General features: G+C 42.4%; 3 protein-coding genes and 1 pseudogene across 4 annotated transcripts; all 4 read right to left on the bottom strand.

Annotated features, from left to right (window-relative positions):
- Positions 1 to 2,030: 2,030 nt before the first annotated feature.
- On the bottom strand, positions 2,031 to 4,807 carry LOC308353299 (spermatogenesis-associated protein 31D1-like; the record flags this gene model as incomplete). The annotated part of the gene is given in 2 exon segments (XM_080820174.1): positions 2,031 to 4,468; positions 4,471 to 4,807. Coding segments are annotated over 2 exon segments (2,775 nt in total).
- A 12,932-nt stretch (positions 4,808 to 17,739) lies between these two features.
- Positions 17,740 to 58,573, bottom strand: LOC308353298 (spermatogenesis-associated protein 31D1-like; the record flags this gene model as incomplete). Its single annotated transcript, XM_080820173.1, is given in 10 exon segments — positions 17,740 to 18,375; positions 18,377 to 18,424; positions 18,426 to 18,926; positions 18,930 to 18,946; positions 19,196 to 19,783; positions 19,786 to 19,858; positions 19,862 to 20,566; positions 20,570 to 21,435; positions 21,438 to 21,849; positions 58,484 to 58,573. Coding segments are annotated over 10 exon segments (3,936 nt in total).
- LOC308352942 (spermatogenesis-associated protein 31D1-like) lies at positions 38,417 to 40,199 on the bottom strand (the record flags this gene model as incomplete). Its single annotated transcript, XM_080819483.1, is given in 4 exon segments — positions 38,417 to 39,381; positions 39,384 to 39,486; positions 39,490 to 39,767; positions 39,770 to 40,199. Coding segments are annotated over 4 exon segments (1,776 nt in total).
- LOC308352941 (spermatogenesis-associated protein 31D1-like) lies at positions 54,381 to 56,694 on the bottom strand (annotated as a pseudogene). The gene is made up of 3 exons: positions 56,331 to 56,694; positions 55,033 to 55,629; positions 54,381 to 54,993 (listed from the first exon to the last, which is right to left on the bottom strand). The product of its transcript is annotated as a spermatogenesis-associated protein 31D1-like (transcript).
- Positions 58,574 to 72,089: the final 13,516 nt, after the last annotated feature.

Genomic DNA, 72,089 nt, shown 5'->3' with positions numbered 1-72,089 from the left:
CATTCTAACAGACTTTGAGGAACTGCATCCTGCCAGCAACTATATGAATGAGTATGGGAGTTGGTCCTTCCCCAGTAAAGCCTCCAGATGAGAATGTAGCCTCAGCTGACATCTTAAATGCAACCTTGAAGCAGAGAATCCCGGTAGGCCTCTCCCAAATTTCTGACCCACAAAAGCTATGAAATAATAAGCATATATTTTTTAACCCACTATATTTTGGAATATCCACTACACAGCAATAGATAATTAAGGCACCCCTCAATTACTATAACCTTGGGGTAAAATTTTGCATGTCTGGGAAGGCAGGCACCATATAGGAGGACAACGTCCCTGACAACATCACTGGAGGTACTGTCTTCATGCTCAAAGACTATCCCGTATATTCATATGTTGAAAAGGTATCATTGGGCCTGAGTAGCCTCCAGGGGGTGGGGCCTAGCTGGCATAGTATCCTACCTGACAAATAGTTTGGGAGCAGATGAAAGACAGTTTTAATCAAGTTCTAAACTTTAAGGGTTTTTCTCACTATTTGTAAAGGCCTGAAGGTTTTCAGAGTAAGCCCATTATACTTTTTATGAAAAAAAAGTAAATGTTTTAAATACAGGATATCAGAATAGGATCAAATAAAGGACCCCAGGATAAAACTGAGAAGGCCACTGTCCAGCTTTGTACAAGGGACTGGTGTACTTGTAGAACCCAAAAGCATTAACTACTCAGAGTTGAAAGCACTGCTTCCTTTCCCTAAGCACAAGCCCCAGCCCCAGTCCCAGTGCAGCACACAGAGAACACCACTCTCTATTAGAAGAAATATTTATTGAGGAGGATTAACATTCTTGGTTGTGCTGAAGGTTGTTCTCATCAGAGGATATATTGTCATGAAAATTGTGAAGCTTTCTCAACAAGGACTGAATGATTTTTTAAGGGAAATTTTTCTCCCTAGAAGTGCTGGAGAAGCATTTTCTGCTTGAGTAGAAGAGTCAAATCTCTAAACACAGTGCTTTCATCAGGGTCACCCCTGGTGGCTCAAAGGACCTGGCATACTTGATGCACACAGGTGGGGCTTGGATGAGGCACAGACTCTCCAGAAGGCAGAGAAGAAGGTCATTGACTCTGGCTTAATAGCTGATCCTTGAAGGCTTCAGCTTTCCGGGGCTGTCTGACCCTGGCTCTCTTCTGTCTGATATGTGTAGGATGGTTCTTGTCAACACAGACAGCTTCTTGGCTGCAGGACTTGATACTTGCCCGTTTTTCTTGTTGTGGGTCAGAAAGAGCCTGATATTTGGAGGGAGGTCTCTTGTCAGGCCCTACCTGGGCCTGTAGTTCCTCCTGTTGCTGGCTTAACTCTGAGGGCTCAGATATGTACATATGTTCCAGCTTCTCTTCTAGAACCTTCCCAATGGTAGTGAGCTTGTGAGCTTCAGGAGGCTGATCACTCCCAAAAGTAGCCACACTTTCAACTGGGTCTTGGTGCTGAAGTAAGGTGAACATGAACTTGGCTTTTTGCTGGGGACTTTCTTGATGCCCTGTGATTTTTTTCTTGGAATTGATCTACTGAGAAAATTGCCTCATCTTTTTTCTAAAGTAACTTTCAAGAGGTAACAGTTCATTCTTTGACAGAGTTGGGGAAGCACTCTCTAATTTTCTGTCCTCAGCATGGAGGCTCTCCTCTCTGCCTACAGATCTCCCTACTCCTGAGTCCTCACTTCTGCATTTTCCTGCTTTGGGATGCTGAGGCCTCACTTTCTTTGCACTTCTTCTTTGTGAGAAATTTGTAGGCTTCCCCTTATAGAAGGCCAGTTTTGAGTCTCAGGATTCCTGCCTCTGCTCCATGCTAATTCTGCTGTCCTTCAGCTGGACGTGCAGCACCTGGGATGTTCCCGTGTCCCCGCTGCAGACACTCTGGGACTGAGTCAGTGAAGCCTTGGAAGTCAAGCTATCTGAAGGAAGGGGCATGTCAGTGGGACATCCTTGAGCCTGGTTATGCTCCCCACTCTCCAGTTTAAACTTCAACTCACCCAGGATCTGTCTTTTCAGGTCTCATAGTTAAGAATCTTGGGGAACCAATATTTTTGATGAGGGCTGTTCCATGGTGAGGGCAGTTTGACATTTATCATTTTGGAGCTTCCCAACTCACTGGTTGTCAAGGTATCCCAAGATTGGGATTGAAGGGTACACAGCTCCTTGGTGTCAAATATATCCCTCGACAGGTTGGACATAGCAAAATGTTGTAAGTTCTCCACCATCACTTTGCCCTGTTGCATTTCTACTCTGTTACTGAAACTCACATTCTCATGCGTTGGTTCATGTCCAGCCCCAGCTTGCCTTGTGGGCACCTCTGGGCCACATGTGTTGTCTTGTCCAGTCTCACTGGTTCTCACTTCAACTCTGATGCTGTGTGTAAGGGGCTGAAAATTCTGGCTGCCCCATTCAGCTATCTGGATACACTCTGCAGTCTTATGGTCAGTGTCAGAATGTGATGCCTTCAGGGCCCCATGTCCTTCATTGCCCACAGATGACATAGCGGGGAGTGGATGATCCACAGTGGGGACTAACTTTGTTGTTCTCACCCTGTTTCCCAAAAAAGGTTTAGAGCTTCCCTCAAGGGGTTTAAAAAACTCAGTTTTGGAATCCACCCCAGAAATATGCATGGCTGAGGAGGGAAAGTCAAATTGGGGGAGAGGCCATGTTTTGACTTCTCCCGACATATAGAATTTTATGGATTCAAGAACCCTGAGGGGTAAACCCCACCTCTCACTCATGCGAAATCTAATAATAAGGGCCTCTAACACCTGTCGTGTACTGGGATCAAGAAAAGAATGCTCTAGAGTGGTGCTCTGGCAGTAAACCCTACCCACCATTGTCTTTTTAGAATCTGTGTTTTCTGTAGCAGTCTGGGAACTCCCAGAGAAAGGCAATGTATTGTCATCAGCCAGCCACGAATAACACACACCTATAGGAATCCTACCCGCAGTGATCTGCCAAAACTTCTTGCTCATATGTAAACTAAGAATACTTTTCATTTGATTCTCGTCTGTGTCCTTCCTTGAGACATTCAATAGTTCATTCCCTGAGTGATTCCTTGAATGACACACACAGTTACTTGTCTCCAAGGCTGCCCTCAGACCCTTCACTCGGTGGCATTCTGAGACCCTTTGTGGCCTGTCTTCTGGACTCTTCTCTAGAATATACCCAAGATTCCTCCTCATATCCTTCCTTAGCTGAAACTTTGTTTGGACCCTCTCAATGAAACTTCCAGGGAGACTCAATTCAGTCTTTGCTAGATCCCTGTTACTGTGGCTCTGAAACTCAGAGAATTGTGAGTGAACGTGTCTGCATTTTTGCTGAGAGAGTTCTGATAATGTATGCTGAGGCTCCATCACTGCTAGGGAGTCTAGATTTCTACAGTCATGGAGGCACCAGTGTGGGATTACCGTCCTTGGGCTATGTAACTCCAGTGTCCCCTGGGGTTCACAGATGATAGGAAAATGGCCAGGAAGGATGGAGACTGGTACATAGGCATGGGATGACCGACTAACCAATGGAAGGTTGGGAGCTTGAGGACAAATGGTTTCTTTAGGTTTCTGGAACAAAGGGACTAAAGCCCACAAACTTTCCTGTTGATTCTGCAACACATGCCATCCCAGGTGTTGATTTTCAGTCAAGATAGGAGAGTCTGATTTATTCTTGGATCTATGGAAAGACACTCCACAATCCCTAATCTGGGATGAAGAAGGTAGTATGATCGGGACGCAGGATTGAAAATGGGCATGGGTGTTCACATTAGTGAACGGTAGGGGCTGAGATGGGGACAGGGTTTGAGGCAAGGACTGGGGGTGTACAATGGGGAGAGGAAATGGTTGGGAATGAGGAAGTGGTGGAGGTGCTTGCATTTTGGTGGCAGAAGTATTATGAATTCCATTGAATAAGACAAAGTGAGACTCTAGTGGGGAAGTACTACCAGAAAACAGGAGAGTGGCTACTAAGGACTCACTGTGCAAAGAAGGAAGACCCCAGAAGAGCTGGCTATATTTCTGATGCAAGTTTTCTGCCAAAGCCTTGACATAGAGGAGCTGTTGATAAATAGAGAGCTGCTCTGGTTTGCCTTCAATATTCCAGCCAATTTTGGAGGCTGTGGTGACCTGTACATCAAGCGGATGCAACAAATTCCCTAAAGATGTCCATTGGTATTCTGACCACATTTGATTGGAAAATTGCCCCTCCTCTTTTACTTTCTTCTCTAAAATCTGGAAAGCCATTCTCTTCTCCATTTGTCTCTCCAAGAGGGCCTGGATGTTAAGGCCAGGGAAAGAAATTCCACTGGCCTCCTTGTGCTTGGTAGCAGAGTCTCCCCAGAGACAGTTTTCTGGTTGATGGAGGTAGACTTGCTCTTGCTGAAAATCAGAGTGTGATAATGTGGGGAGGAACATGTTCTTGGCATGGGTCTGCCAATAGAATTCTCCTATTCTGAACTCGATGGGATTGAACAGTCACTACCTCTGATTGTTGAGACATAAGTAGACAACCCACCAGGGCTATCTGGAGATGACTTCTCAGGAACAGGTTTCAATGAGATGGAAATTGATTTAGATTGAGTCACTGTTAAAGGGCAGTCTGGCAGTGGTGAAACAGACAGAGTTGGTGGTACATGAAGACAAGCAAAGGAATCAGTGGAATTCCTTCTCTGAGACAGATGTGGTAAGACGTTGTTATCTTGTGAAATGGTGAGGTCAAGAACAGAGATTGTATTCAGAGGTAAAGTGGTCTCTGGTTGTCTGAGCATCATATGGTAGGAAAGGAGGAAAGGCATGGGGTAGAGGTATGGAATGGTTCTCTGGGAATTAAGAATCCTAGGCTTTTGGCTCTAGTGGGAGGGAGTACCTAGTGGTGAGGGTAAGAGAAAGTCAGCTAAAGGGGTCATTGGGATAGGTGAGAAGATGGAGGGGATTGAGGGGAAGGCTCAGGCAAAGAGCCTGGTATTAGGTCTCCTGGAGCAACTGCAGAGAAGTCAGGAGATGAAGTGAATGATGAGTCAGTCACTGAAGCTGTAGAAACCAAAGGGATCACAGAGGGAGTAGCATCTTCCAGGGCCTCTGGAACAGCAGCCAATTTATCTCAGCAGTTGTGTTGTTACACACCCCACAGAAGGGGTCTGGACATAATAGTTGTTGAAAGTGGATGATATCATGATGCCAGCCTAGGCGGCTGTGGGAGACAGGAGGTACAAAGCTGCAGCCAGGACCAGAGGAAACATATGTGACCCTGGCAGGTCTGGCAAAGGTAGCCCCACTCACCAATATCCCCAAGACTTTCAAATTCTAACTCTGAAAATTTTCCATCACACGTCAATTCCAGGTTTCCCTGAGGCCCTAGAAATACATAGACTCTGCTTAAAAGAGGGGTACAGGAAAGAAGGTAATGTTTACTCACCTTTACAGAAGAGAAAGCACCTTTCTTGCCTCCTCTATGTCTCCCTAGCAAGTTCTCCACCCTGGGAAACCAGGAGAATGTTGAAGATAAAAGTGAGAGATCTTATAAGAGACTGAATAGAATGTCCTTTAAAGATATCCTTGGTAGATTGGACTTGGAGAGCTCCAAGAATTAGGATACAAGGTCACATGATCAATAATAATAATAAGGCTTGCATTATTTGATCATTCACAATGGGCTTTTGTATGTGTTATCTATCCCATGGGTTACTAAAAACTGCCCTATGTGAAACATAGGTCAACGGTTACCTCAAAGAGAAAGTTGAGTATCCATGATGTCACAGGTCTTTCACAAAGTCTCAGAACTTCAGAAGTTCTGACTCTTAACGTCTCACATGGCCACATATTGGATAGCACCCATTGCCCAGATCCATCACTGCTTCATGCTCAGTAATGGTCAGAGCAGGAAATCTGAGAAGGGTTTTGCACTCTGACAGCGTTTTCATGAGCCTCTCCTCTGAGGCCTCTGTTTTCTGAGAAGGAATGTGTCAAACAGCTGTCATCTTCAGAGATCATGGCCTGGGCCCTCATGGAAAGGACAGGAAGGGCCAGCCTTGGAGAGCTCAGGTGGAATAGGCAGAACCTTACCTTTCAGAGTCCCACCTTTCCTCCTCTTGGCTCTGCCCTGACGCTAGAACAAAAAGAAAAGAATGAGGGGTGGGAACTCATCTCTCACTCTTCTCTCAGAAATGGAGACATTCTTTATCCAAGAACACCAGGACTGTATTTTAATTTATAGAACTTTGTGTTCCTTGCTTTTCTCAATTTTAAGGTGATAAAATATTTTCCATATTTACTTTGAAAAACAAAGGAGGATTTTATTTGGGAGGTCCACACTTGATTTTCTCAGTCAGAATTTCTTTTTTCAATGAGGACATAGAAACTGAAGCCTGAGAGTCACATCTGTGCTCCCTTAGGTAGACCCTGTATCCTAGGATATAGCTCAGACCCCAGTCTCTTCTCAGAGGCTCAGCACTGTTCTCCTGATCAGCCCAACATTAAGGCAGGCTTGATTGAGTGATGTTTGACATGGGAATGTGAATCATGATCAAGATCTAGGAAAATTTGTTTTCTTACGCAGACCTCATACTCTCCAAATAACCCGATCTAGAACTGCAGAATCATTATGTTTGGGCTTTTACCCAAGACCCACCACCATACCCAAATAGACTATGAGTTACAAGTAGAAACCTTAGTGCTTCCTTAATCCTTCACCCTGTCAGATCTGTTTTCCTAGAGGAGTTAATGTCTATTCTTTCCTTAGACTTCCCATTTTAGGTGTCTCCCTGACCCTATCAAACTCATTTAGAAATGTGGGAAGGGCAACTTCTGGTTCCAGATCTAACATGTTAAAAGCCTGGGAGTCATCACTTCAGTCTGTGAAAGAAGCAAAATGCTGAACAGACTAAAAATCAATGACATTTCTTGGAACCATAGTGGCAAACCACTACCACAAATCTTCTGAGAGTCAGTGCAGAAAATCATACCTAAGATTCAATTACCTGAAACTGAAGGCACTGGAGGCTCAACATTGCTCTCCAGGTAGGAACACTTAAACAGATACTTTGACAAATTGCTGGAGGATGTGTATGGACTAGCATGAGAGTGAGAAACTCCTGGGGTCACAATCTAATGGGGGACCCCCATTTATTTATGGGTTATATTACCAGGAACCCAACCTAGTTCTCACAGTAGAGCTACCAAAAATAAAAAATTTTTAAAAAGTGCTCAAGTTTCTGGCAGAGAAATGTAGTGTTGAGAGAAAAGAGAAAGGTAACCCATTTTGAAAACATTGTGAAATATTCCCAGAGTGTTTTCCATAACACAAACCTACTCAATGGGAAAAGCCTACCAGAGCATTATGCCCCATGGGAGAAGGTAAATTATGCAACTACAGCAGCCCCCTCTAGGCTTCCTTTCTCATCGATAGAGTGGAACAAAACAAAACAAAAACCTTTAAACACTAGTGTACATCATAATCCAGGGACATAAGCCCATTAAAAGACTAATGATTAATCATATCCCCTCCCCTGACACCTTGCTACAGTATTGATGGCTCTGGTGTAGGAAAAGGTCATAGCTAAACAGAGCTGAAAGGTATAGATTCTATTTAGGGAAATTTAGAGAAACCTAAAGACACTAGGAGAGACAAAAACAAGGACACCGAGGAAACTGCAGCCTCTGATATGCATAGCTACATAAATATTGAACACACCCCAACACCTGACCAGATTAACATAAAATTTCACATTAAAGATCTGTTTATTTCAGTTCTGATTACCTAATACATCATGTTTGGCTTTCAAAGAAATCTTACAAGGCATGCTAAAGGCACAAAAAAGTGAACTGGTAAGACAAACCAAGCATCAGGTGCAAATTCAGATATGACAAATTTCAGAATTCTCATATGTGGAATCTAAAATAACCACAACTATTATGTTAAGGGCTCTAATGGAAAAGGTAGACAATATACAAAAACAGAAAAGGTAGACAACATGCAAAAACAACCAAGAGAGCGAAATTCCCTGAAAGAATCAAAAGGAAACATTAGAAAACAAAAGCAGTATGACAAATGAACAATGCCTTTGATTGACTTATCTGTAGGTTCCATACAGTAAGGAAAGAATATATGAGTTTGCATATATGACAGTAGAAACTTTCCAAACTGAAATACAAAGAGAAAAAGAATTTTATTAATGCTAATCTAGAATATCCAATCTATATAAATCTAGAATATCCAAGAACTGTGTTTCAGACTGTATAATAGATATGTAATTGGAATACCAGAAGAAAACAGAACAGAAAAAATGTTTGAAGTAATAATGGCCAAGGATTTCCCAAGATTAATAACAAGTAAGTGATACATTGTGGAAGTTCAGAGTACACCAAGCAGAGAAATATTAAAAAAGTCTATAGCTGGACAAATCATATTCAAACTGTAGGAAAACAAAAGATACAATTTTGAAAGAATCCAGGGGGAAATAAAAACCCTGCCTCTAGAGGAAAAAAACATACAAATTATGATGTATTATCATAAACCATGAAATGAAGAGATTGGAGTGAAATGTTTAGTTTTGAAAGAAACAACCATCAATCCAAAATTTTATATCTAGTGATATTATCCTGCAAAAGTAAAAAAGAAATAAAAACTTAGACAAATAAGAATAGGGAATTCATCAGCAACAGACCTGCCCTGCATAAATGTTAAAAGAAGTTCTTTGAAGAGAAGGAAAATAACTCAGATCTACATAAAGGAAATGAAGAGAAGGAATAAATGATGATCAAAAAAACCTTTGATTTATATTATTCTCAATTGACCTAATAATAATAATAATGTGTTGGGTGATTTTAGTATATGGATAAGTAAAATGAATGGCATCAATGCTACAAGGGACAGGAGGAATTGGACACTCCTGCACTGTGAAGTGGTATAACATTATATGTAGGTGGACTTAGAGTAGTTGTAAATATATATTATAAACTCTAGGACAACCACTAAAAGATTTTTAAACAGAATAATTGAAAGACTAACAAAAGTGAGAAAATACAATTATATATAATACTTGTTTAAAACCAGAAAAAGCAGAAAAATAGGGGAAGGATAGGTATAATGAATAGCAAACAGTACAGACAACATAGAGATATTAATCCTACTATATGTAAAAAACACTTGGGACATCTGGGTCACTCAGTAGGTTAAGTGACTGCTTTTGGCTCAGGTCATGATCACAGGGTCCTAGAACTGAGCCCTGCGTGGGGCTCCCTGGTCAGTGGAGAGCTTGCTTTTCCCTCTCCATCTGTCTGCAGCTCTGCCTACTTGTACTCACTCTCTCTCTGTCAAATAAATAAATAAAATCTTAAAAAAAAATAAAATCACTAAATAGAAGTGGTCTAAATTCACCAATTAAAAGAGGAGACTGTCAGAGCACATTAAAAAAAAAAAGACCTAATTATATGTTGTCTATAAAATATTCACTTTAAATATAAAAATACAGATAGATTAAAAACTAAGAAACAGAAAAAAATGTACCATGCTAACACTAACGAAAAGAAAATAGGAGTAACTCTATTATTTTGGACAAAGCAAACTTCACAACAGGAAAATTATCAGGGGTAAAGAAAAGCATTATATAACAACAAAGAGGTCAATTATCCAAGAAGACAGAACACTCCTTAACAGGTACACATGTAACAACATAGTGTAAAAATACGTGAGACAAAAACTAGTATAATTGCAAGAAAAAATGGATGAATCCACTGTTATTGTTGGAGATTTCAGCAGCACTCTCTCAGAAATGGGCAGATTCAGCAGGCAGAAAACCAGTAAAGATATAGTTGCCCCAAACAACATCATCAATCAACTTTCTCTAACAGACATTTATAGAATACCTCATCCCACCACAGAATACACATACTTCTCAAGCTCATATGGAACGTTCACTAAGATGGACCATATTTAGGACCATAAGACACACCTTAACAAATATAAAGTAGAAATCACACACATGGCAATTCAAAGACCTGTACCTCTGGAGCTAATAATACATTATATGTTAATATTAAAAATTTTTTTAAATTAAAAAAAAAGAAATCACACACAGTATGTTTTCAGACCATAGGAGACTTAAACTAGAAATCAACTACAGAAAGACAACTGGAAATCCCAGCATGTTTAGATTAGATTAAATGACACACTACTAATACAAAGGCCAAGAAAGGAGACTCAAAAGAAAAAAAAATATATTTTAAACCAAATGAAAATTAAAATACAACTGAAGGGGCACTTAGGTGGCTCAATCAGTTAAGCATCTGGCTCTCGGTCTCAGCTCAGGTCTTGATCTCAGGGTCATGAGTTCAAGCCCTGTCTTAGGCTCTACACTGAGCATAGAGACTCATAAAATAAAATAAAATAGGACAAAAAATAAACTACTTAAAATTTGTAAGATTCAGCAAAAGCATCATTTGGAAGTTGTTTTGAATTCATCTATTTGAAAAGAAAGATTTAGTATCTCTGAGGGACTTTACTTACCTGATTGACATCTCTGTTTCCAAAATACTGATAAACACAGTTTCCTCTTTCAGTAGCATACCACCAGAATAAGGAGCCCCACCTGACCCAGGAAGGCAAGGATGGGAAGACTGAGCAAGTGTAATGGGAGAGACTTCTCAGACAAAGATGATTCACATCATTGCAAATGCACTGCTGCCTCAGGCAGCTGGGCATGGAGAATCCATGTGCTAGATTAGAGTTCCAGGCCCACATCACAGGGCTTTAGTACAGACACCAAAGGTTCCTGAGTGCTAGGGAGGGGACAACACGGGGGAGAGAGAAACTCACATGCAACCCTTCCCCCACTATCCAGCCCAGCGGATGTGTCCATCCTTCCAGGCCTGTTAGATGCCTCCAGCCTACCTTCCTGCTCCACCTAGTCCCATATCATATATTTACCTTAGTGAAATGTTCTCAGTCCCCTGTTACCCTGATATTACCTGAGACCCTTCTCTCTACTTGATGATCTCACTTTGGACCTCAATTCATCTCTGAAGTTTTGCTCTACCCCGGGATTTACACCCTCAAGATCTACTCTGCCTTCAGCTGCAGCTCTCCCTCAAGCATTTTTCCCTGTATGAAGCCAAAAATGGACTGAGCAGCAGCCCCACCCCCATAGCTCCTCAAAAGTATCCAAAAGTACTGAATACCAAAAAGTATTCAAAAGTTCACTAAAAAGCATGAGAAAGCAGAATAGCCTATACCAAGGAACAGAAAGCATGACAAAGAGGGAGACACGGGCATGGCATACCCATGGAACTGAGGCAAACAACTTAAAAACTTTTAGTAATTCTTTTCATTTCCCCAAATCCCTCTTAGGCTATTCACGCCCTACAGGTTCTCTTCCACATGTATAGTGTCTCTCCCTGCTGCTCCCTCTTCCCTCTCTGCCAAGTCACCCTTCTCCCCCCAGCATTTTTAAAGGTTTCTTTATTTTACAGAGCAAGTGTGCCACATCACAGCAGACCAAACTCTCTTGATTTAGGAATTGGGCTAATGTCTAATGAGCACAACTGTAACTATACCTACCAATACCTTTTGGTTTTTTGAATGACACCTATGTTTATTTCTTCCATGAAAATTGTTTTTCCCACATAGCTTCCACCTTTTCACCAAAATACCTTTTTTTAAAAAATTATTTTATTTTTTTAATTTTAATAAACATATAATGTATTTTTATCCCCAGGGGTACAGGTCTGTGAATCACCAGGTTTACACATTTCACAGCACTCATCATAGCACATACCCTCCCCAATGTCCATTTCCCCACCGCCCTCTCCCGTCCCCCCTCCCCCCAGCAACCCTCAGTCTGTTTTTTGAGATTGAGTCTTTTATGACCAAAATACCTTATTTTCATCTCTACCAATGTTAAATAATAATGTCATTTTTGTTGATGGTTATATGTGTTTATTTCTTCTCCCCATGCTACCTAATCATTTAATAGTTGGGGCCCATACGGCTTCATTATTTAGATTATAAACTGTTGAAATTAAGCCCTGTATCATTGCCTTACTTGACTTGACTACATTCCCTCACTGATGAATCAGTCTTGGCCCCAGACACCCAATTCTTTCCTTCCCATATGAGGAGGGTTTGCCAGTAATGACAGCCTTCTTTTCCTCTCTTAACCTGTGTCCACAGCTTCACCATTGTCTCTCCCAAGGAAAGTACACTTCTAGCCCGCCATTTCACATACCCTCCCTTGACTGCAGGATGTATGTCCCTTAAGAAAAATCCCTCTACATATCTTTGAATTTCTGGAATTGTTTTTAAATAGAAAGTGTGGTCTTAACTGTCCCTAAGACCCCTAGGTCTCATAATTATAAAAACATACTTTAAAGTCTGAGCAAGATAAGCTCCACCCAAAAAAATTTCCAGGTGAGAAGGGGTTATAAATATCGCACATCGAATTGATTTTTCAAACCTGGCCTTATTCTGAAAGAGGCTGAGAAACTTATCATATTAAAGGAAACTAAAGATACACAGCAACTGGATGTAGTATGTCATCCTAGACTAACTCCTGTAAGAAGGTTTACACACACACATACAGAACATTACTTGATAAGTTGATAAAAATGGAATTTGAGTGGGAGAATAGTTAAAAGTTTAAGATCAATGTGAAATTTGCCAAAGGAGATTACTATGCTGTCAGAGAATATTCTTTTTAATAAGAAATACACTATAGAATATTCAGGGAGAAAGTATGTGATGCATGAAATGTATTCTCAAATATTCAAGAATGTATGTATAATTTTCATATACATATATGTGTTTTCCTATATGTAGAGAAGGTGAAGGAGAAAAGGAGAGAGAGATTGTAAACAGGTCAAAATCTTAATAGGTACATCTGGATAAAGGGTATATGGCTTTACCATCTATGCAACTTTTCCACAACTTTATTTTTAAATACATTTTAAAAATGAATTTAACCCAACCTTTGGGATTTCTGGCTTTGATTTCAGAAGCGACTGCCTCCAACATACCCCGACCCCAGATGTGTGCAATGCTAACTTTAAAACAGTTGCCTCAGGTTCTGTCCAATGCAGGAAACCTGGGATCCTCTTTGCACATTTGAAACATGCTAGCATTACAACAGGATTTTACAAAACTGGCAAAGACGACCCCCATCAGGAAAAAAAAAAAGATTTTAGAAGTTACATGCTATATAAAACAAACAACAAAGAACAATAGTTCAACACGGTTACTAACATGGAACCACTAATTTCCTTTTTCTCTAGTGCCACCAGGTTGCTTGTCTCCTGGGTTTTGCAGTGTGAATTGATTTGCCAGCACTTTGTTTGCTCTGCTAGTCAGTTACCAGTCCTCCACCAGATTTCCATCTTCCAAAAATGTGTTGGCAACTTTTGTCCTTTATGCTCCCCTTCTTGTCATCCTTAAGCATTAATTTTTAAATCCTTTACTTGTTTTAACAGCTTTATTGAAATACAGTTCACATACCATACAATTTACCCATTTAACATGTATAATTCCTTGATTTTCAGTATAGGCATCGCAACAGTCAATTTTAAAATGTTGTCATGACTTAAGAGAAACAAATCTGCAACCTTTTGCTATCATTCTCCTCTCCCCTCCTTCCTCCAACTCTAAGATGAATCTACTTTCTGCTTCTAGATTTCCCTATTCTGAAGACTTCATGTGAATGGAATCATATGTGGTCATTACTTGATGGCTTCTTTCATTTAACATGTATTCAAGGTCATCCCTGTTTTGACATGGATTGGTCTTTTTTATTCCAAAAAATATTGTATCATAGGGATATGTTATATTTTATTTACCCATTTCTCAGTTGACAGATGTCTGAATTGTTTCCATCTTTTGACCTCATAAATAAGATAGCTATGAACATTTGTTTATAAGTTTTTGTGTAGACCTATGTTTCCATTTCTCATGAATATATACCAAGAAGTGGAACTGCTGGGTCCTATGTTAACCCTATGTCTAACATTTTGAGCAACTGCCACACTGTGTTCTAAAATAGCTGTACCATTTTTCATTCCCACCAACATTGTGTGCGGGTTCTAATTTTTTCACATTCCCACCAACATTTCTATTCATTTTGATTTCAGTCATCCTTGTGGCTTTGAAGTTTTGGTAAATATTGATTTTAATTTGCATTTTTCTGATGATTAATGATATTGATCAGTTTTCATCTTTTACTTTTAATGCCATTTTGGAAAGAGGGGAGTGTTTGATCTACTTCATTTAAGGTGAAACACAGTAATTTATTTGGAAAATAACAGGACAAGTTTTTCTTCTAAATATTTGAAAACACATAGTGTCAAGTCTTTAACAACATATACAGTGTTCTTCTATACATTTTGCATATTACAGTTACTGTGTGATTAAGGAACAGTGAAATTCTGCCCTGAATTTGCTCCGTAAGATTACTTCTTGTGTGGGTTTGAGAAATTCACTCAAATGGCTCCTCAGGGTTGACTATAAGGCAGAGCAGAACTGATTGCCAAAGCGTCTAAAGCCCAGTGACTTTTTGTCACCAATGCTGCGTACACCTGTTGTGAATAAGTGTGTTCCACGGGTGATAAATATCAAAAGAAATGTGAAAGCTTTGACGTGGACACATAGCATATGTCTGAGAGATGGATGGCAAGGATTAAAAGGGCTTTAGCGCTTTAATCAGTGTATGACACCCGCCCAATGATAACAATGCAAGTTGGGTGACAGATATGTGGGAAGTTATATTGTTCTCTGTGTTCTTGGACATGTTTAAACATTTCTGTAGTAAAAATCATTAAAAAAAAAAAAGATGCTGGGTGCCTCATAAGGACAGGGTGAAGGGGTCAGAAGGAGACCTGGCAAGGGTAGATCAGTCCTTCAAGACTAGAAGTTAACTCTCTCTCAATAAAGACATTTCAGAAAGTATATTTCCTTTGAGATTGGGAAGGAAACCTCTTTCCATATAACAGGAAGGAAGAGGAAAATGAAGAATGGGGAGATTTTTTTGGAAGAATTTTGTTCTGTTTTGTGAGAAGCTCCATCACTGCTTTCTTGCTCCTCTGTGAACTGTGGTCCAGTACATCTGCTGGGCAAGTGAAGATGGCCTAAGTTTGAGGAAAGTAAAGGAAATTTGAAATAGATCTGAGGGCCACCTGGGTGTCTCAGTCAGTTAAGAATCTTCCTTCAGTATAGGTGATGACCCTGGTGTCTTGGGATTGAGTCCTGCTCCCTGCTTAGCAGGAAACCTGCTTTTCCCTCTACCTCTGTTACTCCCTCTGGTTGTGCTCCTGCTCTCTGTCAAATAAAATTTAAAATAAAATAAGTTAGATCTGAGAACACTGAGGAGAGAATGTACTAAGGAAATAGTGACCTAACTCCATTTATTTGTCCACATTAGTAGATCTTGGATAAGAATTTGTGGAATGAATGAATGATTTCCAGGTAGTGCTGGGGCTGAATTTCATGTGGCATCAGTAGACTCAGTTGTGAGTAGACTCAGTTTTGACATGGGAGATTTAATCCAATAATAATCAGTTACATACAGAAAGGCATTTCCAAAAAGGCAGAGAGATAAGATTTTGCCAGACAGGAAGGACTGAAGGGGTTAGATAGGGTCGTCCACTTGTACTGCAGCCTGTTTTGTTTTTTTTTAATTGAAGAATGGCTGATGCAATATCACATTAGTGTCAGGTGTGCAACTCTATGCTGTGCTGTGCTCACCACAACTGCAGCTACCATCTGTCACCAGATAACACTGTTACAGTACCATGGACTCTATTTCCTATGCTGGACTGGTGCTTTTTACATGTTGGTTGCCCAACAAGCCATCAGGGAGGAAAGGAAGAACAAGGCCTTGCGGGATAGGCAAGAAGTGGAAAGGGAATAATGTGGAGTAGAAAAATTAACAGGGACATATAAGCTGGAAGGACAGGGGCATGAGACAAAGGGACAGAATGTAAGACTATAGTATTCCCAATGGCAGAAGTATTGCCAGTAATAAGCTCTATGGGTGGCACGAAGTGCACTGGATTGGCCATAATGGACCCTAAAATGAGATTATATAGGAACCGGCAGGCTGGGTTATGGCTGGTCTGTCCACATAGATGTTAGAGCCTCCTGTACTCCCTCCTCCCCTCTTCAGGCTCCCTGCCCGGGGCCCCTTCCCATCTATTGTCCCCCTCAGTGACTCCACAGTATCAAAACTGCATTCTTTCTGTGACCCCAACATTCAGATAGTATAGGGTCAATGATAACCTGGACAAGAAGCTACACGTGTGGTAGTGACAGAGGTCATGGACATCTGGTTTTTTGTTTTAGCACTGAGCAGTCCTGAGACTGTCCAGAAGACAACTCAGGTGTTTTCTATCACACTCACCCCATTTTGAGTCCCAGTCTGAGGTGGAGTTTCCTTCCCTCCAGAGCCCTATTGTAAGAGTGGGAATGTGTGCCGTCTTGGCCAAAAAAAAAAAAAAAAAAAAAAAAGCATTCCATGGAGTTCCATGATAGACCCCCAAACATCTGTATCCTGGTACACAGTCTAGAACTCACCTCTGGTTCATAAGTTGCACGTCTTCTGGGGAAGAGCTACCAAGGCTCCACTAAGGCCATGAATATTGAAGGTGGCATACTGCCAGCCTAGCCATTTTAAAGGCAGTATCTTATATATTGTCATTGAGTGTGGATGGAAGGCAGGCACCAAGATCACCTTCCCCCAAAGGGGATGCCATGCCTGACAGCCTGCAGGTATTGCTTGCATACTCAAGGAACAGAACCATGCCTTTTTGGTATAAGGCATTGGTAGGCTGTGCCAGATTCCAGTCTGCCTTAAAGTGGCGGTGCCTGGATCAGACTGAGGAAGGAGGGGAGCGGGACAGGGTCCTGAGAAGGGGATGATTAGACATAAACTTTTGTTCTATCAGCAAGGTGCCTCTTTCACCTTTTCATTTCTTCAAAGGTGTCTTACCCTGGAAGCTGGTAGCTGCCTTGTCAACATTCCTACCACTAACAGCTAAGTGATGCTTTTGTTCTGCAAAAAACATCCTCAGTCCAGCAGCCTGAAGAAACACCCAGGGAAGGGAAGTACTTCCAGTGGGAAACCTCAATGTCAGGTTTAACATGATCACAGGACTGATTCTTAAGCAGCATCTAGGCTATTTTTCAACCCTAACCCAACCAGCCAAAGACCGACCCAGACAACACCCCCCCCCCAAAAACACTCCTAATCAGAGTTAACCCACCTTTGCAGTCCTCTGATCACTGACTTCTAAATAATGATTAAGCTACTGTAACACAATAACAGTGAAGAAACAACAGGGGCTTAATCATTATTTTCTGAAAACTAAACCTGTCTTTGATCTTCCTCTGATATGGAAGACTTGCTGTAAAAGGTGTAAAACATTCAGTGAGGGGAGAGGTGTGAGCTACTATACATTTTCAGTAAGGCTAAGCCATGGGACAGGAGAGAGAGCCCATCTCCTCAGACTTCATCAGAGAGGGAATGGGCTTTTGGGGGCTTTGGGGGGCACATGATGCACATTTCTCAAGAACTCCACAAGACTGGTCACCTTTTAGAAGGCAAAGGAAGCAATCAGTAACAGCTGAACTGAGTTACCCAAAACCCATGTTCCCAAGACAGTACACAGAACAGACATCACTATTATTAGAGAAATATTTATTCTTCACAGCACATTATTTAGGGGTAGGAAATTCTGCTCCCAGCCCTCCATGCTAGAAATTCTGGAGGAGGGTTTTCTGTCTAAGTAGTAGAGACACATCTCTGCACACAGTGACTTCAGGAGTCTTGAGAGTGGTGGGAGGCCACTGGGCAGCTTGATGACCACAGGTGGCGTTTGGGTGGGGCACAGGCTCCCTGTGGGGCATGGAGAGGGGACACTTCTGATGCGGTAGCTGATCCTTAAATGCCACAACTTTCTGGGGCTGTCTGTCCTTGTTTCTGAGCTGTCTGTTACTTCCAGTAAGGCCTTGGCCAGCAAAGACAGCTTCTTGATGGCAGGACCCGGTATTTGTCTCCTTACAGGTGGGAACCCTGTAGTTGAAAGGAAACCCCGAGATAGGCTGTGCCTGGGCCTGCACTTGTGCTTTCTGCTGAGTTTCCCCAAACTTGGTTGGGGAAGGAATGGGCTGCTGAGGGCAGGTGCTGCCTTTTGCATGCCGATGCCCCATTCTCTCCTCTTGGAACTTCCCAACAGCTGTCATGATTTTCTGAGCTTCAGGTGTCCCAGTAAAGGCAGCTCTACCTTTAAGCAGGCCTCTGCTTTCTACAGATGATAGGGGACTGGGTTTCTCCTGGGAGTTTTCTTGCCTTTTACATTTTATCCCAGGAATAAACCATTGCAAAAAATCCATCTTTTTTTAATGAAAAGGTTTTCAGAAGGAGGCTAACCCTTCTGTGAAAGGCTTTCAGGAGGCAGCTGACCCTTCTGTGATAGGGCCTGGGAAGGCTGGATTCCCAGATTTACCTTCAATACCGAGTCCTGAGTAGGGAACCTCTTCTTCAGTGCCACATCTTCAGTAGAGAACCTGTTCGTTCTCAGTTGGGATGTCTCCAGTCCTGCATCCCCTCCACCACGCTCTTGTGCCATGGAGCCCAGAGGCTTAATGGTCTTTGCAGCAGGTGGGGGATTCTTATTCTGGCACTTCCTTAAGACATGCTTAGGGACCCAGGGCTCCTGCTGTTGTTCCATAGTAATTCCTGTGTCCTCTGGATGGACATGCAGCACCTGGGAAGCTCTCATGTCCCTGCGGGAGACACCCTGGGCAGGAGTAAGTGAGGCCTTATAATTCAAACAATCTGAGGCAGGGGGTAGGCCAGTGCATTGGGCTTGGGTCTGGCTATGCTCCCTGTTCTCCAGTGTAAGCTTTAACTCATGAAAGAGTTGTTCTTTGAGATTCAATTATTTAGGATCTTGCAGTACTGGTATGTTTGGTATGGTGGTTTTGACTTGATTCTCATTCCCCTTTATAATTGGGGAGCTAACTGGCTTGTTGGTTGTCAAGATGCTAGGTTGTGATTGATGTGTATGAAATTCCTTGGTCCTGAATATCTCCCTGGACTCTGTGGTCACAACAGTTTCTGGATTCTTCATCTTTATGCCTTGTTGCCCCCCTCCTCTGCTATCATTGGAATTTGCACTCTTATCATTTGGCTCATGTCTGGCCCCACCTTGCCTTGCAGGCAGCTTTGGGGGCCATCTGTTGGCTATGGTGACATGTTTGACAGGTTTAAGAGTCTGTCTGCCATGCTTAGTTTTTGGAACATCCTCTACAAGCTGATGGTTGATATTAGAGGATGATTGCCTCGGAATTCTCTGCTCTTCCTTGTCCACAGTTGAGGTGGCGGGGCGAGGATCTTCCAGAATGGGGGCTGAATTTGCTGTTCCTGCTTTGACTCCATGGAGAGATTTCAAGCTTCCTCTAAGGGAGTTGAAGCCCCCAAGTTTAGAATTTGCCACAGGAATAAGTTTGGTTGAGCAGAAAGGGCTACAAGGGGATGTGGCCTTTCCTGATTTAAAGATCTCTATGGATTCAAGGACCCTGGAGGGAAGGCCCCATAGCACCCTCCAACGACACCTTTTAATATGGTATTCCAGCATCTGTTGTACACGAGGTTCAAGAAAGGGAAGCTCCTGGCAGGTATTCGGGGAGTAGTCCTCAACCTCTGATGGTGGCAAACTTCTTTGTTTTAATTCAGTCTGGGATTTCTCAGAAGGAAGTGATGTCTTCTTCATTATATGCCATGAATTATGCACAGTCCAGGGAGCTGACCCTCACTGATTTCCTCAGACTTTTTGCACAAATGTATTTTCAGGACATTTTCAAGTTGTCTCTAACCTGTAGTCTGCACAGACTCCGTGGAGTTTTTCTCTGATGGGCTCCTAAGTTCTTTCTCAGAATCATACCCCATATCATTATCTGAATTGCTCTCTAGTTCACTCAACAGGTCATCTTTTGGGTCATTCTCTGGGTTGTGTCCCTGATCCTTCTTCAGGTCACAGTCCTCTAGCTGAAGCATTTCAGAGTCCTTGTCATTGACACTTTTAGTGTCATTCAATTTGCTCAGACTCTTAGAGGTCCACAAGCGTCCACAAAAGCGTTGCGACTCAGGTAACTGTGGAAGAGTACTCGGACCACTCATCAGTGAGAGAAACTCATAGATTCTGTGGGGAATGCCCCACCGGTGTTGGATAAGCCTCTTTCGAAGGTCTCTCTCTAGTTTTCTCCAAAGTTCTTCATTCAGAGGAAACTGTCCAGGAGGGACAGAGATTACAACTTGGGCCTTGGTGGCCTTGTGGCTGAGAGAAGGGTTAGGAGCTGAAGGACAGTCATCGTCCTGCGATCTTTGGGAAACAGTGGGTAAACCCCACACATGTTCCTGTACCTTCTGCAACATGTTCCATTCCAGATGTTCCATTTCTGTTGACATGAGACTCTCGGATTCATTCTGAGGTCTGTGAAAACACACTCCACAGATCTTGATGTTGGGTAGAGGACCAGATGGCAGGATTGGGAGTGGCGACTGAAGGTGGGCCTGGGGCTAGAAATGAGGGATAGGTAGGGGCTGGGTTTGAGGCAGGAGTTGAGGCAGGTTCTCAGGCAAGGATGGAGGAAGTGGATGGGGAACTACTCGGGATTCCTGCTCTGGGGAGGCATTTGAGATGTTATCTGAGGCATGAGCAGCAGGGCAGAAGGACTCACTATGCAGAGTTTGGAGACACCAGAAGAGCTGGATGGGGGTTTGCTGTACATGGCCCTCCTGCAAGGTTGTAGGATATGGGCGCTGCTGACACATAGGCAGCTCCTTTGATTGGCCTTTGCTGCTCCAGAAAAGAAGGGAGGATGCCAAATCATGCTTATCAGCAATTGTTTGCTTTGGAAAAGAACGCTTTATTTCCTTCCACCTGAGGAAGTCACTCCTCTTTTGAACTTGTTTCTCTAGAAGTGCCAGGGCATCAGGGCTGAGAAGTGAGAGGTTCCCAGGCTCTACAAGGTTGGCTGCAGGGTCTCCCCTGGAAGACGCCTCTGAAGAATGCAGGGCTTGAGGGGAATCACATGGAGCCAGGGTTGAAGGGAAGAAGTCTTTGGCATGAGTTTGCCACCGAGGAAGATCTAAAATTGACAAGCTGGAGGGGCCAATGCCTGTGATTGATGGGACATAAATAGACAACCCACCAGAGCTCTCTGGGGGTGAGCTCTCTGGAACAGGCTTCATTGAGATGGAAACCGGTTTAGATTGAGTCACAGTTAAATTGCAGTCTGGTGGTGGTGAAGCAGACTGGGTTGGTGGTGCGTGATGACGAGCAAAGGTCTCAGTGGGATTCACCCTCTGAGACAACTCTGGTAAGGGACTGACATCTTGGGAAAGGGTAGGTTCTGGAGAGAAGATTGTATTTAGAGACACTGTCTCTGGACACTATGGTCCACTGAATGGGCATGATGGGGTGGGACAGGAGGAAAGGCAGGGGGCTGGGGTGGGAAATGGTCCATTGGGAAATTGGAATCCAAGGGAGGAAAGGGTTCTGGTGGCAAAGAATCACCCGGTGGTGAGGGTGGAAAGAAATCAGCCACAGGGATCACTGGGTTAGGTGAGAAGTTGGAGCCAGGTGGTAGGGAAAGCTCAGGCAGCAAAGCTGGTATTAGCTCTCCTGGAGGGACTGCTGAGAAGTCAGGGGAGAGAGTGAACGATGAAGAAGTCACAGGAGCTGTGGAAGCCAAGGGAGTGAAATCTTCCAGAGCCTGCAGGAACAGCAGCCGATTGATCTCAGCAGTTGTGCTATTACACACATCACAGGAGGGGTCTGGACATAAGAGTTGATGAAACTGGATGGTATCATGAGGGGGCTGCAGGAGACAGGAGGTACAAAACTACAGCCAGGACCAGAACAGGGGGAGGAGGCCATGGAGGCCTGACAAGGGAGGGGCCATCTGAAGCCTGATGCCCCTTCACAGTACCCCACCTTTATGACTTCACAGAGTACTCAGTAGCCTTCACCCCAATATCTGTTCCTTTGGCAACCCCCTCACATGGCATGACACACTGCAGTGAATCCTGAAATTGCCTGAAATGTGCTCTAAGATGCATCAGGATAGAAGGGGAAAGACTGGTCACCTTCTTAAAACATTGATCAGCTTCTGGGTCTCCTCCACTTCTCTTCGATGGCATCTGTAGTCTGGGAAACCAGGAGAATGAGTTATGTAGTGAAAGTAGAAACATAGGTAATAATACAGGAGTCCTCTTATGGGACTATCTTGGGCTGTTGGACTCTGAAAGCTCTAATAAACAACAGGTGAGGGCAAATGGCCAATGATGTGAAGCTGATTAGTAATCTTGCTTCATGTATAAAGTACTTTCATGTAAATTATCCCGTGTGATGATCGGACCACCTCTGTGAAGCAGAGAGGTCAGTGGTTACCTCAGGGAAGACTGAGGTATCCATGATGTCACAGAGCTTTCACGAAGTCAGGAGACAGAAGTTCTGACTCTTGACATCTCACACGGCCACCTATTGGGCAGCACTCATTGTCCAGATCCATCACTGCTTCATGTTCAGTAGTGGTCAGAGCAGGGAATCTGAGAAGTGCTTTGCACTCTGGCTGCATTTCCATGAGCCTCTCCTCTGAGGCCTCTGTTTTCTGAGAGGGAATGTACCTAGTGGCTTGCATCCTCAGAGATCCTGGACTGGGCCCTCATGGGGAGGACAGCAAGGATCAGCCTTGGAGAGCTCAGGTGGAATAGGCAGAACCTTACCTCTCAGAGTCCCACCTTTCCTCCTCCTCTTGGCTCTGCCCTGAGGCTAGAAGAAAAATAAGAATGAGGAAGGTTGGAACCTATGTCTTACTTTTCTCTCAGAAATGGAGACATTCTTTATCCAAGAACACTAGGACTTTATTAAATAGAACTTTGTGTTCCTTGCTTTTTTCAGTTTTTTGCTTCTTTGAAAAACTCTGAGGAGTATGTCTGGGAGGTCCAAACTTGGTATTCTCAGTCAGAAGTCCTTTGTTCAATGAGGACATAGAAAATGAAGCCCAACAGTCACATCTGTGCTCCCTTAGGTAGGACCCTGTATCCTCAGCCATAGCTCAGACCCCACTCTCTTCACAGAGGCTCATCACTATTCTCCTTATCAGCCCAGCATGAAGGAAGGCTTGATCGAGTGATGCTTAACCAGGGAAAGTGACTCCTGATCAAGTGCTGAGAAGCTTTGTTCTTTTACACAGATCCCATTTTCTCAAAATAACCCAATCACGACTATGGATTCCCTGTGTTTGGGATTTTACTCAAGACCCACCACCATACCCAGATAGATTGTGAGTTTCAAGTAGAAATCTTAGTCCTTCCTTAACTGTTAACCCTGCCAGGCCTCTTTTCCTAGAGGAATGAATGTCTGTTCTCTTAAGACTTCCTGTTTTAGGTGTTTCTCTGACTCTACCAAACTCATTTTAAAATTTGGGATTGGGGGTACCTGGATAGCTCAGTTGGTTAAATGTCTGCCTTGGGCTGAGGTCAGGATTCCAGGGTCTTGGAATCGAGCCCCACATTGCACTCCCTGCTTAGCTCTCCCTGTGCCCCCCCACCTCTGCTCACTTGCTTTCTCTTAAATAAAATCTTAAAACCGTAATAATCTATGCTGAGACACTCCCCCCCCACCCAATGATTTCCTACCTTTTGGGTAGTTTTGGTTTTCCAAGTTGGAAATGGAATCCCCACCAGGTAGCACGGGAACAGAAGGAGCAATCCCAACCCACACTGGAAGGTGAAGTTGGGATCACTCTCTAAGCATATTGAGCCAAAGCTCAGACATAGTTTAGTATCACTATTCAGAAATGAGAGAACATTCCAGTGTTTGAACTCCATTGTCTGAATCATAAGACAGCCTATACTGTGCACACGCTGAATATATATCCTCCCCAGGCTTACATCACAGGTAACTGTCACAAAGACAGGGGAAAATTGAACAAGGTGTGTCCATAGCCCCTCCCCCACCCACTAGCTCAGAAGACCCCTCCACCCCTCCTAGGTCCTTCAGGTCTCCCATCCTATTTTCCTACTCCTTTTCATCATTTATGAAACTTATGAAATTTTGTGTTTGTTTCATGTATAATTCATATATTACCTGAGTCCCCCTTTAATGTTTGAGGCCTTGACTTGGGTCTTACCAGGTCTGTGCCTTGACCGTCTGCAAGGCTACCTGGAATTTTTGCTTGTACCCTGACATTTACACTCAGGATCACATAGGTCCTCAGATCCATCTTTCATATAGAACGTGTTTTCCTGGGACACCTGGGTGGCTCAGTCAGTTAAGTAACCGCCCTCAGCTAGGTCATGATCTGAGGGTTCTGGGATCAAGCTCCACATCTGGCTCCTTGCTCCATGGGGAGCCTGCTTCCCCCACTCCCTCTGCCTGCAGCTCCCTGATTGTGTGCTCTCTGTCAAATAAGTAAAACCTTTAAAAGAAAATGTGTTTGCCTTACATAAACCCTTAAAGTTCTTTCACACTTACTTAGTTTTGTACATGTTGCACAGCACATTTCAGTTTTTGTTTTATTCGGCCTTTAGTATCTTCCGTCAGAGAGGCTGACTCAATTAAACTCAATAATGCATTATTCAATAATCCCAAAACTAAAATCAATATAAAATGAATGTAAACAATTAAACTTTCAAATGGTCTGGGGGTTAAGTCTGTAGCACTCCTATTCCTAAAGTTAGTGAAGCGAAACTGCGTAAAAGGTTTGGGGACAAGCTAACACACACACACACACACACACACACACACCCTTTGACAAAACAATCCAGTATATTTCATATTGAAGAATAAATTTTTTTCTCCTTTTTTTTCAGTCTTTCATAAAATATTGACCCCAGTTCTTCTTACTCTACCTAAAATACTGTGTTCTGTACATCAATACCCTAATAAGTGTACAAATTCCTTCTCAGTGAGTTGCAGCCCTGTAGCAAATGCCATAGACTGGGTGGTTTAAATGACACACATATTTTTCATAGTTCTGGAGGATGGGAATTCCAAGATCAAGGCACAGCAGACTCAGTGTCTGTTGAGACTTTCCTCCTGGTTCACAGGCAGGTGTATCTTCTCCCTACATCCTGACATGGCAGAAAAAGTGGGTGAGAGGTTTCTGGGGTCTCTTTTCTAAGGATACAAAACTCATTTATGAGGGCCCCACCGTCATGACCTAATCACCTCCCAAAGTCCTCATTTCCTAATACCATCACATTAGGATTAGGGTTTCATCATATGCATTTGGGGAGGAGCACAAACATACAGTTCATAAACTCCCCAAAGGCCAGGATAGGTTACAGGCTGCTAAGTAAGCTACTGATCCCCTCCTCTGGTGGCAGGGTGGGACCCAGGAGTGTCACAGCCTTCCTGGAGAATGTAGTCTTGAAGATCCTCACCTGATTGCCCTTGTGGGCCTTGTATATCCTTTCCTAGGAGCACCCTGCCAGGAAAATGTTTGAGAAGCTCCACCCTATATTATCATCCCCACGTATGTTTGAAAATCAACTACCTGTGACAGTTTTTCCAGGTTCCTTTTTGTCAGGTTTAAATAATCCCAGTATTTCCCTCCACTCTTCCTACATCTTCTTTTCTAAACTCTTTTATCTTCATGACAGCTGTCCTCTGAACTGCCTCCTAACTTCTCATGTCTTTCTTAAACTGGGATGCCCTTTATTTGACACCCCTGGCCTAGCATTATTAGCTTGGTCATCTGTGAAAGGGTAGGACAGCCTTCTCCCTGGCCCAGCAGAGTCTCCTTTCAGTCCTGCAGGAACAGGTCACCTGCCTGGAAGATCAGACCTGCCCAGAGGCACTGCTTCTTCCTCATCCTGACATGCAGTCTCAGCCACATTTTCATTTAATAAATAGTTACTTTTGGAAGCCAAGAGATGCCTGGTACATAGACCTCAGTGAGACTTAATAATTTTGATGAGGAGGAAGGGGAGGAGAAGGGGGATAATGTTAATGATTATGGTAATAATGTCCTAATTTTAATGTGAATAGAGAAAGATAGTCTTGTACTATACTGAATACATTCTGTTTCCCAGTCACCTCCATGCCATGAAAAATGGCAACACTTAAGAAACAGCAGAGAGCAATAAAAGTCATCTTCTCCAATCTGAAGCAGATATCATGGTCTTATTAAAAATTTTTCTACAGTAAAGAGGATGATGCTATAATAATGGGAGATTTTCTCTAAAGTGAATATTGGCATCCTAAACTATGTCAGACCTTTCAGTCCACTCTAGGGTGTCTAGAGCCCTGAAGCTTGGCTTTGACACAGTGTTTGTATTTTCATGTCAATGCTCTACTCCACTGTGCTTTAAGAATAAAGCGCAAGTATAAAAATGGTGGCTGGTAGCCCTACTTTGAAAATTGTTTTCAAGGTGCAGTGATCTAATTTCAAATTAATTGTAGCATAGCAAAACAAGAGGCCCAAGGATGAGGATGTACCTTATTGAAAACTTGCCAGTCACTTCTTGTGTGACCTTGAATACATTCCTTAACTGTTTGGGATCTCAGCATTTCCAAATAAGTTGGAAGTAGTTGTAGAGGCCACTTTCAGGCAATCAACTTGAACAATGAAAACGTGAGTCAGGCCAAAGGGCCCACAGTGACACACTGACTGAGTTCGAACAAGCCCAATGGGTGACCCACATCAAAATATCCCTAAGCCCTAGCTGATCAAAAGGTTACTTACACCAAGACACAGGTACCAAAAAAGGAAAATTCTGTATGTTCCCATACCTCCTCACCTTCCACCTATAACGACAGCCTGCCCCAGTCTCTGTTCTGCTGTCCTGCCTGCTGCTCCCTTGCAGTGTGTTCAAGGTGTATTCTATCTCCTTTGTTCTGCCTTAGGTGAATTCTTTCACCACTCGTGCCCTGCAGGCTTCCACCAGATCGGCTCACCTCACATTTGGGGGCCCCCATCCAATCGGACCCCATAGTAATTAGGCTTGTAAATACTTCTTTTAGTGCTACACTGAAATCAAAACATTGGTTGTGGTTACTACTTTGAGGTAGTTTTGCTGTTGCTGGTCTTCTCACGAAAAGCTGAGAGTCCTGCCTTGTTCTTGAATCAGATCCCAAGACTATAATATTTAAAAAGACCTGTGGCCCCTAGGTAGCTCATTTGGTTAAGGTTAAGCATCAGACTCATAATTTCCACTCAGGTCAGGATCTCATGGGTCTTGAGATGGAGCCCCAGGTGGGGCTCCCCGAATGGCAGGGAGTCCGCTTGAGATTCTCTCCCTCTCTCTGCCTCTCCCCCTACTTCCATGCACATGTGCACACTCTCTCTTCCCAATGGGTGAATAAATCTTGAATGAATGAATAAATGAATAAACCTGTCCAAAATAACTATACCTATACCTGTGGGGAACACAGCATAATGCAAAAACTTGTCAAATCACTAAGTTGTACATCTGAAACTAAGGCAATATTGTGTATCAACTATATGCAAATAAAAAATAAAAATGAAATAAATAATGTAAAAAGTAAAAAGAACTGTTCATTCATGTGAAGAAAGCATCCTGCTTAAAATCAACTTTAGGTAACTGGATATATCAAAAGAAAAGTAGTAAATTGAGGCTTTTCTTGCCTTTCTTCTGAGGAAAAACTTGGGAGATAACCCAAATCTCTGAATGCAGTCCCACAAACTGGTTTGGAGATCAGACATAGAATCAGTGTAATTAGAAAGAAGAAAAATGAAGGAACAAAAAGTAAAAGGGATGTAGGGACAAAAGGTAGAAAAACCTGAAAACAAAACAATCTATTTCATACCACTCAAAGTGTGGTCCTTGGCCTAGGCACATTGGCATCACCCAAGAACTGTTCTGGAGTACAGAATCTCAGACATCCCGCTGATCTGTTGTAGGGATGGTATTGGTGTATGGATCCTTTTCATCTGCCACTGTGCCCATCCTTTAGCTGCCACAAGTGCTTGCTGCTAACAACTCACAGCTGGCCAGAGTTACCCCTGGCCAAACAGGAGCTTCCTCACTTGGAAAGCTACACAGTACCCACCCAACAAATTTCAGTTAACAATTGACTGGTACCAAGGGATGAAAGCCTGGTTCCTCATCTTAGGGTGAGATTACTTAGTGCAGGATATGTTCCAAAACTTCCTCCTGGATTCAGACTAAAGCTCATCTTTGATTGAGACCATATTCATGATTAGCTTTTATGGCCTGCTCTGTCAGGCACTGTTCACTCCTTTTCTCCTGAGAATACTCCTCTAGTGACTTGAATAAGAATCCCCATCTCACGCTCCACTTTTAAGAAATTCAACCTAAGTTGGTTTGTCCTAGAAATAGATCTGAGAAGCAGATGCTAAGGGTAGAATTTTGTAGTTATATCTAACTTGCCAGCTGGATCACGAGTTGTAGGTGATGTACTGATAGTCTTTGGGACTCTGTAACAGGCAACTAGTAAGACTTTCACTTGAGGGGAATTGGATGAGATGCAGGTGGAGGGGATGCACTAACTGGCACAATTTCTCAGGCACTGGAGAGATAATGGGGAAGTAGCAACTCCAAAGACTGAAATTAAGTGGCTGTTGCTAAGTACCATTGACTTAGTGAAGAAAGAAAATCACAGGTTCAGACCTCTTAATAATTCAAAGTAAAGTGTGAGTGTCAGAGGCCTCCTTGGTAGCTTTTGAAAAGATTCCCATCACCCAAAGCCAGAGGGTGGAAATGGCTGTAGACAGAGAACTTAAGTGTGATATTGGCAGAGCTTTGAAGAATTCTTGGCCTCAGCAAATCTCCCATAACATTACAGGACCTAGAGAGGGAAAGAGTGGAACTCTGAGATTTGAGATGAGGATCTGTAGGTAGATGAACTTGTGATCTTGTATCCTTAATTTCTCTGAGCCTACCTAGCCAGAAGAAGTGACCTACTTCTTTTGGAGGAGAGATCTGTCACCTCATTTAAGACTGCAGAGGCCTCCAATGAGATAGGTGCCAGACAAAACAATGAATAACCTCTTTAGAATCTGCCCTCTCATCTCCACCCATACTCCAGGCCCTTTAATATAATCAAATCTCAGCAGAGCCAGCTTGGAGAAGTCCTGGACCTGTCAGGGTTGAGGAGGGATTAGACATCAAAGTTGCTATAGGACATGGGTAGAATGCACTGGCAGGAACCAGGAAAATATGTCTGGGATTGAATCCTGAAGGTGCTAGATCAAGAAGGTGGGGTATAAAGCTAGATAAAGGGATTTACAATATGAGAAAACTTTCTAATAATACAGGATTTAACTACCTGGGAAGAACCCTAAGTGATGCTTCTAACAGGCTTAGGAAAAAAGAAAACAATAGCTGGCATTAAATTAGAGAGGCCATGGAACATTGTGAGAAATAGGGTTATAGAGCTGAGGCTCCTAGAATGGATCAATTATATACAACTGGAAAACCTACCAGCTGGTCATTTTCCTTAAGAGGTCTGGAGAGCACTCCATTTATTAAAGTAATAAGGAATGAACTGGGGAAGAACACATCAACATCACTGCAATGCACAGTAATGCCTGTCCTCTGTGGGTTGAACTAGTAACTATTATAGAGTTGAGTTCCCTAGAAACAATGGGGATGACAGGATCTTGGAATAGCATGGTTAGCAAAGTATGAATGGCAGCCAAGAGGGGTCTGACTTAAAATGGTCTTTAGAAATAACTTGGAGCACATAGTATTCCTAGAGGCAAGATCGATAAGCAGCCAACTGCCCATGGTGCTATCAAATCTATCTATCATCTATCTATCTATCATCTTCCTCCAAAAAATTAGGAGTAGATGGGTAGTTCAAAAAAGTGTTGTAAGTTGGAAAGCAGGACAGATCCCCAAGGAAATCCTTCCAGTATAATAGGAAGGAAAGAAGAAAGAAGAAAGAAGGGATGGGTGTTCACGTTTTGATTTTGTTATTCTTTTGAAGTTTTTTAATGCTGAAAAGTTCTGGTGACTTTTTATTCCCCAGCACACATGCTCAATGAGTGAAGAGAGTGGAGAAATTGTAGAAAAGTGAAAGTGTTTTGAGCACTTAGACAAGAGAATTGACTAAAGAACAATCATATGAGGTCGGCTAAGACAGGGAGCTTTGTTTCCTTCCCTGGTGTGCCCCTAATGCTTCGAAGAATGCCTAGTACACAGTAAACACTGAAGGAACTAATGGATTGTTTTCAGGGAGTGTTGAAGCTGACCATTATTATAGAACATTTATGGTGGCATCAACATAATTACTTGTGTTGATTTTATCCTAGATGAATCACCCCTTTATTAGAATATGGGTCTTAAAAAGACACACTCACTTTTGCCCAGCACGACAGATGAAAGGCAAATGAAAAGCTATCAAAAGTAGAGCACTTTAGGTTTGGAATTAAGTGACAAACAATGAAGTTTTCCTTGGAGAGGGAGGAAATGAGACAAACCATTCTCAGATGGACAGGGAGATGTATAAAGTGTCTTGTAGTTCCTGACTAAGTTGGAGAATTTTCATACTGAGGGCATAAGCTGAAAGGATTAACTCGGGTGGAATGCTGGACTGTCTTTTCAGATGGCAGAAGTGTTCCTGGAGATAAGTTCTAGGATATGGCCATAACTAAACTGGAACAGAAGTAAAGGTCTCAGGGATGAGAAGGGGTAGATGGAGAGAGACCAGATTATTGGATAGTCTATCCACATGGATGTTGGGGACTCTGACTGATTCCTCCTACTTCAAGTTCCTCTCCTGGGCCCCATCCTACCTCTTTCTTATCCCTAAGTCTCCTCAGAATCAGCGTTTCCTGCAACTCCAAGCTTTAGTCATGGCATAACTCTGGACAAGAAAGCAGAAATGGGTCAGAGAGAAAGACGTCTGGAGTAGACATCTGTTTTTGTTTTGATGTCTAGCATTCACTCACCTTCTGGAAACAGTCCCTTTATTCATGTCTAGAGAACTAAACACATTCTCAGTCTCAGTCTGTGGGCAGGTGGAGTTGTCTTTCCCTAACACTCCTATTTTAAGAATGCATCTATAACTCCAGCTTGGCCAAAAGATGATTTTATGCTTTTGACAACAGCGATTGGTCAGGGATGGGCAAAACTGACCCAAAAGTGGAGCCAATAAGGCACAGTGGGATTTTCTGCAGGACTACTGAGAGACCCAACCATTTTTAGCTTCACTTAAAACTTGGAAGATACACTTAAAGCTACAAAATTGTCAGCCGGAGGGGGGAGGAGTCAAGATGGTGGGGGAGTAGCAGACAGAGATGACATCAGGTCGCAGGAGTTCAGCTAGATAGTTATCAAACCATTCCAAACACCTACAAACCCAACAGGAGATAGAAGAGATGAAGAGCAGCAATTTTAGAAAGAAAAATCGACCACTCTCTGACAGGTAGGATGTGGGAAGAAGTGAATCTGAAGCAACAGGAAGATAGACTATGGGGGGAGGGGCCAGCTCCCAGCAAGTGGTGGAGAAATGGAGCACAAAATTTGAACTTTTAAAAGTCTGCTCCACTGAGGGGCATCACTCCAGAAGCTAAGTGGGGGCAGAGCCCTCCCAGGGACAGTGTGGTCTCAGGTCCCACGGGGTCACAGAAGGATTGCAGGTGTCTGATTGTGGCAGAGCTCACAGGTATCAGAGCAGAAAAGCCATCTAGAGAGACAGAGCTGAGGAGTGAGCTCTCAGCTCAGGGTTACCTCAAACTGTGATCTGTGGCACAGACAGACCAGTGCTCTTTAAACAGGGACCCCATAAGTGGCAGATCCAGGGAGGACAATCTTCATCCGCCAGAAGAGCAGAGCAACAGGATCTGTTGGGCTTGAAGACTCTAAATGGGGCTGCATGCCAGAGACAGAAATGCTCAGTCACAGGCCATGTGAGCTTGGAGCACGGCCAGAGACCAGGGAGACGGGAGTGATTGAGCACTTTTCTCCGAGGGCACACTGAGGAGTGCAGCCCTGAACTCTTGGCTCCTCTGGGCAGGAGACTGGGAGGCCGCCATTTTCATCCCCATCCTCCAGGGCTCTACAGAAAGTGTTCAGGGAACAAAAGCTCCCTAGAGCAAACCTGAGCAGATTACTTAGCCCAGCCCCTGAAAAGGGTGGTGCAATTCGCCTCGGGCAAAAATTTGAGAATCACTGCAACAGGCGCCCTTTCCTAAAGATCAGCAAGAACATCAGCCCACACCAAGCTCACTGATGAAGGAGAACAGTGGAATTCCAGAGGAGGAGAAAGCAAAGCATGGAATTCATGGCTTTCTCCCCATGATTCTTTAGTCTTGCAAAGTTAATTAATTTTTTTTAATTTTATTTTTTTCTTACTCCAATTTTTTTGAACTTTTCATCTTTCCTCTTTTAATGTTTTTTAACTAGTTTATCTTAACAATACCTTTCTAAAAAAATCTTTTTAAACCTTCATTATTATACTCATATTTTATCCTTCATTGTATATAATTTTATTTTTTATATACATATCGGGTTTTTTCTTCTAAAAAACGTTGGGATACAATTTATTCTAATAGATAAAAATTTACCCTAAATCTAGCACAGGGCTTTGTTCTAGTCTCCAGCCTGAGAAAATTCTCTCAACTTCTTTTTCTTTCTTTTTCCAACCAACTTCTCTAATCAATTCCTTTTTTAGAATTTTTTTTTAAATTTTCATCTTTACAGTCATATTCCATCCCTTCATCATGTTTACTCTTATTTTTGTGTATATATATATAGTTTTTCTTTCTTTAAAATTCTGGGAGGTAGTTTCTTCTAGGAGACCAAAATACACCAAAAATCAAGTGGGTGGTTCTGTTCTATTTACCAGTCTAATAGATATATATACATATATATGCATATATATTTTTTTAATTAAAAAAAATTTTTTAACTTCTTTTAACCCCCTTTCTTCTCCCCCTGATTTGGGGTCTCTTCTGATTTGGTTAGCACATATTTTTCTGGGGTCTTTGGCAACCTTTGGCACCCTTTTGGTATTTTATTCTCTCCTTCATATATTCTTATCTGGATAAAATGACAAGACAGGAAAACTCACCACAAAAAAAAAGAACAAGAGGCAGTACCAAAGGCTAGGGACCTAATCAATATGGACATTGGTAATATGTCAGATCTAGAGTTCAGAATGACAGTTCTCAAGGTGCTAGATGGACTCAAAAAAGGCTTGGAAGATATTAGAGAAACCCTGTCTGGAGAAATAAAAGCCCTTTCTGGAGAAATAAAAGAACTAAAATCTAACCAAGCTGAAATCAAAAAAGCTATTAATGAGGTGCAATAAAAAATGGAGGCTCTTACTGCTAGAATGAATGAGGCAGAAGAGAGAATTAGTGATATAGAAGGCCAAATGATGGAGAATAAAGAAGCTGAGCAAAAGAGAGACAAACAACTACTGGACCATGAGGGGAAAATTCAATGGCAAAAATGAACTATTGGGACTTCATCAAGATCAAAAGCTTTTGCACAGCAAAGGAAACAGTTAACAAAACCAAAAGACAACTGACAGAATGGGAGAAGATATTTGCAAACGACATATCAGATAAGGGGCTAGTATCCAAAATCTATAAAGAACTTATCCAACTCAACACCAAAGAACAAAGAAGCCAATCAAGAAATGGGCAGAGGACATGAGCAGACATTTCTGCAAAGAAGACATCCAGGTGGCCAACAGACACATGAAAAGTGCTTCACTTCACTCGGCATCAGGGAAATACAAATCAAAACCACAATGAGATACCTCACAAAACAAACTGAGGGTTGCTGGGGGAAGGTGGGTAGGGAAAGGGTGGTTGGTTATGGACACTGGGGAGGGTATGTGCTATGGTGAGTGCTGAAAAGTGTGTAAGCCTGATGATTCACAGACCTGTACCCCTGGGGCTAATAATACATTCTATGTTAATAAAAATAAAAAAATAAATAAAGCAAAAAGAAAGAAAGAAAGAAAGAAAGAAAGAAAGAAAGAAAGAAAGAAAGAAAGAAAGAAAAGAGGAAAAAAATTTTTTTAAAAACATTGTCTGACAGAAAGTCAGTCCAGAATGCCAAGAAATGGATAGAAAGTGAATCTTGAAGGCATCATTTGAGCCCCAGCATGAACCCTTGTACCTTAGTCCAACCTTATTCCCAGACTTTCAGGTACCTAAGTCAACAGATTCTCCTTTTTAAGTCAGTTAAGTTATATTTCCTGTCACTTACATCCAAATAATTCCTCACAGTATAAGGGGGCTCTCCATCCCTGGCTCCCACTCTCATGCTAGCCCATTAAATATTTATTACATTCTCTGTCCTTCAGGTTGCCCTACTATGAGAAGGAATTAAGAAATAAGCATTGAGATTGCAGTCCAAGATGGCAAAGGAATAAGAGACCTTAGTTTTGTCTGGTTGCAGGAATTCAGCTAGACAGCTATCAAATCATTCCAAACACCTGCAAAATCAAGGGGAGATTGGCAAAAAGAATACCCACAACTCTACAAACAGAAAAGTGACCATGTTCTGCCAGGTAGGAGGTGGAAAGGAGGGAATCCAAGGTGATAATATGGGAAGATAATCCATGGGGTGTAAGGAGCCTCCGTCAGCTGGCTACAGGCAAGTGATAGAGTAGCAGAGCACAAAATCAGAACTTTCAGAAGTCAGCTCCAGTGAGGGACGGCCCTGCCTGAAAGACTCCTAGGTGCCGAAGCAGGCAGAATCCTAGGAGGGGCAATGTGGTCTCAGGATTCCCGGGATCATGGAAAGAACAGGGGTGCCTGAGTGTGACAGAGTTCCCAGGCATCAGAGCCTTCAAGACATAGGTATGTGGAAAATATCCCAAAATGGGAGTATGTGCTCTAAGATCCCTAGTACTGCCTTTTCCAACAGTTGAGTGACCCATTCTCTCTGATGTTCAAGTGATGAGAATTAAATTTCAAATGATGGATGTGCTGTATTAAATATATTAACAAGAACAGAAATCAAACCTTGCAACCTGTAGAGCTCCCTTCCTCTCTAATGTGGGCTAAGTCTACAGAAGCTGAGGGTTACTTCTACACACCTATGGTCTGGGAGCTAGGGCAAAAGAGAGAGAGACTGTAGTAGAGCTGGATGAACTTATTACACCAGCTTCCCTCCCCACTCCCCAGTTTGAATACTGATAAGTCAGGTGGTTCTCAGGGTTTATTTTACTTAACCATTCAGGATAAACTCAAACTACCTTGACTTCTCTATGTCACATTTCCTTCCTTTTTGGATGCTCCAATCTCTTTGATGGTTACTTACCAGGTGCCACTTCCTTTACCCATTAAGCAATTTTGACGTTGATGACTTTGACATGAATCAGGACAAAGATCCACTTAGCATGTTTGGAGACTTTTGCACCAGCAAGCTGAGGGAGGTGTCCAAGAAGAAACCCTTGCATTAGGAAGACTTCTGAGAAGATTCCAATCATCCCCACTTCTGGTGTTCACACCCTTGTGTAATTACACCTGCCCTTAAGCATAGGCTGGACTTAGTGATTTGCCTCTGAGTGATAGGATAAAGGAAAGGTTATAGGATGTCATTTCCATTACTAGTTTCCAAAAGATTGTAACTTCTATCTTGTTTGCAAACTCTCTGCTTGCTTTGATGAAGTAAGCTGCCATGCTGGAGAAGCCCACTTGATAAGGAACAAGCCAGCCCCAGCCAAGAGCCAGCAAGGTACTGAGGATCTCATTCCAACAGACTTTGAGGAACTGCATCCTGCCAGCAACTATATGAATGAGTATGAGAGCTGGTTCTTCCCCAGTCAAGCCTCCAGTTGAGAATGTAGTAGCCTCAGCTGACACCTTAAATGGAGCCTTGAAGCAGAGAATCCCGGTAGGCCTCTCCCAAATTTCTGACCCACAGAAGCCATGAGGTAATAAGTATGTATTTTTTAACCCACTAAATTTTGGAATATCCATTACACAGCAATAGATAATTAAGGCACCCCTCAATTACTATAACCTTGGGGTAAAATGTTGCATGTCTGGGAAGGCAGGAACCATATAGGAGGACAATGTCCCTGGCAACATCCCTGAGGGCACCGTCTTCAAGCTCAAAAACTATCCTGTATATTCATATGTTGAAATGGTATCATTGGGCCTGAGTAGCCTCCAGGAAGTGAGGCCTAGCTGACATAGTATCCTACCCAACAAATAGTTTGGGAGCAGATGAAAGAGAGTTTATTTCAAGTTCTAGACTTAAAGTGTTTTTTTCACTATTTGTAAAAGCCTGAGGATTTTCAGAGTAAACATGTTATGCTGTTTATGAAAAAAATGTAAATGTTTTATTTAAAGATTTTTATTTATTTATTTGACAGAGATCACAAGTAGGCAGAGAGGCAGGCAGACAGAGAGAGGAGGAAGCAGGCTCCCTGCTGAGCAGTGAGCCTATGCAGGGCTCAATCCCAGGACCCTGAGATCATGACCTGAGCTGAAGGCAGAGGAGAGGCTTAACCCACTGAGCCACCGGCACACCCCAAAAATGTAAATGTTTTAAATACAGGACGTCAGAGCAGAACAAAATAAAGGACCCCAGGATAAAACTGAGAAGGCCACTGTCAGGCTTTGTACAAGGGACTGGTGCACTGGTAGAAGCCAAAAGCTTTAACTACTCAGAGTTGAACACACTGCTTCCCTTCTGTGAGCACAAGCCCTAGCCCCAGTCCCAGTGCAGCACACAGAGATCACCACTCTCTATTAGAAGAAATATTTATTGAGGAGGATTAACATTCTTGGTTGTACTGAAGGTTGTTCTCATCAGAGGATATATTGTCATGAAAATTGTGAAGCTTCCTCAATAAGGACTGAATGATTTCTTTAGAGAAATTTTTCTCCTTGGAAGTGCTGGAGAAGCATTTTCTGCCTGAGTAGAAGAGTCAAATCTCTAAACACAGTACTTTCATCAGGGTCCCCCCTGGTGGCCCAAAGGACCTGGCATACTTGATGCACACAGGTGGGGCTTGGATGAGGCACAGACTCCCCAGAGGGCAGAGAAGAAGGGGGTTGACCCCAGCTTAATAGCTGATCCTTGAAGGCTTCAGCTTTCTGGGGATGTCTGACCCTGTCCCTGTTCTGTCTGACAATTATAAGCTGGTTCTGGTTAGCACAGACAGCTTCTTGGCTGCAGGACTTGATACTTGCTGGTTTGTTTTATTGTGGTTCAGAGAGAGCCCAGTAGTTGGAGGGCGGTCTCTTGTCAGACCTGTAGTTCCTCCTGCTGCTGGCTTAACTCTGAGGCCTCATATCCGTATATAATCCATATATATGTGCCAGCTTCTTTTCTAGGACGTTCCCAAAGGTAGTGAGCTTGTGAGCTTCAGGATGCTGATCACTCCCAAAAGTAGCTACACTTTCAACTGGGTCTTGGTGCTGAAGTAAGGTGGACATGAACTTGGCTTTTTGCTGGGGACTTTCTTGATGCCCTGTGATTTTTTTCTTGGAATTGATCCACTGAGAAAATTGCCTCATCTTTTTTCTGAAGTAACTTTCAAGAGGAAACTGTTCATTCTCTGACAGAGTTGGGGAAGCACTCTCTAATTTTCTGTCCTCAGCATGGAGGCTCTCCTCTCCGCCTTCAGATGTCCCTACTCCTGAGTCCTCACTTCTGCATTTTCCTGCTTTGGAATCCTGAAGTCTCACTTTTTTTGCACTTTTACTTTGTGAGAAATTCGTAGGCTGGCCCTTACAGAAGGCCAGCTTCGAGCCCAAGGATTCTTGCATCTGCTCCGTGATAATTCTGCTGTCCTTCAATTGGACGTGCAGCACCTGGGATGCTTCCATGTCCTGCTGCACACATTCTGGGACTGAGTCAGTGAAGCCTTGGAAGTCAAGCTATCTGAAGGAAGGGGCATGTCAGTGGGACATCCTTGAGCCTGGTTATGCTCCTCACTCTCCAGTTTAAACTTTAACTCACTCAGGATCTGTCTTTTCAGGTCTCATAGTTAAGAATCATGGGGAACCAGTATTTTTGGTGAGGGGTGTTCCATGGTCAGGGCAGTTTCTACTTTGCTCATGTTGACATTTATCATTGTGGAGCTTCCCAACTCACTGGTTGTCAAGGTGTCCCAAGATTGGGGTTGAAGGAGACAGAGCTCCTTGTTGTCGAATATATCCCTGGACAGCCTGGACATGGCAAAATGTTCTAAATTATTCTCCACCATCACTTTCCATTTCTGTTCCATTTCTACTCTGTTACTGGAACTCACATTCTCATGCACTGGCTCATGTCCAGCCCCAGCTTGCCTTGAGGGTGCCTCTGGGCCACATGTGTTGTCTTGTCCAGTCTCACTGGGTCGCACTTAAACTCTGATGCTGTGTGTAAGGGGCTGAAAATTCTGGCTGCCCCATTCAGCTATCTGGATACACTCTGCAGTCTTATGGTCAGTGTCAGAGTCTGATGCCTTCAGGCCCCCTTTCCTTCACTGCTCACAGATGACATAGCGGGAAGAGGAGGATCCACAGTGGGGACTGACTTTGTTGTTCTCACCCTGTTTCCCAAAAAAGGTTTAGAGCTTCCCTCAAGGGGTTTAAAAAACTCAGCTTTGGAATCCACCTCAGAAATATGCATGGCTGAGGAGGGAAAGTCAAATTGGGGGAGAGGCCATGTTTTGACTTCTCCCGACATATAGAATTTTATGGATTCAAGAACCCTGAGGGGTATACCCCACCTCTCACTCATGTGAAATCTTATAATATGGGCCTCTAGCACCTGTCGTGTACTGGGATCAAGAAATGAATTCTCTAGAGTGGTGCTCTGGCAGTAAACCCTACCCACCATTGTCTTTTTAGAATCTGTGTTTTCTGTAGCAGTCTGGGAACTCCCAGAGAAAGGCAATGTATTGTCATCAGCCAGCCATGAATAACACACACCTATAGGAATCCTACCCACAGTGATCTGCCAAAACTTCCTGCTCACATGTAAACTAAGAATACTTTTCATTTGATTTTGGTCTATGTCCTTCCTTGAGACATTCAATAATTCATTCGCTGAGTGATTCCTTGAATGACACATACAGTTACTTGTCTCCAAGGCAGCCCTCAGTCCCTTCACTAGGTAGCATTCTGAGACCCTATGTGGACTGTCTTCTGGACACTTCTCTAGGATATACACAAGTTTCCACCTCATATCCTTCCTTAGCTGAAACTTTGTTTGGACCCTCTCATGGAAACTTCCGGGGAGACTCAATTCAGTCTTTGCTAGATCCCTGTTACTATGGCCCTGGAACTCAGAGAATTGTAAATGAACGTGTCTGCCTTTTTGCTGAGAGAGTTCTGATGATTTACGCTGAGGCTCCATCACTGCTAGGGAGTCTAGATTTCTACAGTCATGGAGAAACCAGTGTGGGATTACCATCCTTAGGCTATGTACTGCATTGTCTCCTGGGGTTCACAGATGATAGGAAAATGGCCAGGAAGGATGGAGACTGGTATATAGGCATGGGATGGCTGGCAAACCAATGGAAGGTTGGGAGCTCAAGGACAAATGATTTCTTTAGGTTTCTGGAACAAAGGGACTAAAGCCCACAAACTTTCCTGTTGATTCTGCAACACGTGACTTCCCACATGTTGATTTTCAGTCAGGATAGTAGAGTCTGATTCATTCTTGGATCTATGGAATGATACTCTACCGTCCCTAATCAGGGATGAAGAAGGTGGTATGATTAGGAGGCAGAATTCAAAATGGGCATGGGTGTTCACATTAGTGAAATGTAGGGGCTGGGATGGGGACAGGGTTTGAGGCAAGGATTGGGGGTGTACAATGGGGAGAGGAAATGGAGAGTAAATTGTTGGGAATGAGGAAGTGGTGGAGATTCTTGCATTTTGATGGCAGAAGTATTATGAATTCCATTGAATAAGACAAAGTGAGACTCTAGTGGGGAAGTACTACCAGAAAACAGGAGAGTGGCTACTAAGGACTCACTGTGCAAAGAAGGAAGACCCCAGAAGAGCTGGCTATATTTCTGATGCAAGTTTTCTGCCAAAGCCTTGACATAGAGGAGCTGTTGATAAATAGAGAGCTGCTCTGGTTTGCCTTCAATGTTCCAGCCAGTTTTGGGGGCTGTGGTGACCTGTACATCAAACAGATGCAACAAATTCCCTAAAGATGTCCACTGGTACTCTGACCACATTTGATTGGAAAATGGCCCCTCCTCTTTTACTTCCTTCTCTAAAATCTTGATATCCATTTTCTTCTTCATTTATCTCTCCAAGAGGGCCTGGATGTTAAGGGCAGGGAAAGAAATCCCACTGGCCTCCTTGTGCTTAGTAGCAGAGTCTCTCCAGAGATAGGTTTCTCGTTGATGGAGGTAAACTTGCTCTTGCTGAAAATCAGAGTGTGATAATGTGGGGAGGAAAGGAACATGTTCTTGGCATGGGCCTGTCAATAAGAGAATTCTGAACTTGATGGGTTTGAACAGTCACTACCTCTGATTGTTGGGACATAAGTAGACAACCCACCGGGCTATCTGGAGATGACTTCTCAGGAACAGTTTTCAATGAGATGGAAATCGATTTAGATTGATTCACAGTTAAAAGGAAGTCTGGCAGTGGTGAAACAGTGTTGGTGGAGCATGATGACAAGCAAAGGAATCAGTGGGATTCCTTGTCTGTGACAGATTTGTGAAATGGTGGGGTCAAGAACAGAGATGGTATTCAGAGGTAAAGTGGCCTCTGGTTGTCTGAGCATCATATGGTAGGAAAGATGTCAAAGGAAGGGACAGAGGTATGCCATGGTTCCCTGGGAATAAAGAATCCTAGGCTTTTGCTCTAATGACAGGGAGTGCCCAGGGGTGAGAGTAAGAAAAAGTCAGCTAAAGGGGTCATTGGGTTAGGTGAGAAGATGGAGAAAGGCTCAGACAAAGAGGCTGGTATTAGGTCTCCTGGAGCAACTGTAGAGAAGTCAGGAGATGAAGCGAATGATGAGTGACTCACAGGAGCTGTAAAACCAAGGCGTTCAGAGAAGGAGTATCATCTTCCAGGGCCTCTGGGAAAAGGAGCCAATTCATCTCAGCAATTGTGTTGTTACACAACCCACAGAAGGGGTCTAACATAATAGTTGATGAAAGTGGATGGTATCATGATGCCAGTCTAGGGGGTGGTGGGAGACAAGAGGTACAAAGCTGCAGCCAGGACCAGAACAAACATATGTGACCCTGGCTGCTCTGGCAAAGGTAGCCCCCCACCCACCAACATCCCCAAGACTTTCACATTCTAACTCTGAGAATTTTCCATCCCATGTCAATTCCAGGCTTCCCTGAGGCCCTAGAAATACATAGACTCTGCTTAAAAGAGCAGTACAGGAAAGAATTAATGTTTACTCACCTTTACAGAAGAGAAAGCACCTTTCTTGCCTCCCCTACTTCTGACAAGTTCTCCACCCTGGGAAACCAAGAGAATGATGAAGATAGAAGCAAGAGATCTTAAAGAGGCTGAATAGAGTGACCTTTAAAGATATCCTTGGTAGATTGGACTTGGAGAGCTCCAAGAATTAGGATGCAAGGTCACATGATCAATAATAATAATAAGGCTTGCATTATTTGATCATTCACAATGGGCTTTTGTATGTGTTATCTATCCCATGGGTTACTAAAAACTGCCCTATGTGAAACATAGGTCAACGGTTACCTCAAAGAGAAAGTTGAGTATCCGTGATGTCACAGGTCTTTCACAAAGTCTCAGAACTTCAGAAGTTCTGACTCTTAATGTCTCACATGGCCACGTATTGCATAGCACACATTGTCCAGATCCATCACTGCTTCATGCTCAGTCATGTCAAAGCAGGGAATCTGAGAAGGGTTTTGCACTCTGACTGTGTTTCCATGAGCCTCTCCTCTGAGACCTCTGTTTTCTGAGAGGGAATGTATCTAGCAGCTGGCATCCTCAGAGATTATGGACCTGAGCCATCATGGAAAGGACAGGAAGGGTCAGCCCTAGAGAGCTCAGTTGGAACAGGCAGAAGCTTACCTTTCAGAGTCCCACCTTTCCTCCTCTTGGCTCTGCCATGATGCTAGAACAACAAGAAAAGAATGAGGGGTGGGGACTCATCTCTCACTCTTCTCTCAGAAATGGAGACATTCTTTATCCTAGAATACCAGGACTTTAACTTTTAGAACTTTGTGTTCCTTGCTTTTCTCAATTTTAAGGTGATAAAATATTTTCCATATTTACTTTGAAAAACAAAGGAGGATTTTATTTGGGAGGTCCACACTTGATATTCTCAGTCTGAAGTTCTTTGTTCAATGAGGACATAGAAACTGAAGCCTGAGAGTCACATCTGTGCTCCCTTAGGTAGATCTGGTATCCTAGGATATAGCTCAGACCCCAGGCTTTCTCAGAGGCTCAACACTGTTCTCCTGATCATCCCAATGTGAAGGCAGGCTTGACTGAGTGATGCTTGACATGGGAATGTGAATCATGATCAAGACCTGGGAAAACTTGTTTTCTTACACAGTCCTCATACTCTCCAAATAACCCAATCCAGAACTGCAGAATTCCTGTGTTTGGGATTTTACCCAGGAACCACCACCATATGCGAATAGACTATGAGTTACAAGTAGAAACCTTAGTGCTTCCTTAATCCTTCACCCTGTCAGATCTGTTTTCCTAGAGGAGTTAATGTCTATTCTTTCCTTAGACTTCCCATTTTAGGTGTTTCTCTGACCCTACCAAACTCACTTAGAAATATGGGAAGAGGAACAGGAAAATAAACGGTCATTTTCTGAATGGCAACTTCTGGTTCCAGTAACATTTTAAAAGCCTGGGAGTCATCACTTCAGTCTGTGAAAGAAGCAAAATGCTGAACAGACTAAAAATCAATGACATTTCTTGGAACCATAGTGGCAAACCACTACCTCAAATCTTCCAAGAGTGTCAGTGCAGAAAATCATACCTAAGATTTGCTTACCTGAAACAGAAAGCACTGGACACTCAACACTGCTCCCCTGGTAGGAACACTTAAACAGACACTTTGACAAATTGCTGGAGGATGTGTATGGGCTAGCATGAGAGTGAGAAACTCCTGGGGTCACAATCTAATGGGGGCCTCCCATTTATTCATGGGTTATATTACCAGGAACTCCACCTGGTTCTCATAGTAAAGAGCTACCCCCCCCCCAAAATGCTCTTCTTTCTGGCAGGGGACTGTAGTGTCTGAGAGAAAGGAGAAAGGTAACCCATTTTGAAAACATTGTGAAATATTCCCAGAGTGTTTTCCATAACACAAACCTACTCAATGGGAAAAGCCTACCAGAGCTTTATGCCCAATGGGAGAAGGCAAATTACCCAACTTCAGCAGCCCTCTCTAGCTTTCTTCTCTCATCTATAGAGTGGAAGAAAATAAAACAAAAATCTCTGAAATACTAGTGAACATCACAATCCAGGAACATAAGGCCATTAAAAGATGAATGATTAATCATATTCCCTCCCTTGACACCTTACTACACTATTGACAGCTCTGGTGTAGGAACAGGATTATAGCTTAAAAGAGCTGCAAGGTATAGGTTTTATTTAGGGAGATTTAGGGAAACCTAAAGACACTAGGGGAGACAAAAACAAGGACACTAGAGGAAACTGCAGCCTCTGATATATATAGCTACAGTAAATATTAAAGACATGCCAACACCTAACCAGATTAACATAAGACTTCACATTAAAGGTCTCTTTATTTCAGTTCCCATTACCCAATACATCATGTTTGGCTTTCAAAGAAAAATTACAAGGCATGCTAAAAGGCAGGGAAAAGCAAACTGATAAGACAAACCAAGCATCAGATGTACATTCAGATATGGCATATTTCAGAATTCTCATCCGTAGAAGCTAAAATAACCATGATTATTCTGTTAAGGGCTCTACTTGAAAAGATAGACAGTATACGAAAGCAGATGATGCATGTAAGCCAGTAGAGGAAATTCTATGAAAGAATCAAAAGGAAATGTTAGAAAACAAAAGCAGTATGACAGATGAAGAATGCCTTTGATTAACTCCTCTGTAGGTTGCATAAAGTCAAGGAAAGAATATGTGAGTCTGCATAAATGTCTGTAGAAACTTTCCAAACTGGAATACAAAGAGGAAAAGAATTTTCCTAATGCTAAAATCTAGAATATCCAAGAACTGTGTTTCAAACTGTATAATAGATATGTAATTCGAATACCACAAGAAGAAAGAACAGAAAAAAATGTTTGAAGTAATAATGGCTAAGGATTTTCCAAGATTAATAACAGGTTAGCGATACATTGTGGAAGTTCAGAGTACACCAAGCAGAGAAATATTTCAAAAGTCTATACCTGGACATATCATATTCAAACTGTATGAAAACAAAAGATAAAATTTTGAAATAATCCAGAGGTAAATAAAAACCCTACCTCTAGAGTTAGAAAACATAAGAATTATGACCTATTATCATAAACCATGAAAGTAAGAGATTGGAGTGAAATGTTTAGTGTTGAAAGAAAAAAACACCAATCCAAAATTTTATATCAAGTGATATTATCCTGCAGAAGTAAAAGAGAAATAAAAACTTAGACAAATAAAAACAGGGAGTTCATCAACAACAGACCTGCCATGCATAAATGTTAAAAGAAGTTCTTTTGCGAGAAAGAAAATTACTCAGATCTACGTAAAGGAAAGGAAGAGAAGGAATGAATGAGGATCAAATAAAACTTTCATTCATATTATTCTCAATTGACCTAATAATAATAATGGTAATGTGTTGGGTGATTATAGTATATGGATAAGTAAAATGAATGGCATCAATGTTAAAATGGACAGGAGGAATTGGACACTCCCACACTATCTATGAAGTGATATAACAGTATATGAAAGTGGACTTAGAATAGTTGTAAATATATATTACAAACTCCAGGACAATCACTAAAATATTTTTAAACAGAGAATAATTGATCGACTAACAAAAGAGAGAAAATAGAATTATATATCATGCTTTTTCAAAACCAGAAAAGGCAGTTAAAGAGGTGGAGGATAAGTATAATGAATAGCAAACAGTACAGACAAGGTAGAGATATTAATCCTACTATATTTAAAAATCACTTGGGGCACCTGAGTGTTTCAGTAGGTTAAGCAGCTGCCTTCTGCACATGTCATGATTCAAAGGTCCTGGGATTGAGCCCAGCATGGGGCTCCCTGCTCAGCGGAGAGCTTCCTTCTTCCTCTCCATCTATCTGCTGCTCTGCCTACTTGTGCTCCCTCTCTCGGTCAAATAAATAAATAAAATCTTTAAAAAATAATAAAATAAAATCACTAAATGGAAATAGTCTAAATTCACCAATTAAAAGAGGAGACTGTCAGAGCACATTAAAAAAAAAACAAGACCAGGGGCGTGTGGGTGGCTCAGTGGGTTAAGCCTCTGCCTTCCGCCCAGGTCATGATCTCGGGGTACTGGAATTGAGCCCCATATCGGGCTCTCTGCATGGCAAGGAGCCTGCTTCCCCCTCTCCCTCTGCCTGCCTCTCTGCCTACTTGTGATTTCTCTCTCTGTCAAGTAAATAAATAAAATCTTCTAAAAAAAAGAAAAAAAAACCAAGACCTAATTATATGTTGTCTATAAAATACTCACTTTAAATATAATGATACAGATAGATTAAAAACAAAGAGACAGGGGTGCCTGGGTGGCTCAGTGGGTTAAAGCCTCTGCTTTTGGCTCAGATCATGATCCCAGCGTCCTGGGATCAAGACCCACATTGGGCTCTCTGCTCAGCAGGGAGCCTACTTCCCTTCCTCTCTCTCTGTCTGCCTCTCTGCCTACTTGTGATCTCTCTCTGTCAAATACATAAATAAAATCTTAAAAAAAAAAGAGACAGAGAAAAATATACCATGCTAACACTAATGAAAAGAAAATAGGAATAATTCTATTATTTTGGACGAAGCAAACTTCACAACATGGAAAATTATCAGGGGTAAAGAAGATCATTACATAACACCAAAGAGGTCAATTCTCCAAGAAGACAGAACACTCCTTAACAGGTACACATGTAACAACACAGTGTAAAAATATGTGAGGCAAAAACTGGTATAATTGCAAAAAAAAAATGGATGAATCACTGTTATTGTTGGAGATTTCAACAGCCCTTATCAGAAATGGGCAGATTCAGCAGGCAGAAAACCAGTAAAGATATAGTTGCCCCAAACAACATTTTCAACCAACTTGCTCTAATTGACATTTATAGAATACCTCATCCAACCACAGAATACACATACTTCTCAAGATCACATGGAACGTTCCCTTAGATGGACTATATTCAGGGCCATAAAACACATCTTAACGAATATAAAATAGAAATCACACAAAGTATGTTTTCAGACCATAGTAGATTTAAACTAGAAATCAACTACAGAAAGATAACTGGAAATCCCAACATGTTTAGACTAGATTAAATGACACACTACTAATACATAGGCCAAGAAAGGAGACTCAAAAGAAAAAAAAATATTTTAAGCCACATGAAAATTAAAATACAACTGAAGGAGCACTTAGGTGGCTCAATCAGTTAAGCATCTAGCTCTCGGTCTCAGCTCAGGTCTTGATCTCAGGGTCATGAGTTCAAGCCCTGTCTTGGGCTCTACACTGAGCAAAGAGTCTCATAAAATAAAATAAAGTAAAATAAAATAAAATAAAATAGAACAAAAAAATAAACTACTTAAAATTTGTAAGATTCAGCAAAAGCATCATTTGGAAGTTGTTTTGAATTCATCTATTTGAAAAGAAAGATTTAGTATCTCTGAGGGACTTTACTTACCTGATTGACATCTCTGTTTCCAAAATACTGATAAACACAGTTTCCTCTTTTGTTAGCACAGCGCCAGAAGAAGGAGCCCCACCCGACCCAGGAAGGCAAGGATGGGAAGACTGAGCAAGTGTAATTGGAGTTCAGCCATGGTGCAGTAATTCTTCTCAGACAAAGATGATTCACATCATTGCAAATGCACTGCTGCCTCAGGCAGCTGGGCATGGAGAATCCATGTGCTAGACGAGAGTTCCAGACCCACATCACAGGGCTTTAGGATAGACACCAAAGGTTCCTGAGTGCTGGGGAGGGAACAACACAGGAGAGAGAAACTCACATGCAACCCTTCCCCCACTATCCAGCCCAGCGGATGTATCCATCCTTCCAGGCCTGTTAGATGCCTCCAGCCTACCTTCCTGCTCCACCTAGTCCCATATCATATATTTACCTTAGTGAAATGTTCTCGGTCCCCTGTCACCCTGATATTACCTGAGACCCTTCTCTCTACTTGATGATCTCACTTTGGACCTCAATTCATCTCTGAAGTTTTGCTCTACCCCGGGATTTACACCCTCAAGATCTACTCTGCCTTCAGCTGCAGCTCTCCCTCAAGCATTTTTCCCTGTATGAAGCCAGAAATGGACTGAGCAACAGCCCCATCCCCATAGCTCCTCAAAAGTATCCAAAAGTACTGAATACCAAAAAGTATTCAAAAGTTCACTAAAAAGCATGAGAAAGCAGAATAGCCTACACCAAGGAACAGAAAGCATGACAAAGAGGGAGACGCGGGCATGGCATACCCATGGAACTGAGGCAAACTTAAAAACTTTTAGTAATTCTTTCATTTCCTCAAATCCCTCTTAGGCTATTCATGCCCTACAGGTTCTCTTCCACATGTATAGTGTCTCTCCCTGCTGCTCCCTCTTCCCTCTCTGCCAAGTCACCCTTCTCCCCCCAGCATTTTTAAAGGTTTCTTTATTTTACAGAGCAAGTGTGCTGCATCACAGCAGATCAAACTCACCTTGATTTAGGAAGTGGGCTCCTCTAGCATAATGTCTAATGAGCACAACTGTAACTATACCTAGCAATATCTTTTGGATTTTTGAATGACAACTATGTTTATTTCTTCCATGAAAATGGTTTTTCCCACATAGCTTCTACCTTCTCACCAAAATACCTTATTTTCATCTCTACCAATATTAAATAATAATATCATTTTTGTTGATGGTTATATGTATTTATTTCTTCTCTCCATGCTACCTAATCATTTAATAGTTAGAACCCTTATGGCTTCATTATTTAGATTATAAATTGTTGAAATTAAGCTCTGTATCATTTCCTTTCTTGACTTGCCTAAATTCCCTCACTGATGAATCAGTCCTGGCCCTAGACACCCAATCCTTTCCCTCCCATATGAGGAGGGTTTGCCAGTAATGACAGCCTTCTTTTCCTCTCTTAACCTGTGTCCACAGCTTCACCATTGTCTCTCCCAAGGAAAGTACACTTCTAGCCTGCCCACTTCACATACACTCCCTTGACTGCAGGACTTATATCTGTTAAGAGATATCCCTCCACATATCTTTGAATTTCTGGAATTGTTTTTTAATAGGCCCCTAGGACTCACAACTATAAAAACATCCTTTAAAGTGTGAGCAAGATAAGTTCCACCCCAAAAAATTTCCTGGTTGAAGGGGTTATAAATATGGCACATCGAATTGATTATTCAAACCTGGCCTTGTTCTAAAAGAGGGTGGGAAACTGATCCCAATTAAAGGAAACTAAAGATACATAGCAACTGGATGTAGTATGTGATTCTAGACTAAATACTGTAAGGAGGTTTACACACACACACACAAACACACACACACACAGGACATTACTTGATAAATTGATAAAAATGGAATTTGAGTGGGAGAATAGTTAAAAGTTTTATGTCATGAAATTTACCATAAGAGATAACTGTGCTGTCAGAGAATATTCTTTTTAATAAGAAATACACTATGAAATATTCAGGGAGAAAGTGTGTGATGCATGAAATGCATTCTCAAATATTCAAGAATGTATACATAATTTTCATATGCATATATGTGTCTTCCTATATGTAGAGAAGGGGAAGGAGAAAAGGAGAGAGAGATTGTAAACAGGTCAAAATCTTAATAGGTTAATCTGGATAAAGGTTATATGGCTGTACCATCTATGCAACTTTTCTACAACTTTATTTTCAAATACATTTTAAAAATGAATTTAAACCAACTTTTGAGATTTCTGACTTTGATTCAAGAAGCTACTGCCTCCACCATACCCCAACCCCAGATGTGTGCAATGCCAACTTTAAAACAGTTGTCTCAAGTTCTGTCCAATGCAAGAAATTTGGGATCTTCTATGCACATTTGAAACATGCTAACATTTCAACAAGGTTATACAAAACTGGCAAAGAGCACCCCTATTCAAAAAAAATTTTAGAAATTATATGCAATATAAAACAAACAACAAAGAACAAAAATTCAACATCAACATTGCTTACTTAACATGGAACACCTAATTTCCTTTTTCTCTAGTGCCACCAGGTTGCTTGTCTCCTGGGTTTTGCAGTGTGAATTGATTTGCCAGCACTATGTTTGCTCTGCTAGTCAGTTACCAGTCCTCCACCAGATTTCCATCTTCCAAAAATGTGTTGACAACCTTTGGCCTTACGCTCCCCTTCTTGTCATCTTTAAGCATTTATTTTTAAATCCTTTAACAGCTTTATTGAAAAACAGCACACATACCATAAAATTCACTCATTTAGCATGTATAATTCCTTGATTTTCAGTATATGCTTCACCACAGTTAATTTTAAAGATTTTTATTTATGTATTTGAGAGAGAATGAATGAGAGAGAGCATGAGAGAGGAGAAGGTCAGAGGGAGAAGCAGACTCCCCAGGGAGCTGGGAGCCCGATGTGGGACTCGATCCTGGAAGTCCGGGATCATGACCTGAGCCGAAGGCAGTCGCTCAACCAGCTGAGCCACCCAGGCGCCCCACCACAGTTAATTTTAAAACGTTGTCATGACTTAAGAGAAACAGATCTGCAACCTTTTGCTATAATTCTCCTCTCCCTTCCTCCCTCCAGCTCTAAGATGTACTACTTTCTGCTTCTAGATTTTTCTATTCTGGACATTTCATGTGAATGGAGTCATAAGTGGCCATTAGTGACTGGCTTCTTTCATTTAACGTGTTTTCAAAGTTCACCCCTGTTGTGGCATGGATTGGTCTTTTTTATTCCAAAAAATATTGTATCAGAGGAATATGTATTTTAATATGTAATTAATATAAATTGTATTTATGTAATTATATGAATATGTAATTAATTATATGAATATGTAATTATGAATATGTAATTAATATAAATTAAATAAATATTTAATTTACCCATTTCTCAGTTGATGGATGTTTGAATTGTTTCCATCTTTTGACCTTATAAATAAGATAGCTATAAACATTTGTTTACAAGTTTTTGTGTAGACCTATGTTTTCATTTCTGGGGAGTATATACCAAGAAGTGGAACTGCTGGGTCCTGTGTTAACTCTATGTTTAACTTTTTGATCAACTGCCACACTGTTTCCAAATTAGCTGTTACATTTTTCTTTCCCACCAACGTTGCATGGGGGTTCTAATTTCTCCACATTCCCACCAACATTTGTATTCTTTATTATTTTAGCCATCCTTGTGGGTGTGGAATTTTGGCAAATATTGATTTCAATTTGCATTTTTCTGATGGTTAATGATATTGAGCAGTTTTCATCTAATCTTTTACCTTAAATGCCATTTTAGAATGAGGGGAGTGTTTGATCTACATCATTTAAGTTGAAACACAGTAGTTTATTTGAAAAGTAACAGGACAAAATTTTCTCCTGAATATTTGAAAACACATAGTGTCAAGTCTTTAACAACATATACAGTGTTCTTCTATACTTTTTGCATATTGCATTTACTGAGTGATTAAGGGACAGTGAAATTCTGCTCTGAATTTGCTCCGTAAGATTACTTTTTGTGTGGGTTTGAGGAATTCACTCAAATGGCTCCTTGCGGTTGACTATAAAACAAAGCAAAACTGATTGCCAAAGCACCTAAAGCCCAGTGTCTTTTTGTCACCAATGCTGCGTACACCTGTTGTGAATAAGTGTGTTCCACAGGTAAAAAATATCAAAGAAATGTGAGAGCTTTGACGTGGATACATAGCATATGTCTCAGAGATGGATGGCAAGATGTTTTAAAGGGGCTTTTGCACTTTCATCACAGTGTATCACACCCGCCCAATGATAATAGTGCAACTTGGGTGGCGGATATGTGGGAAGTTATATTGTTCTGTGTGCCCTTGGACAAGCTTAAACATTTCTGTAGTAAAAACCATTAAAAATAAGGTGTTGGGTGCCTCATAAGGACAGGGAGGAGGGGTCAGAAGGAGACCTGGCAAGGGTAGATCAGTCCATCAAGACTAGAAGTTAGCTCTCTCTCAGTAAAGACATTCAGAAAGTATATTTTCTTTGAGATTGGGAAGGAAACCTCTTTCCATATAACAGGAAGGAAGAGGAAAATGAAGAATGGGGAGATTTTTTGGGAAGGATTTTGTTTTGTTTTGTGAGAAGCTCCATCACTGCTTTCTTGCTCCTCTGTGAACTGTGGTCCAGTACATCTGCTGGGCAAGTGAAGATGGCCTAAGTTTGAGGAAAGTAAAGGAAATTTGAAATAGATCTGAGGGCCACCTGGGTGTCTCAGTCAGTTAAGAATCTTCCTTCAGTATAGGTGATGACCCTGGTGTCTTGGGATTGAGTCCTGCTCCCTGCTTAGCAGGAAACCTGCTTTTCCCTCTACCTCTGTCACTCCCTCTGGTTGTGCTCCTGCTCTCTGTCAAATAAAATTTAAAATAAAATAAGTTAGATCTGAGAACACTGAGGAGAGAATGTACTAAGGAAATAGTGACCTAACTCCATTTATTTGTCCACATTAGTAGATCTTGGATAAGAATTTGTGGAATGAATGAATGATTTCCAGATAGTGCCAGGGCTGAATTTCATGTGGCATCAGTAGACTCAGTTGTGAGTAGACTCAGTTTTGACATGGGAGATTTAATCCAACAATAATTAGTTACATACAGAAAGGCATTTCTAAAAAGGGCAGAGAGACAAGATTTTGCCAGACAGAAAGGACTGAAGGGGATTAGATAGAGTCATTCACTTGTATTGAAGCCTGTTTTGTTTTGTTTTTTTAATTGAAGAATGGCTGATGCAATATCACATTAGTGTCAGGTGTGCAACTCTATGCTGTGCTGTGCTCACCACAACTGCAGCTACCATCTGTCACCAGATAACACTGTTACAGTACCATGGACTCTATTTCCTATGCTGGACTGGTGCTTTTTACATGTTGGTTGCCCAACAAACCATCAGGGAGGAAAGGAAGAGCGAGGCCTTGTGGGATAGGCAAGAAGTGGAAAGGGAATGATGTGGAGTAGAAAAATTAACAGGGACATATAAGCTGGAAGGACAGGGGCATGAGGCAGAGGGACAGAATGTCAGACTATACTATTTCTGATGGCAGAAGTATTCCTGGTAATAAGCTCTACAGGGTGGCATGAAGTACACTGGATTGGCCATAATGGACCCTAAAATGAGATTATGTAGGAACCGGCAGGCTGGGTTACTGGCTGGTCTGTCCGCATAGATGTTAGAGCCTCCTGTACCCCCGCCTCACCTCTTCAGTTTCCCTGCCCGGGGCTCCTTCCCACCTATTGTCCCCCTCAGGGCCTCCACAGCATCAAATCTGCATTCTTTCTGTGACCCCAACATTCAGATAGTGTACAGTCAATGATAACCTGGACAAGAAGCTATAAGTATGGTAGTGAGAGAGGTCATGGATATCTAGTTTTTTGTTTTAGCACTGAGCAGTCCTGAGACTGTCCAGAAGACTACTCAGGTGTTCTCTAGCACACTCACCCCATTTTGAGTCCCAGTCTGAGGTGGAGTTGCCTTCCCTCCAGAGCCCTATTGTAAGAGTGGGAATGTGTGCTGTCTTGGCCCCAAAAACAAAACAAAAAGAAAAGCATTCCATGGAGTTCCATGGTAAGCCCCCAAACATCTGTATCCTGGTACACAGTCTAGAACTCACCTCTGGTTCATAAGTTGCACGTCTTCTGGGGAAGAGCTACCATGGCTCCACTAAGGCCGTGAATATTGAAGGAGGCATACCGCCATAGTAAAGGCAGTATCTTATATATTCTCATCGAGTGTGGATGGAAGGCAGCCACCAAGATCACCTTCCCCCAAAAGGGGATGCCATGGCTGACAGCCTGCAGGTATTGCTTGCATACTCAAGGAACAGAACCATGCCTTTTTGGTATAAGGCATCAGTAGGCTGTGCCAGATTCCAGTCTGCCTTAAAGTGGTGGTGTCTGGAACAGACTGAGGAAGGAGGGGATAGGGACAGGGTCCTGAGAAGGGGATGATTAGACATAAACTTCTGTTCTACCAGCAAGGTGCCTCTTTCACCTTTTCATTTCTTCAAAGGTGTCTTACCCTGGAAGCTGGTAGCTGCCTTGTCAACATTCCTACCACTAACAGCTAAGTGATGCTTTTGTTCTGCAAAAAACATCCTCAGTCCAGCAGCCTGAAGAACCACCCAGGGAAGGGAAGCACTTCCAGTGGAAACCTCAATGTCAAGTTTAACGTGTCTCACAGGAAAGATTCTTCAGCATCATCTAGGGTATTCTTTGACGCTACCCCAACCAGCCCAAGATCAACCTGAACAATACCCCGCCCCCCGAAAACACTCCCATTCAGAGTTCATCCACCTGTGGCATCCTCTGATCACTGACTTCTAAATAATGATTAAGCTACTGTAGCATAATAACAGTGAAGAAACAACAGTGGCTTCATCATTATTTTCTTTTTTTTAAAAAAAGATTTTATTCATTTATTCGACAGAGAGATCACAAGTAGGCAGAGAGGCAGGCAGAGAGAGAGGGGGGAAGCAGGCTCCCCGCTGAGCAGAGAGCCAGATATGGGGCTCAATCCCAGCACCCCAGGATCACGACCCGAGCCAAAGTCAGAGGCTCTAACCCACTGTGCCATCCAGGTGCCCCTTCATCATTATTTTCTGAAAACTAAACCTGTCTTTGATCTTCCTCTGATATAGAAGACTTGCTGTAAAAGGTGTAAAACATTCAGTGAGGGGAGAAGTGTGAGCTACTATACATTTTCAGTAAGGCTAAGCCATGGGACAGGAGAAAGAGCCCATTTCCTCAAACTTCATGAGAGAGGGAATGGGCTTTGGGGGGCTTTTGGGGGCACACAATACATATTTCCTAAGAGGTCCAGGAGATTGTTCACCTTTTAGAAGCCAAAGGAAGCAATCAGTAACAGCTGAACTGAGTTACCCAAAACCCATGTTCCCAAGACAGTACACACAACAGACATCACTTTATTAGAGAAATATTTATTCCTCACAAGGGATTATTTTGGGGGAGGAAATGCCCCCACAAACCCTCTCCCTGGAAATTCTGGAGAAGTTTTCTGTCTAAATAGTACAGACACATCTGTGCAAACAGTGCCTTTAGGAGTCATGAGAGTGGTGGGAGGCCACTGGGCAGCTTAATGCCCACAGGCAGCATTTGGGTGGGGTGCATGCTCCCTGTGGGGCATGGAGAGGGGACACTTCTGATACGGTAGCTGATCCTTAAATGCCACAACTTTCTGGGAATGTCTGTCCTTGTTTCTGGGCTGTCTGTTACTTCCAGTAAGGCCTTGGCCAGCAAAGACAGCTTCTTGATGGCAGGACCTGGTATTTGTCTCCTGACGGGCGGTGACCCTGTAGTTGAAAGGAAACCCCGAGATAGGTTGTGCCTGGGCCTGCACTTGTGCTTTCTGCTGAGCTTTCCCAAACTTGGTTGGGGAGGGAATGGGCTGCTGAGGGCAGGTGCTGCCTATTGCATGCCGATGCCCCATTCTCTCCTCTTGGAACTTCCCAACAGCTGTCATGATTTTCTGAGCTTCAGGCATCCCAGTAAAGGCAGCACTGCCTTTAAGTAGGCCTCTGCTTTCCACAGATGATAGGGGACTGGGCTTGTCCTGGGAGTTTTCTTGCCCTTTAGATTTTATCCCAGGAGTAAGCCATTGCAAAAAATCCTTCATTTTTTTTACTAAAAAGGCTTTCAGAAGGAGGCTGACCCTTCTGTGAAAGGCTTTCAGGAGGCAGCAGACTCTTCTGTCATAGGGTCTGGGAAAGCTGACTTCTCAGGTTTACCTTCAATATCACGTCCTGAGTAGGGAACCTCTCCTTCAATGCCACATCTTAGTAGGGAAACTGTCTGTTCTTGGTTAGGATGTTCCCAGTCCTGCATCAACTCGACCACGCTCTTGTGCCTTGGAGGCCAGAGGCCTCATGGTCTTTGCAGCCGATGGGCAATTCTTGTTCTGGCACTTCCTTAAGACATGCTTAGGGACCCAGGGCTCCTGCTGTTGTTCCATAGTAATTCCCGTGTCCTCTGGATGGGTATGCAGCACCTGGGAAACTCTCGTGTCCCCGCGGGAGACACCCTGTGCATGAGTCATTGAGGCCTTATAAGTCAAATGATCTGAGGCAGGGGGAGGCCAGTGCATTGGGCTTGGGCCTGGCTACGCTCCCTGTTCTCCAGTGTAAGCTTTAACTCATTCAAGGGCTGTTCCTTGAGATTCAATGACTTAAGATCTTGCGGAATTTGTATGTTTGGTGGGATGGTGGTTTTGACTTGATGCTTATTCCACTTTATAATTTGGGAGCTAACTGGCTTGTTGGTTGTCAAGATGCTAGGTTCAGATTGATGTGTATGAAATTCCTTGGTCCTGAATATCTCCCTGGAATCTGTGGGCACAACAACAGGTTCTATTGTGCCCTCCTCTCCTACCTCTCCTCTCCTACCACTGATCTTTGCACTCTTACTCTTTGGCTCACGTCTGAACCTACTTTGCCTTGTAGGCAGCCTTGGGGGCTGTCTGTTTCCTGTGGTGTCATGTCTGACAGACGTAAGAGTCTGGCTGCCATCCTTAGTTTTCAGAACATCCTCTGCAAACTGATGGTTGATATTAGAGGGCGATTGCCTCAGAATTCTCTGTTCTTCCTTCCCAAAGTTAAGGTGGCAGGGAGAGGATGATCCGGGATGGGGGATGAATTTGCTGTTCCTGCTTTGTCTCCATCTAGAGATTTCAAGCTTCCATCAAGGGAGTTGAAGCTCCCAGCTTTACAATTTGCCCCAGAAATCATGTTGTTTGAGGAGGAAAGGCTAGAATGGAATGTGGACTCTTTCAGTTAAAAGAGCTCTATGATTTCAAGGACCCTAGGGGGAAGGCCCCAAGTCCCCCTCTTATGAAATCTTTAAACATGGTCTTCCAGCTTCTGTTATGTACTAGGTTCAACAAAGGGAAGCTCCTGGAAGGTATTCAGGGAGTAGTCCTCAACCTCTGATGGTGGCAAATTTCTGTTTATTTCAGTCTGGGATTTCTCAGAAAGAAGTGATGTCTGCTTCATAATATGCCATGAATTATGCACAGTCCCAGGCAACTGACCCTCATTGATTTCCTCAGACTTTCTGCTTAAATGTATCTTCAGGGCATTTTCAAGTTGTCTCTGACCCATAGTCTCCACAGACACCGTGGAGTTGTTCACGGATGGGCTCCTAAGTTCCTTCTCAGAATCATACCCCATTTCATTATCTGAAGAGCTAACTGGGTCACTCAACAGATCATCTTTTGGGCTATTCTCTGGGATATGTCCCTGATCCTTCTTCAGGTCCTCATTGTCCTTCTCCAGATTTTTGTTGTCCTTCTCCAAGTCATTGTTATCCTTCTCTAGGTCATCTTTATACTTTGCCAGGTCACTGTCCTCTAGCTGAAGCATTTCTGGGTCCTCCACATACACTCTTTTAGCCATACTCAATTTGATCTCACTCTTATTAGAGATCCCTGAGCATCCAGGATGGTGCTGAGACTCAGGTAGCTGTGGAAGAGTACTTGGACTGCTCATCAGTGTGAGAGACTCATAGGTCTTGCTGGGCAGACCCCCCTAGTGTTGGATGAGCCTCTTTTGAAGGTGACTCTCTAGTTTTTTCCAAATCTTGTCACTGAGAGGAAACTGTGCAGGAGGGATAGAGATAGCAGCATGGGCCTGGGAGGCCCAGGGTTTGTGAGAAGGGTTAGGAGCTGAAGGACAATAATCCTCCTGGGATCTTTGGACAATAGTGGGTAAAACCCACACACGTTCCTGCACCTTGTGCAACACATTCCATTCCAGATGTTGCATTTCAGTTAACATGAGATTCTCGGATTCGTTCTGAGGTTTGTGAAAACACACTCCACAGATCTTGATGTCAGGTAGAGGACCATATGGCAGGATTGGGAGTGGCGATTGAAGGTGGGCCTGGGGCTAGACATGAGGGATAGGTAGGGGCTGGGTTTGAGGCAGGAGTTGAGGCAGGTTCTCAGGCAAGGACAGAGGAAGTGGATGGGGAACTACTGGGGATTCCTGCTCTAGGGAGGCATTTGACATGTTATCTGAGGCATCAGCAGCAGGGAAGAAGGACTCACTATGCGGAGTTTGGAGGCCCTAGAAGAGCTGGATGGGGGTTTGCTGTACATGGCCCTCCTGCAAGGTTGTAGGATATGGGCGCTGCTGACGCATAGGAAGCTCCTTTGATTGGCCTTTGCTGCTCCAGAAAAGAAGGGAGGATGCCAAATCACGCTTATCAGCAATTGTTTGCTTTGGAAAAGAACGCTTTGTTTTCTTCCACCTGAGGAAGTCACTCCTCTTTTGAACTTATTTCTCTAGAAGTGCCAGGGCATCAGGGCTGAGAAGTGAGAGGTTACCAGGCTCTACAAGGTTGGCTACAGGGTCTCCCCTGGAAGAGGCTTCTGAAGAATGGAGGGCCAGAAACTCTTGATGGAAATCATGTGGAGCCAGGGTTGAAGGGAAGAAGTCTTTGGCATGAGTTTGCCACCGAGGGAGGTCTAAAATCGACAAGCTGGAGGGGTCAATGCCTATGATTGTTGGGGCATAAGTAGAAAACCCACCAGAGCTCTCTGGGGGTGAGCTCTCTGGAACAGGCTTCATTGAGATGGAAACCGGTTTAGATTGAGTCACAGTTAAATTGCAGTCTGGCGGTGGTGAAGCAGACTGGGTTGGTGATGCGTGATGATGAGCAAAGGTCTCAGTGGGATTCACCCTCTGAGACAACTCTGGTAAGGGACTGACATCTTGGGAAAGGGTAGGTTCTGGAGAGAAGGTATTTAGAGACACTGTCTCTGTTTGGACACTATGGTCCACTGAATGGGCATGATGGAGTGGGACAGGAGGTGGAAAGGCAGGGGGCTGGGCTGGGAAACGGTCCAGTGGGAATTTGGAATCCAAGGGAGGACAGGGCTCTGGTGGCAGAGAATCACCCGGTGGTGAGGGTGGAAAGAAATCAGCCACAGGGATCACTGGGTTAGGTGAGACGATGGAGGCAGGTGGTGGGGAAGGCTCAGGCAGCGAAGCTGGGATTAGCTCTCCTGGAGGGACTGCTGAGAAGTCAGGGGAGAGAGTGAACGATGAAGAAGTCACAGGAGCTGTGGAAGCCAAGGGAGTAGACTCTTCCAGAGCCTGCAGGAACAGCAGCCGGTTGATCTCAGCAGTTGTGCTATTACACACCTCACAGGAGGGGTTTTGGACATAACAGTTGACGAAAGTGGATGGTATCATGATGCTGTCTGAGGGGGCTGCAGGAGACAGGAGGTTCAAAACTGCAGCCAGGACCAGAACAAGGGGAGGAGGCCATGGAGGCCTGACAAGGGAGGGGCCATCTGAAGCCTGATGCCCCTTCACAATGCCCCACATTTATGACATGACAGTGTACTCAGTAGCATTCACCCCAATATCTGCTTCTATGGCAACCCTCTCCCATGGCTATGACAGACTGCAGTGAATCCTGCAATTGCATAAAACATGCTCTAAGAGGCAACAGGATCAAGGGGAAAAACTGGTCACCTTCATAAAATAGAGATCAGCTTCCGGGTCTCCTCCACTTCCCGTTGGTACCATCAGTTGTCTGAGGAAACAGGAGAATGAGTTATATAGTGAAAGTAGAAACATAGATATTGATACAGGAGTCCCCATATGGGACAGCCTTGGGATGTTGGGACTCTGAAAGCCCCAATAATCAATAGATGAGGGCAAATGGACAATGATGTGAAGCTGGTTAGTAATCTTGCTTCCTGTATAAAATACTTTCATGTAAATTATCCATGTGATGAATAGACAACCTCTGTGAAGTAGAGAGGTCAGGGAAGACTCCTAAGTATCCATGATGTCACAGAGCTTTCACAAAGTCAGGAGACAGAAGTTCTGACTCTTGACATCTCACACACCTATTGGGCAGCACCCATTGTCCAGATCCATCACTGCTTCATGCTCAGTCATGGTCAGAGCAGGGAATCTGAGAACGGTTTTCCACTCTGGCTGCATTTCCATGAGCCTCTCCTCTGAGGCCTCTGTTTTCTGAGAGGAAATGTACCTAGTGGCTCGCACCCTCAGAGATCCTGGACTGGGCCCTCATGGGGAGGACAGCAAGGATCAGCCTTGGAGAGCTCAGGTGGAATAGGCAGAACCTTACCTTCCAGAGTCCCACCTTTCCTCCTCCTCTTGGCTCTGCCCTGACGCTAGAAGAAAAATGAAAAGAATGGGGGGGGGGGCAGATGGGACCCATGTCTTACTCTTCTCTTGGAAATGGAAACATTCTTTATCCAAGAATTCTAGGACTTTAATAGAATATTGTGTTCCTTGCTTTTTTCAGTTTTTAAGGTGATAAAATATTGTCAATATTTGCTTCTTGAAAAATTCACAGGATGACTTTGTCTGGGAGGTCCACACTTGGTATTCCCAGTCAGAAGACCTTTGTTCAATGAGGACATAGAAAATGAAACCCAACAGTCACATCTGTGCTGCCTCAGGTAGGACCCTATATCCTAGTTCATAGCTTAGACCTCACTGTCTTCTCAGAGGCTTAGCAGTGTTCTCTTGAAGGAGAACATGAAGGAAGTCTTGATCGAGTGATGCTGGACATGGGAATGTGACTCAATATGATCGAGTGCTGGGAAACTTTGTTCACTTACACAGACCCCATCCTCTCAAAATACCCCAATCCAGGACTACAGATTCCCTGTGTTTGGGATTTTATTCAAGAACCACCACCATACCTACATAGGCTGTAGTTTCAAGTAGAAACCTTAGTCCTTCCTTAACTCTTACCCCTGCCAGGCCTCTTTTCCTAAAGGAGTGAATGTCTGTTCTCTTAAGACTTCCCATTTTAGGTGTTTCTCCCACTCTACCAAACTCCTTTTAAAACCTGGGATTAGGGTGCCTGGATGGCTCAGTTGGTTACGTGTCTGCCTTGGGGTCAGGTCAGGATTCCAGGGTCTTGGGATCTAGCCCCACATTGCACTCCCTGCTTAGCTCTCCCTGTGCCACACCCCCACCTCTGCTCACTTGCTTTCTCTTTAAATCTTGAAAATAGATTAATTTGGGATTAGAAATGGAAACTGTAATAATCTATGCTGAGTTCCCCCCATCTCCGCCCCAGGATTTCTTACCTTTTGGGTAGTTTTAATTTTCCAAGTTGGAAATGGAATCCCCACCAGGTAGCACGGGAACAGAAGGAGCAATCCCAACCCACACTGGAAGGTGAAGTTGGGATCACTCTCTAAGCATATTGAGCCAAAGCTCAGACATAGTTTAGTATCACTATTCAGAAATGAGAGAACATTCCAGTGTTTGAACTCCATTGTCTGAATCATAAGACAGCCTATACTGTGCACACGCTGAATATATATCCTCCCCAGGCTTACATCACAGGTAACTGTCACAAAGACAGGGGAAAATTGAACAAGGTGTGTCCATAGCCCCTCCCCCACCCACTAGCTCAGAAGACCCCTCCACCCCTCCTAGGTCCTTCAGGTCTCCCATCCTATTTTCCTACTCCTTTTCATCATTTATGAAACTTATGAAATTTTGTGTTTGTTTCATGTATAATTCATATATTACCTGAGTCCCCCTTTAATGTTTGAGGCCTTGACTTGGGTCTTACCAGGTCTGTGCCTTGACCGTCTGCAAGGCTACCTGGAATTTTTGCTTGTACCCTGACATTTACACTCAGGATCACATAGGTCCTCAGATCCATCTTTCATATAGAACGTGTTTTCCTGGGACACCTGGGTGGCTCAGTCAGTTAAGTAACCGCCCTCAGCTAGGTCATGATCTGAGGGTTCTGGGATCAAGCTCCACATCTGGCTCCTTGCTCCATGGGGAGCCTGCTTCCCCCACTCCCTCTGCCTGCAGCTCCCTGATTGTGTGCTCTCTGTCAAATAAGTAAAACCTTTAAAAGAAAATGTGTTTGCCTTACATAAACCCTTAAAGTTCTTTCACACTTACTTAGTTTTGTACATGTTGCACAGCACATTTCAGTTTTTGTTTTATTCGGCCTTTAGTATCTTCCGTCAGAGAGGCTGACTCAATTAAACTCAATAATGCATTATTCAATAATCCCAAAACTAAAATCAATATAAAATGAATGTAAACAATTAAACTTTCAAATGGTCTGGGGGTTAAGTCTGTAGCACTCCTATTCCTAAAGTTAGTGAAGCGAAACTGCGTAAAAGGTTTGGGGACAAGCTAACACACACACACACACACACACACACACACACCCTTTGACAAAACAATCCAGTATATTTCATATTGAAGAATAAATTTTTTTCTCCTTTTTTTTCAGTCTTTCATAAAATATTGACCCCAGTTCTTCTTACTCTACCTAAAATACTGTGTTCTGTACATCAATACCCTAATAAGTGTACAAATTCCTTCTCAGTGAGTTGCAGCCCTGTAGCAAATGCCATAGACTGGGTGGTTTAAATGACACACATATTTTTCATAGTTCTGGAGGATGGGAATTCCAAGATCAAGGCACAGCAGACTCAGTGTCTGTTGAGACTTTCCTCCTGGTTCACAGGCAGGTGTATCTTCTCCCTACATCCTGACATGGCAGAAAAAGTGGGTGAGAGGTTTCTGGGGTCTCTTTTCTAAGGATACAAAACTCATTTATGAGGGCCCCACCGTCATGACCTAATCACCTCCCAAAGTCCTCATCTCCTAATACCATCACATTGGGATTAGGGTTTCATCATATGAATTTGGGGAGGAGCACAAACATAGTTCATAAACTCCCCAAAGGCCAGGATAGGTTACAGGCTGCTAAGTAAGCTACTGATCCCCTCCTCTGGTGGCAGGGTGGGACCCAGGAGTGTCACAACCTTCCTGGAGAATGTAGTCTTGAAGAGCCTCACCTGATTGCCTTGTGGGCCTTGTATATTCTTTCCTAGGAGCGCCTTGCCAGGAAAAGTGTTTGAGAAGCTCCACCCTATATTATCATCCCATGTATGTTTGAAAATCAACTACCTGTGACAGTTTTTCCAGGTTCCTTTTTGTCAGGTTTAAATAATCCCAGTATTTCCCTCCACTCTTCCTACATCTTCTTTTCTAAACGCTTTTATCTTCATGACATCTGTCCGCTGAACTGCCTCCTAACTACTCATGTCTTTCTTAAACTGGGATGCCCTTTATTTGACACCCCTGGCCTAGCATTATTAGCTTGGTCATCTGTGAAAGGGTAGGACAGCCTTCTCCCTGGCTGAGTCTCCTTTCAGTTCTGCAGGAACAGGTCACCTGCCTGGAAGATCAGACCTGCCCAGAGGCACTGCTTCTTCCTCATCCTGACATGCAGTCTCAGCCATATTTTCATTTAATAAATAGTTACTTTTGGAAGCCAAGAGACACAAACACCTGTTAAGTACTGGTCTCTGTCCTTAAGGACCTCATGGTGCTGTTCTAGGGAAAAGCCCTGTGCAGGCTGAGAGTTACACAGGACACAGGACAGGTATCCTGCCAAATTTGTGAATTGCCAGGTGATCTCTGGAACAGAGGAACAAAGTGATAGATACTGTGGGTCACAAATGCTCACACACACCATGTTCCTTAGAAAGGCAACTCTGCATGTCTAATCTCTGCGATTATCTGATACAAATTAATGACTCTTTTTTTTATTCAAATTAATGACTCTTTGAGAAGGTAGTCGAAGAACGGCTTTTCTCCTTTAAAAGGGCATATGTTTGCCAGATATCCTTACGTACATTTATGTGCCTTGAGTTAAAATTTTTCTCAGAACCTGGTAGAAGTTCCTTCAAAATTTAAAGGAACAAGACCTGAAAGATATATATATAATCTCACCAAAAATAACCTCCAAGTTCGGTAGGGGACATTCACAGCACTTCTCCTCCTACACTAACAGCAAGTGTAAATGATTTGCTACTTTCTCAAGAAGTTTACTGGGAGCAACCTCACAATCACCCCATGATGTAAGCAGCTCAGGTATTACTGTGTCTCTATTATGAAAGAACAAAACTGAAGCTTGGAGAGGGCAAATGACTTTGCTAGATCACTCAGCTGTAACTCATAGAGCACTGATGATGAAATCCCCAATGTTCTCAAGACCTCTATTTTAAATAATAAGTGATATCCTAAAAAGCCACCTTAGTCCTAAAATTAAAGCAGCCATGTGGCTGAGAGTATCCACTTTGTCTATTCAATGCTGGCAAATTTGTGATAAAAGAAACATTCTTTTTGTTATTCTATCACCCCTTTAGGTACGTTTTCCTTTTCACTCTTGGCACCAATGTCTTGACAGGTTTTCTCTACTGCCCTCTGAAAACCTGCTTTCAAGAACCATATTACGTAGGACTCTCAGTAAGGTGAAAGTGAGTAACAAAAGCTTAAAATGTTATCCTTCACAGAATACATTTCACACAGTTTACAGACATCTAACCCTTAAGCCTTATACTAAAGCCTTCACAGGAACATCTCGGGCAGCCATCCGGAGGTGGCAGAGATGGCCTTTGGTAGAGCGAGATGTTCTCACAACCCCAGGACATCTTCCCAGCTGACCTGGGTCACCACATAAGTCTGGTCCTAGATTTTATACTACACTTGGTTGTATCATCTCCAAGGAGGAGTATTTCCCAAAAGCTCTAGTAACATAATAGGCTTTTATTTGAAGAAACTCCATAGAGATAAGTGTAGATTCTCATATGTCCTCTATTTTCTAAGGACAGTCCTCCATGCTCTCTCATTCCCATCCTCCTCACTGTCCCTGGGATAAGCCACATGGGGACCGCTGTTTTTTCAGGATAAAAAAAGGCATGAAGAACAGATTCTGGTGCAAAATCCTTTTAAACTGTATTGAAAAGAGTAGCTAGCTGTAAGATGTCTCTCATTCATTCTCACACCGAACTCACTGAACTCTACTATGTAGTATTTCTAGTAGAAATAACAAGGTATTGCCTCAGCCCCGGAGCAGGTCATAGTTTAGGGAGACCTGCAAACAACTATAATGAAGTGAAATGACGTGAACTATAAAGGAAGTAGGAATAAGAACACGATGAAAACACAGATAAAGGAGTCTTCTGCCAGGAAGGAGAAGAGAGAAGGGTTAGGGAAAATTTTATAGTTGGTGCCAACTGAGATGAGCCTTGTGAGGTATTCAGGAGTTCCTCCTCCCCCTCTTCTCCCTCCTCCTCCTCCTCCTCTTCTTCTTTGTGTAGACTTTATGTTTTAGAGCAGTTTAGGTTCACAGCAAAACTGGGCAGGAAGGACAGAGTTCCCATATGTCCCTCTGCCTCCCTACCATACACACAACCTCCCCCACTCTCAATATCCAGAACCAGCAGGGGGCATTTACTACAACCAATGGACCTACAATGATACAGCATTCTCACTCAAAGTCATAGTTTACATTAGAGTTCACTCTTGGCATTGTACCTTCTATGGGTTTGAACAAATGTATAATGACATGTATCCACCATTGTAGTATCACACAGAGTAGTTTCACTACCCTAAAAATCCTCTATGCTCTGCCTGTTTGTCCCATCTTGCCCCCAATCCCTGGCAATCACGGATCTTTTTACTGTCTTCAGAGTTTTTTCCAGAATGTCATCTTGTTGGAATTCTACAGTGTGTAGCCTTTTCAGATTTGCTTCTTTCACTTCATGATATGCACTTAAGGCTCCTCTGTGTCTTTTCATGACTTAATGGCTCATTCCTTTCTGGCACTGGATAATATCCATTGTCTGGATGTACCACAGTTGATTTATCCATTCACTTATTAAAGGACATCTTGGCTGCTCCCCAGTTTTGGCAACTATAAATAACCCTCCTATACATTTTTTAGACCACGTTATTGAGACTTAATTCACATACCATATAATTTAGCCATTAAAAGTGTGCAATTCAGTGGCTTTTATTGAGTTCACAATGTTATGCATTCATCACCACAATCAACTTTAGAACATTTTCATTATTCAATTTTTTTTCTTAATTTGACAGAGAGAGTGAGAGAGCATAATCAGGGGGAACAGTGGGGAGAGAAAGGGAGAAAACAGACTCCCTGCCAAACAGAGAGCCCAATGTGGGGCTCAATCCCAGGACCCCAAGGTCATGATCTGAGCCAAAGGCAGAAACCTAACCATCTGAGCACCCAGGCATCCCCATTTTTATTATTCTAAAAAGAAACTCTTCTCCACAGGCTTCATTCCCCCTTCAGTCTGCTCATTCCTCCTGCCCCCACCCTAGGTTACCACTAATCTACTTTATCTACTGACTTGTCAATCCTGGATATTTCATATGAATGGAATCATATGGCCTTTGTATCTGACTTCTTTCACTTATCATACCGTTTCAAGGTCCATCTATGTTGTACCATGTATCAATATTTCTTCCTTTTTATGGTAAATCACATTCCCTTATATAGATATGCCATGTTGTATTTATACATTGATCAGTTGTATATTTGGGTTCTTTCTACTTTTTGGCTCTTATGAATAAATCTGCTATTTCTGTATGTGTTCTGGTGTGGATGCACGTTTTCATTTCTTGCTTGTTCATTTTTATAGTAACTTAAAGTCATACTTTGTCTAAGCATGTTGCTTTCTGAGATTTGTTTAGTAAAACCATATTAAATTCCCTATGAAATGAGATGTCTGGGGTCTAATTGCAACTTTTATCAAATGTCTGGGTGCATCAAGTTTCCCTCCTGCCAACACTTGCAAAATTAGCCCTTGAATCCGCAGGAATGATGGTGATACCTAATGTTTCAGAGTAATGAACACCTTATGTTCTCAAGGTTCTATTCTTAGAAAGTCAGAAAAGGGTGTGGGAATCCAGCCAGAGGGAACCTGAGCAAACTAGAACATATATAAACATATATAAAAATATATGTCTGCTCATGCTAAAGCATGGTATGTGCCTGAGGATGAGAGCTGCAAAAAATTGGTCTGAAAAAGTAGAAGGGGACTCAATGGTGAATGCCTTTGAATGGCAGTTTCAGAAACTTGAACTTCGTGACACTGAGGGCAGCTTCATAACCAGAAGAATGGCATACTCTGTTTTGGAAAGATGACTGGCAAAAGAAAAGCTGGTTAAAAGTTCATGAAGAGGGGCACCTGGGTGGCTTAGTGGGTTAAAGCCCCTGCCTTCGGCTCAGGTCATGGTCTCAGGGTCCTGGGATCGAGCCCTGCATCGGGCTCTCTGCTCAGCGGGGATCCTGCTTCCTCCTCTCTCTCTCTGCCTGCCTCTCTGACTACTTGTGATCTGTCTGTCAAATAAATAAAAATCTTAAAAAAAAAAAAAAGTTCATGAAGAAATATGCAAGTTAATCACTGTATCACATAAGACTCCCTTGTGGATGATAGAAAGCCAGATGAATTCTGGCTTGCTTAATTTTAATTTATTGGCTTATATTTCTCTGCAATATAGGAGTAGATCTAGGTTCTGACTCACTATCCCTAGGTTCTGCTTTCTCAGTGTTGACTCATTCCCAAGCCACTTCTCTTCCTATTAAGAGAAAAGCATGTCCCAAGATGGATCTGGCCAGGAAAAAACAGAGAACTCTTGTCCCAGTGTTCTCAACTAAAGTCACAACATTCAGGTGAATGGCACCAGCTCAAGTCATAAGAATGCTCCCGAAATAATTACTGGGTTACCATCCACAACAAGTACAGAAATTGAGGATCGTTAGAAACTTCTATTACAATCTGACAGAGTAACTGAGTCTAATAATTAAAATTGAGGCTTATATTTTGTTTGTCTTTGTTTTTTTAATTTTAATTTTGATTTTTTTAAAGATTTTATTTATTTATTTGACAGGCAGAGATCGCAAGTAGGCAGAAAGGCAGGCAGAGAGAGAAGTGGGGGAAGCAGGCTCCCCACCGAGCAGGGAACCCCATGTGGAGCTCGATGCAGGGCTGATTCCAGGACTCCAGAATCATGACCTGAACCAAAGGCAGAGGTCTTAACCCACTGAGCCACCCAGGCACCCCTGTTTGTCTTTGTTTTGTGTGTGGTTTTTTTTCAGTGATTGATTTGCACTGTATTTTATGCAAGTATCAGCCCATGGTGGATGGAGTATGAGAGGAAGCAAACTGGCCCTTCACCACAGAAAGCCTGAGAAACTGTGGGCTAATGTACCTGCTCCACGGTGGAGTTTGGGAGTGAGTCAGCATTCTGGAAGCACACAGGGAGGCTTTGGGAAAATCCTTCCCTCATGCCATGAGGGGGGCAAAAATAAACATTCACTAAAATTGTGAGTCCTAATTTAGAGAGGGAAGGATACTCCCAGGCTTTCCTCAACTCATTAATTATCTCATGCTTTCTTCCACATTGACCTGCCATTACTCAGAGTCCCTGGTAAGAATTTACTCCGCATAAGCTCTGGGTATGGCCATTTTTATAGGTTAAACATTACATACACATTCATCTACCCTCCCCACTGGAACTTTGATGACTAGAGTCAAAGCATTTGAATGGCTCTCCCAACCCATTAAGAGAAAAACAACTTTGAGTAAGACTAACACAAGGTAATTACTAAACTGAGCTGGATTCCTTTGCCATGCTCTTGGCACCGAGGTACGGAAACTCCAGAGCCCTAAAGGAGGTCTAAAGGGAAAAAAAATGTATAAGACAAATTTCAGGGATCTCAGTTTCTCATTAAAAATACATTTTAGAAAATTGTTTTAGGTTAACGTGCTAGGGCAGTTGTATGGCAAGGAAAAGCATGCAGCAATTTGGCAAATTGCAGGTTTCATTCTTTTAAAATAAAATGGAAACAATAAAAGCACAATTAAAAATAAAATTAAAAAAACAATCTGAAAGAGAATTCTGATTCTTTTTCTAATTAAAGTTCTAAATTTAAGTTTTGCTGGAGAGCAACCTGTGTTCTTCCTCTCCCAGTCCACAAAGGGCTAATACAGGTCAAGGATTTGAGATGTGTGCTACACTCAGAGCTGGAAATGACTTTGGAGAACCTTCTAGCCTGACTTTCTCATTTCGCGAACTGGAAAATGAGGCAATGGCAGGTTTACTTCTTTTCTCCTTAGTCTTCTCTTTCATGCATGTGCGTACATGAACATGTGGATATACATGTGTATTTTCTCTCAGAAGGCTTGGAAGCTTGGAGTCTACACAGTTTTAACATAATTCAGACACTCAATATGGGACTTCTTTCTTCCTAGGGTCCTAACTCACCTTCTAGTATGAAGGCAGGGGTTCAATAAGCACAAAATTTTACCCAGTGCTGCCACAAAATGTGCAATTTTTGCATAAGTGAACTCTACAAACAATATAGTAATTCTTTTTGTGTGAAACTAACAGAAATCTAGTACATGCCTTCATACCTTCTGCAGTAAAATAAACTGAACGTAATGTTCCTTCATGACCCCAGCTTAGTCTATTAAACAGCTGTTGTACTCCAGAGGAGCAGGTGTGTAAGTTCCAGGATATAGACACAAATGCACGTTGGCCCCCAAACCTACCATCATTAAAAAAAAAAAATCTATCATTTAGAATTTAGCATATTACTTCTTTTTCAGATAAACATAGTGATTGTTTATCAAATATGTACAGAGTGCAAACTGACCTATGACAGACTGTCCTTTAGCAGGCATAGGACTATCTTTAAGAGTTAATGTACCACCCTTGCATCCCCATGCAAGGGTAGTTCAGCTTTCACAAATCAATCAATGTAATGGAACAATTCAAGATAGGTCTCCAAGAGAGAGGAATCACATGGTCCTCTCAATTGATGCAGAAAACGCATTTGACAAAAGACAGCATCCTTTCCTGATTAAAACTCTTCAAAATATGCAACTTCATAAAATCCACCTATGAGAAACCCACAGAAAACGTAATTCTCAATGGGGAAAAACTGAGAGCCTTCCCACTGAGATCAAGAATACAACAAGGATGCCCACTCTACCCACCGTTGTTCAGCATAGAACTAGAATTCCTAGCAACAGCAATCAGACAATGAAAAGAAATAAAAAGTACTGAAATTGGCAAAGAAGAAGTCAAACTCTCTCTCTTTGCAGATGACATGATACTTTATGTGGAAAACCCAAAAGACTCCACCCCCAAATTATTAGAACTCATACAATAATTCAATAATGTGTCAGGATACAAAATCAATGCACAGAAATCAGCTGCCTTCTTATACAGTAACAATGAAAACATAGAACGGGCAATTAGAGAATCGATTCCATTTACAATTGCACCAAAAACCATAAGATACCTTGGAATAAACCTAACCAAAGAGGTAAAGGATCTATACTCGAGGAACTACAGAATACTCATGAAAGAAACTGAAGAAGACACAAAAGATGGAAAAGCATTCCATGCTTATTGATCGGAAGAATAAACATTGTTAAAATGTCTATGCTGCCCAGAGCAATCTAGACTTTCAATGCCATCCTGATCAAAATTCCACCAGAATTTTTCAAAGTGCTGGAACAAACCATCCTAAAATTTGTATGGAGCCAGAAAAGGCCCAAATCACTAAGGAAATGTTAAAAAAGAAAAAAAAAAAAGATAGGGGCATCACGTTGCCTGATTTCAAGCTTTACAACAAAGCTGTAGTCATCAGGACAGCATTGAACTGGCAGAAAAACACACATAGACCAATGGAAGAGAATAGAGAGTCCAGATATGGACCCTCAACTCTATGGTCAAATAATCTTCAACAAAGTAGGAAAAAATATCCAGTGGAAAAAAGACAGTCTCTTCAATAAATGGTGCTGGGAAAATTGGACAGCTATGTATAGAAGAATGAAACTTGATGATTCTCTAACACCATACACAAAGATAAACTGAAAATGGATGAAAGACCTCAAAATAAGGCAGAATTCTATCAAAATCGTAGAGGAGAACATAGGCAGTAACCTCTTCGGCATTAGCCACAGCAACTTCTTTCAAGACAGGTCTCCAAAGGCAAAGGAAACAAAAGTGAAAATGAACTTTTGGGACTTCATCAAGACCAAAAGTTTCTGCACAGCAAAGGAAACAGTCAGCAAAACAAAGAGGCAAGCCATGGAATGGGAAAAGATATTCGCACATGACACTAGAAAGGGCTGATACCCAAGATCTATAAAGAACAACTCAAACTCAACTCCCAAAAAACAGATAATCATGTCTAAAAATGGGCAGAAGACATGAACAGACACTTCACCAATCAATACATACAAATGGCTAACAGACACGTGAAAAAATGTTCATCATCATTAACCATCAGGGAGATTCAAATCAAAACTACATTGAGATACCACCTCACACTGGTTAGAATGGCCAAAATCAATAGGACAGGAAACAACAAGTGTTGGAGAGGATGTAGAGAAAGGGGAACCCTCTTACACTGTTGGTGGGAATGCAAGTTCGTGTAGCCACATTGGAAAACAGTGTGGGGATGCCTCAAAAAATTAAAAGTAGAGCTACCCCATGACCCTGCAATTGCACTACTGGGTATTTACCCCAAAGATATAGATGTAGTGAAATGAAGGGCCATATGTACCCCAATGTTCATAGTAACAATGTCCACAATCACCAAACTGTGGAAAGAGCTGAGATGACCTTCAACAGACAAATGGATAATGAAGATGTGGGCCATATGTATATATTCCATATATACAATGGAATATTACTCAGCCATCACCAAGGATGAATAACTTATGCATCAGCATGGACGAGACTGGAGGAGATTATGCTGAGTGAAATAAGTCCAACAGAGAAAGTCAATTGTCATATTGTTTCACTTACTTGTGGAACACAAGGAATAAAATGGATGACATTAGGAGAAGGAAAGAAAAAATGGATTGGGGTAAATCAGAGGGGAGATGAAAGATGAAAGACTGTGGATTCTGAGAAACAAACTGAGGGTTATGGAGGGGAGGGAGGTGGGAGGATGGGTGAGCCTGGTGGTGGGTATTAAGGAGGGCATGTATTGCATGGAGCACTGGGTGTGGTGCATAAACAATGAATCTTGGAATACTGAAAAAAAATCAAGATGTTAAAAAAAGAGAAACACAATTTTAGAGAAAATAGCAAATATATGTCAGAAAGGCCTTTAAGTGACTCATGGCAAAAGCTTTTTTTTCCCATTTATGAATTTTATTTTACTTTATTTATTTATTTTTTTGCGAAACTTGGTTTGCCTCACTCTGACTTTACTTGCTTTGGCCATTCTGATTTCCTCTTTTATTAATTCCTCACTGCAGTGTACTAAAGTCTTTTAAAATGTGACAATAAGGGGTGCCTGGGTGACTCAGTGGGTTAAGGTCTCTGCCTTCGGCTCGGGTCATGATCCCGGGGTCCTGGGATCGAGTCCCGCATCGGGCTCTCTGCTCGGCAAGGGGCCTGCTTCCTCCTCTCTCTCTCTCTCTGCCTCTCCACCTACTTGTGATATCTCTCTCTGTCAAATAAATAAATAAAATCTTAATAAAAAAATGTGACAATAATAAAAAATATTTAACATGATAATGCAACTAACTACTGACATTTGATTTCTCATAGCATAGAGAGAGTCAGGAAGAGTAATTTCTCTGCATTTTGAGGGCTATTTCCACCTAGTCTGAATGATAATGGTATCAAAAATTGTTTTAGGCTTTCAGACAGTTTTCAAAAAAAAATTCAAAGGATCATAAATTGAATTTATTTGAGGTAATTCTTCAAAGAGAAAACCCAAAATATTCCCATTTTTGGTCAACCCTTAAGTCATCATTGGAATATGACTTGATTTCCTCAAATCCTTAGATTCTTAAATTTGTTTTCTGATTCTACAGCTTCACACAGAACTAATAAAATCAGGTGAGTTGAATCTAAGTTATTACCTAAAACTATCATTTGGTGAAAAAAATGCAGTAAAATGATAA

Source organism: Martes martes (genome assembly GCF_963455335.1).
Source record: "Martes martes genome assembly, chromosome: 12".
Lineage (NCBI taxonomy): Eukaryota > Metazoa > Chordata > Mammalia > Carnivora > Mustelidae > Martes > Martes martes.
Note: the sequence above shows the minus strand (reverse complement) of the source record. Positions and strands in the feature narration are given on the sequence as shown.